This window comes from Lissotriton vulgaris, chromosome 8 (assembly GCF_964263255.1).
Source record: "Lissotriton vulgaris chromosome 8, aLisVul1.2, whole genome shotgun sequence".
Lineage (NCBI taxonomy): Eukaryota > Metazoa > Chordata > Amphibia > Caudata > Salamandridae > Lissotriton > Lissotriton vulgaris.
The window spans coordinates 160092728-160164816 of NC_141696.1; positions in this window are offsets into that span (position 1 = coordinate 160092728).

Genomic DNA, 72089 nt, shown 5'->3' on the forward strand with positions numbered 1-72089 from the left:
TGCTGCAGAATGCAGCGGCTCGTCTGATTCTGAAATTCCCTAAGAGATCAGCGTCCAAGGCAGCCCTTCAGGCCCTTCATTGGCTCCCAGTAAGGAGCAGGGTCGGGTTTAAGGCCCTTTGCACATGCCACCGCATCTTGGGTGGTAAGGCACCAGCTCCGCGTCAGGTTTTGATCACCCGGTACGCGCCAGCGCGTGCTCTGCGGTCCTCCTGCGCGGGGCTACTAAAGGTCCCCAGGATAAAAAGGGCACGCATGGGGGGCAGGTCTTTTAGATACCTGGCCGCGAAAAGCTGGAATGCCTTGCCACTGGACCTTCGCCTGGAGCCATCTGAACTTGGCTTCAGGAGGAAGCTAAAAACCCACCTCTACACGCAGTAAGCCGGGCTGACCTTGCGGTGCGACTCTGCTGATTCCACTCACCACAGCGCGGGGACACGCCATCTGTGCGTAACCAGGTGCTCTATAAATTTCCCTTAATAATAATAATAATTTGTGTACCCCAGTCCTGAAGAAGGTGTTTTTACACCGAAACATGTTGACACGCACATAGGAGGTGGCGCACATAGTTTACGCCAACACCTCCTCTCTCACCTTTTACTAGTACCAGCCCGGGGGCCAATTAAAGTTTTTTTGCTACCCCACGAGCCAGGCACTTTTTAACACCTTGGCTGCTAGAGGTTTTCCCCACCGGTGCTACACTTGCAGATTCCCCATTGTTCATGACGAGCTCAGCTCGTCATCAGCACAGCTCAACCGTGCCTCATGACGAGCTCAGCTCGTCATGAGCATCGAAGGGGTTAAACTCCACTCACTATCAAACCACACCACAGCACGCACTTACAATTCCCTCACCTACACCACACATAGCCAATATAAGTGCTCCCACGCAACCGTCGGTCGCAGCACGCCGGATCCCGTAAAGGGGTGCGAGGACCCCAATGATGAAGCATGACACCAAGGGACCTGTTGGTGTGTGAGGGGTATCCAAAAACAACTAGTGTGTTCCCAACCACCGTAGGGACACCTCCTTCCCACTTCCTAATGGATTCCTTTTGTTTATAAAACTAACTCAGGGAGAACTAATCCATTTCAAGGTAATTCTCTCTCTCCCCTTTTTGTTAACATTTGTAGAGGGGTGATTGTAACATGTACCCATGTCATTCAACACAACACAAAGTAAACAGTTCAATCTTTTGCATAACATATACTTTCATGGCACAGTTACACATCTCTTTATATTATTAGGTGTAGAAATATGAAGTAAGTTGGTCAAACTCAGGCAATTCTTGCTGCAGAGTCAATGTCCAAACAATGGTGTCTGAATTCCATTTTAGGGGCCGATTCCAATGTCAGACTGATCAGAGTCCGTCCGACATCAGTCAGGAACTGGAACCGAACTACTTCTTTTTGTTGGTTCCAGACCTGCAAGTAGGGTGTGGCCGAACCCTGTTCGGTCGCAATCCTATACTTAATAATGGGAGCATGAATTCCAAACGGAATGCATGCTCGCATAGTAATGTGCAGAGGTGCAGTTCATCCCTGCACCCGGTGGCAGGCACCCCAAGGTGCCTGCCACTGTGTACAGAGATTAACAGGGGAGCACCATTGGTGCACCCTAAGCTGCCATTCGGCGGCCCAGCTGGGATCGGAATGGCTCGGTGGAAAGGAATCCGAATGGGCAAGTCCGCTGCAGTTAGGATGGCTCCGACCAAGGATCGGAGCCATTCCTAACCACATTAGAATCATGCCCTAAGTCTCTAAACCATGCATTATCTCATCTTAGGCTAGAGGAGCACTTTTTGTAACATTTTTTACACCATGTCCAATATCATAGGGAATATTTAACGGAATACAATTCATGCTATAATATACAACATTACAACATTTCATTGTATTGCAACATACAAAGCTTGTAACATAACAGCACATCAAACCACAACAGTTGCCTGACGCATGGGGTAATACCCAACCAAAGTTTGCTGGAAGGGGAATGGGAGCACATCCATGGAGAACAAGAGTGAGAATGCCTGATGCTGATGAAGGCAAAAGAAATGGAATAACGGAAATCACACTCACTAAAAAAGTATAAAGTAACACTGTGTGCTTTTAGATAGCACATACAGCACTAGCGACAGAGTGCACTTATAGACAACATGATAATCTACCTGCCATATTTAAAAGAGAGCAGGTTTGTCTCTGACAGCCCAACAGATTAAGGGCTGTCAGAAACTTGGCTAAAGGTCCATCTGCCGAATTAGGATGAGCAGACATATAGCTGTTTTTAACTGCCCATCACAGCCAGGCAAACTCAGGCTGTAAAGTGTGGTAAAAAACTGAAAATACCCCTCTTTCCATAGGAGATGACAACAAGGGGGCATTGTTTTTTTCTATTTTCAAACACAGAATTCCTTTTTGAGTTTTTGTATTTGAAAATAATAAAGTTTGGAAACTTTGCATAAAGCTCCATCATGTTTGACGAGCCATAGGGAAAGTTCCAATGCATTCACAGGATCCACCTTGATGGTGGTTCCTGTAAATGCTAGAAGTTTCCGCCAGCCCGACAGACATTTCAAAATGTCAAAATCCAAGAATTAAATTGGTCCTTTAATTCAGCAATGAAGCCCCCTCCAGTCAGCCAAAACGTCATCAGGCAATCATATCCCTAACAACACAAAATAAAACATTTTAAACAGTGCCCTTTAATCTATATTAGACGTTTCGTAACATTACCAGACACTTGACCATCCTAAGAAAATTCAACAGTTGTGTTCTGCCATGTCTATCCAGGGGTGTAAGATTAGGAGGGGGCGGAGTGTAGGGTGACCAGAATTTTAAAGCAAAAAACACCGGGACATTTCACAAAAATAGAATAAGGACTATAATTTTACGTCAAGTGAGCACACAGAATGACAGCGCTCCTCAGCAGAGAATGGGGATTTGGGGGGGGGTGGCCGACCAGCGGGAGGCTCTCCACCCCGGGGAAGTTTGGGGCACCAGGGGAGGGGGGGGAGGAAGCTTGACACTCGGGGCTCGCCGTTGCTGGCGATTTTGGGCTGGTTGGGCTCCTTGGGCTTGTTTTGGCTGGTTAGGTATTTAAACGGCCATTTTGTGTCACTGCACACTGTTTGTGGTGCACTGACACAGCAGCCTGGGGACGTAGGCAGTTTTGTGGTCCCTCCCACCCTCCCTAAAAAATGTGTCCTTTGGTTCTGGGGCGGGGGGGGGTTGGTCCGGGTCATGAGGGGTTTTGTTGGTCGATGGTGCACTGGTTAGGGTTTTACAGTTGTGGTGTCGCAGGAACAGGTGCGTTTACTGGGTGGCGCTTTCCTAAGGAGATAGGGTGGTTTTGCTGGAGGCCTGGGACTGTACGGTAGGCGGGGGTGAGGTCATGGAGGTCACTGTTGCATTCAGTAGAGGGGTAAGTTGAGGAGCGGATGTGTTGTATTTTCAGTTGCAATGTTGGAATTATCTTGAGGGGTGGGGGTAGGGGGCTGTCAGGCAGTTGTTATTTAGTGAGCAGTAGTTTTGTTCGGCACAGGCCAGGTGGGACAGTTTTGTAGGTGCACCTGATTCCAATAAAGCGGCCTTTTTCACACTATTTGGTTGTCTGTGTCAGTGCTTCCCCCCCCTCACCTACTGGTGTGCCCCAATGACAAACCAGGCAGTAAGAACATACAGTAGATGCTATTTTTAAATCCACTAGCTAGCCTGTGAATTAAATTGGTTTCTTTAAACAACTGCTAACTATCCCCCGTTGGTAACACATAAAAAAGCACTTCCCCCCGTTTTAACTCGACCCTCTCCAAAAACCGGGACATGAGCTAAATTTCTCGAAATCTGCCCGGACAGCTGGTGAAAATCGGGGGCCTGGTCACCCTAGGGAGGAGTGAGCTTCGGATTTCCTAACAATCACGTTAGTTAAAATATATTATATGAGATTTCTTTTTGAGATTTCAAGATTTTATTTGATTTGGTCCTCTACTGGGAACAGCAAATTTATTATATGAGAAGTAGTGCAGGGGGGGACGTTAAGGAGCAGTAGGAAGGGAGGAGAGTGTGGATTGTAAGGGGTACTTAAAACTCAATATTTTGTAAAACAACCATTTTATAAGACCTTTAAAACGGAGATGAGAGAGTGTGTGTGTTTTTTGTCTGCATGTGTATGTAAAAGTCCCAAGTGGAATCCGACAAACACCTCACCAAACCCAACTTGCACCTGTACCCAAATATTTACTGGAGAATACACGAAGCTACGCCCCTGGGCCTATCTTTCCACGAGGAAAGACTATCTGGCATCAATACCTGGGATAAAGATGCAAGTGTAAATATAGTTCAACCAGCATTAAGAGTTTTTTGCACTTTCCTTGCCCAAGGCCAAGTGGTGGCTTAACAGTTCTCCATTTGTAAATGTTTGCTACCGTCTGCCTCCAAAAAGTCTCCTCTATGCTTTTCCATTCTTGCATTGAAACGATTATTTCATTAATCCGCCTCCAAGTGCTTGGCCACGTGCATGTGTGGTTTCTTCTACTGCTCCCCTGCCAGGCTGCGCGGGGCACTGTGGCTGGCCTGCAATGTTATCTTTGATCGGGCCCCTGGGGTTATTGAGCTGAAAACGCTTCCTGGGAAATGTTAATGTTTGACATGAATACTCCACAGACGAATTATTAACAAAAAATGACGGACTGCACTTCCCTGTTTACATCTGCATGAGACCTCACACTGTTGGGAATCATTTCACAAAATATAATTACACCTTGTTGGTTTTTCAGATGGCAGCAGGTCTGGTGAGCTGAAATGTCATGTTCAATGTGCTTTTTGTGCTGTTTGAAGTGGCCTTCCACCGCTGCTCGCGAATACCTCCTACACAATTTGCAAATAAACAAGTTTGAAGTTAAAAACCGGCCATTACCCATCTGTCCGCCTACATTTTATTGGAATTGGCATGCGCAGAACTGGTAAATTTAAAGCCAAACATACATTTCCTAACAGAAACAGGAACATGGAATATGTGGTAGTTCATGTCATCATGACTTGACGTGCAAAAAACTATGTCATCACTGCCTATAAAAAAAGGGTAGATTTCAAATATCTGGAAACCCACTTAGAGGTTGTTGAGCTTTCATTACATGAATTTTCCACTGAAAAAAGATGGCAGCGAATCACTCTCGCACTATTTTACAGTGTGCTTCATAAGGAACCGAAAAAACACATTTTGCTGTCTGGCAATATCACAAAAAATGAATGTTAGTCAATACCATGCATGCTTTTACCATGTATTCCTTTACCCTGAGGACATTACATGGTATTCACTTTTACAATGCATTTTAATACCACGCAGGGCTTTACAACGCATGCCTTTACCATGCAATTGCAGTAGTATCCACTGATATTCATATATATATATACATATATATATATAGATATATATATATATATATATATATATATATATATATATATATATATATATATATATATATATATATATATATATATATATATATATATCAAAACGGCACTCCTGACCGCTTTCGAAGCGGTGACACAGCAGGCGCAGACCTCTTCTCAATTACGTGGATTAGGCTCAGAAGTAAAACGCCATCACACCATCAGATATAAGCAGTGGAAAATGTAATGCAGAAAGTGCAGAGCAAATGCTCTCCTCGAAGGCGGAGCTTGATATATATATATCAAAACAAAACCCTTTCAGGCATAGAGTGATGCATAAATTATGCAAAAAAGAAGGAGAGAACTCTGGGTAGTTCTCAAGTTTAGGTGGAAAGCAGCCCCTGTTAGAGCATTCTCAACACCAGCGACATTCTAGATCTGCTCACCTCAAATGTCTGTTTTTCTATCAAAGTTTTTAAGCATAGGATTAGCACAGTGCTATCCACACCGAGATAGAAAATGACAAAGTCTTTTGCAATTTATACAGCAAAGTCTTTAAGCATATGACTTGTACAGTGCTGTCCTTGCCGAGCTGTAAAATTACAAAAGCCATTTATCACTCCTGGCACAATATTACAGCTTTGAATTAGTGAAATACCAAATCAAGCCAACCTGAAATGAGTAAAAGCAACCCCTGACACAGTGTTTCGCTCTAATTAGAGCTCTTCAGAGAGGTATAGCTTTGTCCAGACACACGGGAGCACCCAGTATTAAGTCAAAACAAAACCCTTTCAGGCATAGAGTGACGCATAAATTATGCAAAAAAGAAGGAGAGAACTCTGGGTAGTTCTCAAGTTTAGGTGGAAAGCCCCCCTGTTAGAGCACTCTCAACACCAGCGACACTCTGGATCTTCTCACCTCAAATGTCTGTTTTTCTATCAAAGTTTTTAAGCATAGGATTAGCACAGTGCTATCCATGCCAAGATAAACAAGCATTGGAAATGCAATAGGGCTCGCATTAGGAAAGTTTGAGCTATTGGTGTTATAAATGAATTATTTTTATTTATGAGTTTTTTTTTAAAATAGCTAAATTAATAGCTTTATCATTTACAATGCCAATAGTTATAACTTTCGCAAATGTGACACCTATAGCATTTGCAATGCAACATGTTTTGTATTTACGTGACTTAGATGTATTGATATTACAAATAACAATGGCTTTTAATTTTTTTAAATAATTAATACTTAATTATTTATTTAATTTGTAATGGCAATAGCTTAAACTTTTGTAAATAACATTTGTGAAGATTATGTTCAGTGTTTTTTATTGTGACGAAAATCCAAGAACAGAAGTGAAATGTTAACATCTTTTTGTGATTTGTAATAAAGCGTGAAAGCTTGAAAAATTGAAAGAACATATTTGAACCAGTGATGCTGTGGTTGCGCTGAGTGGTGTGTGCATCGGTGTAGCTGTTTGGTGGGTGCATTGGTGGAGCTTAGTTGGAGCATCGGTGGAGCTGTATGGTGGGTGCCACGGCGGAGCTGTGTGGTGGGTGCCACGGCGGAGCTGTGTGGTGGGTGCCACGGCTGAGCTGTGTGGTGGGTGCATTGGTGGAGCTGTGTGGTGGGTGCATTGGTGGAGCTTAGTTGGAGCATCGGCAGAGCTGTGTGGTGGGTGCCTCGGTGGAGCTGTGTGGTGGGTGCCTCGGCGGAGCTGTGTGGTGGGTGCCTCGGCGGAGCTGTGTGGTGGGTGCCTCGGCGGAGCTGTGTGGTGGGTGCATCGGTGGAGCTGTGTCGGTGGAGCTGTGTGGTGGCTGCATCGCTGGAGCTGTGTGATGGGTGCATCGCTGGAGCTGTGTTGGTAGAGCTGTGTGGTGGGTGTATCGGTGGAGCTGTGTCGGTGGAGCTGTGTGGTGGGTGCATCAGTGGAGCTGTGTGGTGGGTGCATCGGTGGAGCTGTGTAGGTGGAGCTGTGTGGTGGGTGCATCGGTGGAGCTGTGTCGGTGGAGCTGTGTGGTGGGTGCATCGGTGGAGTTGGGTGGAGGGTGCATCGGTGGAGCTGTGTAGGTGGAGCTGTGTGGTTGGTGCATCACTGGAGCTGTGTAGGTGGAGCTGTGTGGTGGGTGCATCGCTGGAGCTGTGTGGTGGGTGCATCAGTGGAGCTGTGTAGTTGGAGCTGTATGGTGGGTGCATCGGTGGAGCTGTGTGGTGGGTGCATCGGTGGAGCTGTGTAGGTGGAGCTGTGTGGAGGGTGCATCGGTGAAGCTGTGTGGTGGGTGCATCAGTGAAGCCGTGTGGTGGGTGCATCGGTGGAGCTGTGAGGTGGGTGCATCGGTGGAGCTGTGTGGTGGGTGCATCGGTGGAGCTGTGTGGTGGGTGCATCGGTGGAGCTGTGTGGTGGGTGCATCGGTGGAGCTGTGTGGTGGGTGCATCGGTGGAGCTGTGTGGTGGGGCATCTGTGGAGCTGTTTGGTTGGGGCATGTGTGGTGGGGGCATGTGTGGTGGGTGCATCGGTGGAGGTGTGTGGTGGGTGCATCGGTGGAGGTGTGTGGTGGGTGCATCGGTGGAGGTGTGTGGTGGGTGCATTGGTGGAGCTGTGTGGTGGGTGCATCGGTGGAGCTGTGTGGTGGGTGCATCGGTGGAGCTGTGTGGTGGGTGCATCGGTGGAGCTGTGTGGTGGGTGCATCTGTGGAGCTGTGTGGTGGGTGCATCAGTGGAGCTGTGTGGTGGGTGCAGCTGTGGAGCTGTGTGGTGGGTGCATCTGTGGAGCTGTGTAGTGGGTGCCTCGGTAGAGCTGTGTGGTGGGTGCCTCGGTGGAGCTGTGTGGTGGGTGCCTCGGTGGAGCTGTGTGGTGGTTGCATCAGTGGAGCTGTGTGGTGGTTGCATCCGTGGAGCTGTGTGGTGGTTGCATCGGTGGAGCTGTGTGGTGGTTGCATCGGTGGAGCTGTGTGGTGGGTGCATCAGTGGAGCTGTGTAGGTAGATCTGTGTGGTGGGTGCATCGGTGGAGCTGTGTCGCTGGAGCTGTGTGGTGGGTGCATCGGTGGAGTTGGGTGGTGGGTGCATCGGTGGAGCTGTGTAGGTGGAGCTGTGTGGTGGGTGCATCGGTGGAGCTGTGTCGGTAGAGCTGTGTGGTGGGTGCATCAGTGGAGCTGTGTGGTGGGTGCCTCGGTGGAGCTGTGTAGGTGATGCTGTGTGGTGGGTGCATCGGTGGAGCTGTGTCGGTGGAGCTGTGTGGTGGCTGCATCGGTGGAGCTGTGTGATGGCTGCATCGGTGGAGCTGTGTGGTGGCTGAATCGGTGGAGCTGTGTGGTGGCTGCATCGGTGGAGCTGTGTGGTGGGTGCATCGGTGGAGCTGTGTCGGTGGAGCTGTGTGGTGGCTGCATCGCTGGAGCTGTGTGATGGGTGCATCGCTGCAGCTGTGTAGGTGGAGCTGTGTGGTGGGTGCATCGGTGGAGCTGTGTGGTGGGTGCATCGGTGGAGCTGTGTGGTGGGTGCATCGGTGGAGCTGTGTCGGTGGAGCTGTGTGGTGGGTGCATCAGTGGAGCTGTGTGGTGGGTGCATCGGTGGAGCTGTGTAGTTGGAGCTGTGTGGTGGGTGCGTCAGTGGAGCTGTGTCAGAGGAGCTGTGTGGTGGGTGCATCGGTGGAGCTGTGTGGTGGATGCATCGGTGGAGCTGTGTGGTGGGTGCATCGGTGGAGCTGTGTGGTGGGTGCATCGGTGGAGCTGTGTGGTGGGTGCATCGGTGGAGCTCTGTCGGTGGAGCTGTGTGGTGTCTGCATCACTGGAGCTGTGTGATGGGTGCATCGCTGCAGCTGTGTAGGTGGAGCTGTGTGGTGGGTGCATCGGTGGAGCTGTGTGGTGGGTGCATCAGTGGAGCTGTGTGGTGGGTGCATCGGTGGAGCTGTGTCGGTGGAGCTGTGTGGTGGGTGCGTCGGTGGAGCTGTGTCGGTGCAGCTGTGTGTTGGGTGCATCGGTGGAGTTGAGTGGTGGGTGCATCGGTGGAGCTGTGCCGGTGGAGCTGTGTGGTGGGTGCATCAGTGGAGCTGTGTGGTGGGTGCATCAGTGGAGCTGTGTGGTGGGTGCATCGGCGGAGCTGTGGAGGTGGAGCTGTGTGGTGGGTGCGTCGGTGGAGCTGTGTCGGTGGAGCTGTGTGGTGGGTGCATCGGTGGAGTTGGGTGGTGGGTGCATCGGTGGAGCTGTGTGGTGGATGCATCGGTGGAGCTGTGTGGTGGATGCATCGGTGGAGCTGTGTGGTGGGTGCATCGGTGGAGCTGTGTAGTGGGTGCATCGGTGGAGTTGGGTGGTGGGTGTGTCGGTGGAGCTGTGTGGTGGCTGCATCGGTGGAGCTGTGTGGTGGCTGCATCGGTGGAGCTGTGTGGTGGCTGAATCGGTGGATCTGTGTGGTGGCTGCCTCGGTGGAGCTTTGTGGTGGGTGCATCGGTGGAGCTGTGTCGGTGGAGCTGTGTGGTGGCTGCATCGCTGGAGCTGTGTGATGGGTGCATCGCTGCAGCTGTGTAGGTGGAGCTGTGTGGTGGGTGCATCGGTGGAGCTGTGTGGTGGGTGCATCGGTGGAGCTGTGTGGTGGGTGCATCGGTGGAGCTGTGTCGGTGGAGCTGTGTGGTGGGTGCATCGGTGGAGCTGTGTTGGTGGAGCTGTGTGGTGGGTGCATCAGTGGAGCTGTGTGGTGGGTGCATCGGTGGAGCTGTGTAGGTGGAGCTGTGTGGTGGGTGCGTTGGTGGAGCTGTGTCGGTGGAGCTGTGTGGTGGGTGCATCGGTGGAGCTGTGTGGTGGATGCATCGGTGGAGCTGTGTGGTGGGTGCATCGGTGGAGCTGTGTGGTGGGTGCATCAGTGGAGCTCTGTCGGTGGAGCTGTGTGGTGTCTGCATCACTGGAGCTGTGTGATGGGTGCATCGCTGCAGCTGTGTAGGTGGAGCTGTGTGGTGGGTGCATCGGTGGAGCTGTGTGGTGGGTGCATCGGTGGAGCTGTGTGGTGGGTGCATCGGTGGAGCTGTGTCGGTGGAGCTGTGTGGTGGGTGTGTCGGTGGAGCTGTGTCGGTGGAGCTGTGTGTTGGGTGCATCGGTGGAGTTGAGTGGTGGGTGCATCGGTGGAGCTGTGTTGGTGGAGCTGTGTGGTGGGTGCATCAGTGGAGCTGTGTGGTGGGTGAATCAGTGGAGCTGTGTGGTGGGTGCATCGGTGGAGCTGTGTAGGTGGAGCTGTGTGGTGGGTGCGTCGGTGGAGCTGTGTCGGTGGAGCTGTGTGGTGGGTGCATCGGTGGAGTTGGGTGGTGGGTGCATCGGTGGAGCTGTGTGGTGGATGCATCGGTGGAGCTGTGTGGTGGATGCATCGGTGCAGCTGTGTGGTGGGTGCATCGGTGGAGCTGTGTGGTGGGTGCATCGGTGGAGTTGGGTGGTGGGTGCATCAGTGGAGCTGTGTGGTGGATGCATCGGTGGAGCTGTGTGGTGGGTGCATCGGTGGAGCTGTGTGGTGGGTGCATCGTTGGAGCTGTTTGGTGGGTGCATCGGTGAAGCTTAGTGGATGCATTGGTGGAGCTGTGTGGTGGGTGCATTGGTGGAGCTTAGTTGGAGCATCGATGGAGCTGGGTGGTGGGTGCATCTGTGGAGCCGGGTGGTGGGTGCATCTGTGGAGCTGGGTGGTGGGTGCATCTGTGGAGGTGGGTGCATCGGTGGAGCTGTGTGGTGGGTGCATCGGTGGAGCTGTGTGGTGGGTGCATCGGTGGACCTGTGTGGTGGGTGCATCGGCGGAGCTCTGTGGTGGGTGCCTCGGCGAAGCTGTGTGGTGGGTGCCTCGGCGGAGCTGTGTGGTGGGTGCCTCGGCGGAGCTGTGTGGTGGTTGCCTCGGCGGAGCTTTGTGGTGGTTGCCTCGGCGGAGCTCTGTGGTGGGTGCATCGGTGGAGCTGTATGGTGGGTGCAACTGTGGAGCTGTATGGTGGGTGCAACGGTGGAGCTGTATGGTGGGTGCATCGGTGGAGCTGTGTCGGTGGAGCTGTGTGGTGGCTGCATCGCTGGAGCTGTGTGATGGGTGCATCGCTGCAGCTGTGTAGGTGGAGCTGTGTGGTGGGTGCATCGGTGGAGCTGTGTGGTGGGTGCATCGGTGGAGCTGTGTCGGTGGAGCTGTGTGGTGGGTGCATCGGTGGAGCTGTGTCGGTGGAGCTGTGTGGTGGGTGCATCAGTGGAGCTGTGTGGTGGGTGCATCGGTGGAGCTGTATAGTTGGAGCTGTGTGGTGGGTGCATCGGTGGAGCTGTGTGGTGGGTGCATCGGTGGAGCTATGTGCATCGGTGGAGCTGTGTTGTGGGTGCATCGGTGGAGCTGTGTGGTGGGTGCATCGGTGGAGTTGAGTGGTGGGTGCATCGGTGGAGCTGTGCCGGTGGAGCTGTATGGTGGGTGCATCAGTGGAGCTGTGTGGTGGGTGCATCAGTGGAGCTGTGTGGTGGGTGCATCGGTGGAGCTGTGTAGGTGGAGCTGTGTGGTGGGTGCGTCGGTGGAGCTGTGTCGGTGGAGCTGTGTGGTGGGTGCATCGGTGGAGTTGGGTGGTGGGTGCATTGGTGGAGCTGTGTGGTGGATGCATCGGTGGAGCTGTATGGTGGATGCATCAGTGGAGCTGTGTGGTGGGTGCATCGGTGGAGCTGTGTACTGGGTGCATCGGTGGAGTTGGGTGGTGGGTGTGTCGGTGGAGCTGTGTGGTGGCTGCATCGGTGGAGCTGTGTGGTGGCTGCATCGGTGGAGCTGTGTGGTGGCTGAATCAGTGGAGCTGTGTGGTGGCTGCATCGGTGGAGCTGTGTGGTGGGTGCATCGGTGGAGCTGTGTCGGTGGAGCTGTGTGGTGGCTACATCGCTGGAGCTGTGTGATGGGTGCATCGCTGCAGCTCTGTAGGTGGAGCTGTGTGGTGGGTGCATCGGTGGAGCTGTGTGGTGGGTGCATCGGTGGAGCTGTGTGGTGGGTGCATCGGTGGAGCTGTGTCGGTGGAGCTGTGTGGTGGGTGCATCGGTGGAGCTGTGTAGGTGGAGCTGTGTGGTGGGTGCATCAGTGGAGCTGTGTGGTGGGTGCATCAGTGGAGCTGTGTAGGTAGAGCTGTGTGGTGGGTGCGTCGGTGGAGCTGTGTCGGTGGAGCTGTGTGGTGGGTGCATCGGTGGAGCTGTGTTGTGGATGCATCGATGGAGCTGTGTGGTGGGTGCATCGGTGGAGCTGTGTGGTGGGTGCATCAGTGGAGCTCTGTCGGTGGAGCTGTGTGGTGTCTGCATCGCTGGAGCTGTGTGATGGGTGCATCGCTGCAGCTGTGTAGGTGGAGCTGTGTGGTGGGTGCATCGGTGGAGCTGTGTCGGTGGAGCTGTGTGGTGGGTGTGTCGGTGGAGCTGTGTCGGTGGAGCTGTGTGTTGGGTGCATCGGTGGAGTTGAGTGGTGGGTGCATCGGTGGAGCTGTGTCGGTGGAGCTGTGTGGTGGGTGCATCAGTGGAGCTGTGTGGTGGGTGCATCAGTGGAGCTGTGTGGTGGGTGCATCGGTGGAGCTGTGTAGGTGGAGCTGTGTGTTGGGTGCATCGGTGGAGTTGAGTGGTGGGTGCATCGGTGGAGCTGTGTTGGTGGAGCTGTGTGGTGGGTGCATCAGTGGAGCTGTGTGGTGGGTGCATCAGTGGAGCTGTGTGGTGGGTGCATCGGTGGAGCTGTGTCGGTGGAGCTGTGTGGTGGGTGCATCGGTGGAGTTGGGTGGTGGGTACATCGGTGGAGCTGTGTGGTGGATGCATCGGTGGAGCTGTGTGGTGGATGCATCGGTGGAGCTGTGTGGTGGGTGCATCGGTGGAGCTGTGTGGTGGGTGCATCGTTGGAGCTGTTTGGTGGGTGCATCGGTGAAGCTTAGTGGATGCATTGGTGAAGCTGTGTGGTGGGTGCATTGGTGGAGCTTAGTTGGAGCATCGATGGAGCTGGGTGGTGGGTGCATCTGTGGAGCCGGGTGGTGGGTGCATCTGTGGAGCTGGGTGGTGGGTGCATCTGTGGAGGTGGGTGCATCGGTGGAGCTGTGTGGTGGGTGCATCGGTGGAGCTGTGTGGTGGGTGCATCGGTGGACCTGTGTGGTGGGTGCATCGGCGGAGCTCTGTGGTGGGTGCCTCGGCGAAGCTGTGTGGTGGGTAACTCGGCGGAGCTGTGTGGTGGGTGCCTCGGCGGAGCTGTGTGGTGGTTGCCTCGGCGGAGCTTTGTGGTGGTTGCCTCGGCGGAGCTCTGTGGTGGGTGCATCGGTGGAGCTGTATGGTGGGTGCAACTGTGGAGCTGTATGGTGGGTGCAACGGTGGAGCTGTATGGTGGGTGCATCGGTGGAGCTGTGTCGGTGGAGCTGTGTGGTGGCTGCATCGCTGGAGCTGTGTGATGGGTGCATCGCTGCAGCTGTGTAGGTGGAGCTGTGTGGTGGGTGCATCGGTGGAGCTGTGTGGTGGGTGCATCGGTGGAGCTGTGTCGGTGGAGCTGTGTGGTGGGTGCATCGGTGGAGCTGTGTCGGTGGAGCTGTGTGGTGGGTGCATCAGTGGAGCTGTGTGGTGGGTGCATCGGTGGAGATGTATAGTTGGAGCTGTGTGGTGGGTGCATCGGTGGAGCTGTGTGGTGGGTGCATCGGTGGAGCTATGTGCATCGGTGGAGCTGTGTTGTGGGTGCATCGGTGGAGCTGTGTGGTGGGTGCATCGGTGGAGCTGTGTCGGTGGAGCTGTGTGGTGGGTGCGTCGGTGGAGCTGTGTCGGTGGAGCTGTGTGTTGGGTGCATCGGTGGAGTTGAGTGGTGGGTGCATCGGTGGAGCTGTGCCGGTGGAGCTGTATGGTGGGTGCATCAGTGGAGCTGTGTGGTGGGTGCATCAGTGGAGCTGTGTGGTGGGTGCATCGGTGGAGCTGTGTAGGTGGAGCTGTGTGGTGGGTGCGTCGGTGGAGCTGTGTCGGTGGAGCTGTGTGGTGGGTGCATCGGTGGAGTTGGGTGGTGGGTGCATTGGTGGAGCTGTGTGGTGGATGCATCGGTGGAGCTGTATGGTGGATGCATCGGTGGAGCTGTGTGGTGGGTGCATCGGTGGAGCTGTGTAGTGGGTGCATCGGTGGAGTTGGGTGGTGGGTGTGTCGGTGGAGCTGTGTGGTGGCTGCATCGGTGGAGCTGTGTGGTGGCTGCATCGGTGGAGCTGTGTGGTGGCTGAATCAGTGGAGCTGTGTGGTGGCTGCATCGGTGGAGCTGTGTGGTGGGTGCATCGGTGGAGCTGTGTCGGTGGAGCTGTGTGGTGGCTACATCGCTGGAGCTGTGTGATGGGTGCATCGCTGCAGCTCTGTAGGTGGAGCTGTGTGGTGGGTGCATCGGTGGAGCTGTGTGGTGGGTGCATCGGTGGAGCTGTGTGGTGGGTGCATCGGTGGAGCTGTGTCGGTGGAGCTGTGTGGTGGGTGCATCGGTGGAGCTGTGTAGGTGGAGCTGTGTGGTGGGTGAATCAGTGGAGCTGTGTGGTGGGTGCATCGGTGGAGCTGTGTAGGTAGAGCTGTGTGGTGGGTGCGTCGGTGGAGCTGTGTCGGTGGAGCTGTGTGGTGGGTGCATCGGTGGAGCTGTGTTGTGGATGCATCGATGGAGCTGTGTGGTGGGTGCATCGGTGGAGCTGTGTGGTGGGTGCATCGGTGGAGCTGTGTGGTGGGTGCATCAGTGGAGCTCTGTCGGTGGAGCTGTGTGGTGTCTGCATCGCTGGAGCTGTGTGATGGGTGCATCGCTGCAGCTGTGTAGGTGGAGCTGTGTGGTGGGTGCATCGGTGGAGCTGTGTGGTGGGTGCATCGGTGGAGCTGTGTGGTGGGTGCATCGGTGGAGCTGTGTCGGTGGAGCTGTGTGGTGGGTGTGTCGGTGGAGCTGTGTCGGTGGAGCTGTGTGTTGGGTGCATCGGTGGAGTTGAGTGGTGGGTGCATCGGTGGAGCTGTGTCGGTGGAGCTGTGTGGTGGGTGCATCAGTGGAGCTGTGTGGTGGGTGCATCAGTGGAGCTGTGTGGTGGGTGCATCGGTGGAGCTGTGTAGGTGGAGCTGTGTGTTGGGTGCATCGGTGGAGTTGAGTGGTGGGTGCATCGGTGGAGCTGTGTTGGTGGAGCTGTGTGGTGGGTGCATCAGTGGAGCTGTGTGGTGGGTGCATCAGTGGAGCTGTGTGGTGGGTGCATCGGTGGAGCTGTGTCGGTGGAGCTGTGTGGTGGGTGCATCGGTGGAGTTGGGTGGTGGGTGCATCGGTGGAGCTGTGTGGTGGATGCATCGGTGGAGCTGTGTGGTGGATGCATCGGTGGAGCTGTGTGGTGGGTGCATCGGTGGAGCTGTGTGGTGGGTGCATCGGTGGAGTTGGGTGGTGGGTGCATCGGTGGAGCTGTGTGGTGGATGCATCGGTGGAGCTGTGTGGTGGATGCATCGGTGGAGCTGTGTGGTGGGTGCATCGGTGGAGCTGTGTGGTGGGTGCATCGTTGGAGCTGTGTGGTGGGTGCATCGGTGAAGCTTAGTGGATGCATTGGTGGAGCTGTGTGGTGGGTGCATTGGTGGAGCTTAGTTGGAGCATCGATGGAGCTGGGTGGTGGGTGCATCTGTGGAGCCGGGTGGTGGGTGCATCTGTGGAGCTGGGTGGTGGGTGCATCTGTGGAGGTGGGTGCATCGGTGGAGCTGTGTGGTGGGTGCATCGGTGGAGCTGTGTGGTGGGTGCATCGGTGGACCTGTGTGGTGGGTGCATCGGCGGAGCTGTGTGGTGGGTGCTTAGGCGAAGCTGTGTGGTGGGTGCCTCGGCGGAGCAGTGTGGTGGGTGCCTCGGCGGAGCTGTGTGGTGGTTGCCTCGGCGGAGCTGTGTGGTGGTTGCCTCGGCGGAGCTGTGTGGTGGGTGCATCGGTGGAGCTGTATGGTGGGTGCAACGGTGGAGCTGTATGGTGGGTGCATCGGTGGAGCTGTGTCGGTGGAGCTGTGTGGTGGCTGCATCGCTGGAGCTGTGTGATGGGTGCATCGCTGCAGCTGTGTAGGTGGAGCTGTGTGGTGGGTGCATCGGTGGAGCTGTGTGGTGGGTGCATCGGTGGAGCTGTGTGGTGGATGCATCTGTGGAGCTGTGTCGGTGGAGCTGTGTGGTGGGTGCATCGGTGGAGCTGTGTCGGTGGAGCTGTGTGGTGGGTGCATCAGTGGAGCTGTGTGGTGGGTGCATCGGTGGAGCTGTATAGTTGGAGCTGTGTGGTGGGTGCATCGGTGGAGCTGTGTGGTGGGTGCATCGGTGGAGCTATGTGCATCGGTGGAGCTGTGTTGTGGGTGCATCGGTGGAGCTGTGTGGTGGGTGCATCGGTGGAGCTGTGTGGTGGGTGCATCGGTGGAGCTGTGTGGTGGGGGCATCTGTGGAGCTGTGTGGTTGGGGCATGTGTAGTGCGGGCATGTGTGGTGGGTGCATTGGTGGAGGTGTGTGGAGGGTGCATTAGTGGAGGTGTGTGGGGGGTGCATCAGTGGGGGTGTGTGGGGGGTGCATCGGTGGAGCTGTGTGGTGGGTGCATCGGTGGAGCTGTGTGGTGGGTTTATCGGTGGAGCTGTGTGGTGGGTGCATCGGTGGAGCTGTGTGGTGGGTGCCTCGGTGGAGCTGTGTGGTGGGTGCCTCGGTGGAGCTGTGTGGTAGGTGCATCGGTGGAGCTGTGTGGTGGGTGCATCGGTGGAGCTGTGTAGGTGGAGTTGGGTGGTGGGTGCATCGGTGGAGCTGTGTCGGTGGAGCTGTGTGGTGGGTGTGTCGGTGGAGCTGTGTCGGTGGAGCTGTGTGTTGGGTGCATCGGTGGAGTTGAGTGGTGGGTGCATCGGTGGAGCTGTGTTGGTGGAGCTGTGTGGTGGGTGCATCAGTGGAGCTGTGTGGTGGGTGCATCAGTGGAGCTGTGTGGTGGGTGCATCGGTGGAGCTGTGTAGGTGGAGCTGTGTGGTGGGTGCGTCGGTGGAGCTGTGTCGGTGGAGCTGTGTGGTGGGTGCATCGGTGGAGTTGGGTGGTGGGTGCATCGGTGGAGCTGTGTGGTGGATGCATCGGTGGAGCTGTGTGGTGGATGCATCGGTGCAGCTGTGTGGTGGGTGCATCGGTGGAGCTGTGTGGTGGGTGCATCGGTGGAGTTGGGTGGTGGGTGCATCGGTGGAGCTGTGTGGTGGATGCATCGGTGGAGCTGTGTGGTGGGTGCATCGGTGGAGCTGTGTGGTGGGTGCATCGTTGGAGCTGTTTGGTGGGTGCATCGGTGAAGCTTAGTGGATGCATTGGTGGAGCTGTGTGGTGGGTGCATTGGTGGAGCTTAGTTGGAGCATCGATGGAGCTGGGTGGTGGGTGCATCTGTGGAGCCGGGTGGTGGGTGCATCTGTGGAGCTGGGTGGTGGGTGCATCTGTGGAGGTGGGTGCATCGGTGGAGCTGTGTGGTGGGTGCATCGGTGGAGCTGTGTGGTGGGTGCATCGGTGGACCTGTGTGGTGGGTGCATCGGCGGAGCTCTGTGGTGGGTGCCTCGGCGAAGCTGTGTGGTGGGTGCCTCGGCGGAGCTGTGTGGTGGTTGCCTCGGCGGAGCTTTGTGGTGGTTGCCTCGGCGGAGCTCTGTGGTGGGTGCATCGGTGGAGCTGTATAGTGGGTGCAACTGTGGAGCTGTATGGTGGGTGCAACGGTGGAGCTGTATGGTGGGTGCATCGGTGGAGCTGTGTCGGTGGAGCTGTGTGGTGGCTGCATCGCTGGAGCTGTGTGATGGGTGCATCGCTGCAGCTGTGTAGGTGGAGCTGTGTGGTGGGTACATCGGTGGAGCTGTGTGGTGGGTGCATCGGTGGAGCTGTGTCGGTGGAGCTGTGTGGTGGGTGCATCGGTGGAGCTGTGTCGGTGGAGCTGTGTGGTGGGTGCATCAGTGGAGCTGTGTTGTGGGTGCATCGGTGGAGCTGTATAGTTGGAGCTGTGTGGTGGGTGCATCGGTGGAGCTGTGTGGTGGGTGCATCGGTGGAGCTATGTGCATCGGTGGAGCTGTGTTGTGGGTGCATCGGTGGAGCTGTGTGGTGGGTGCATCGGTGGAGCTGTGTCGGTGGAGCTGTGTGGTGGGTGCGTCGGTGGAGCTGTGTCGGTGGAGCTGTGTGTTGGGTGCATCGGTGGAGTTGAGTGGGGGGTGCATCGGTGGAGCTGTGCCGGTGGAGCTGTATGGTGGGTGCATCAGTGGAGCTGTGTGGTGGGTGCATCAGTGGAGCTGTGTGGTGGGTGCATCGGTGGAGCTGTGTAGGTGGAGCTGTGTGGTGGGTGCGTCGGTGGAGCTGTGTCGATGGAGCTGTGTGGTGGGTGCATCGGTGGAGTTGGGTGGTGGGTGCATTGGTGGAGCTGTGTGGTGGATGCATCGGTGGAGCTGTGTGGTGGATGCATCGGTGGAGCTGTGTGGTGGGTGCATCGGTGGAGCTGTGTAGTGGGTGCATTGGTGGAGTTGGGTGGTGGGTGTGTCGGTGGAGCTGTGTGGTGGCTGCATCGGTGGAGCTGTGTGGTGGCTGCATCGGTGGAGCTGTGTGGTGGCTGAATCAGTGGAGCTGTGTGGTGGCTGCATCGGTGGAGCTGTGTGGTGGGTGCATCGGTGGAGCTGTGTCGGTGGAGCTGTGTGGTGGCTGCATCGCTGGAGCTGTGTGATGGGTGCATCGCTGCAGCTGTGTAGGTGGAGCTGTGTGGTGGGTGCATCGGTGGAGCTGTGTGGTGGGTGCATCGGTGGAGCTGTGTCGGTGGAGCTGTGTGGTGGGTGCATCGGTGGAGCTGTGTCGGTGGAGCTGTGTGGTGGGTGCATCAGTGGAGCTGTGTGGTGGGTGCATCGGTGGAGCTGTGTAGGTAGAGCTGTGTGGTGGGTGCGTCGGTGGAGCTGTGTTGGTGGAGCTGTGTGGTGGGTGCATCGGTGGAGCTGTGTTGTGGATGCATCGATGGAGCTGTGTGGTGGGTGCCTCGGTGGAGCTGTGTGGTGGGTGCCTCGGTGGAGCTGTGTGGTAGGTGCATCGGTGGAGCTGTGTGGTGGGTGCATCGGTGGAGCTGTGTAGGTGGAGTTGGGTGGTGGGTGCATCGGTGGAGCTGTGTCGGTGGAGCTGTGTGGTGGGTGTGTCGGTGGAGCTGTGTCGGTGGAGCTGTGTGTTGGGTGCATCGGTGGAGTTGAGTGGTGGGTGCATCGGTGGAGCTGTGTTGGTGAAGCTGTGTGGTGGGTGCATCAGTGGAGCTGTGTGGTGGGTGCATCAGTGGAGCTGTGTGGTGGGTGCATCGGTGGAGCTGTGTAGGTGGAGCTGTGTGGTGGGTGCGTCGGTGGAGCTGTGTCGGTGGAGCTGTGTGGTGGGTGCATCGGTGGAGTTGGGTGGTGGGTGCATCGGTGGAGCTGTGTGGTGGATGCATCGGTGGAGCTGTGTGGTGGATGCATCGGTGCAGCTGTGTGGTGGGTGCATCGGTGGAGCTGTGTGGTGGGTGCATCGGTGGAGTTGGGTGGTGGGTGCACCGGTGGAGCTGTGTGGTGGATGCATCGGTGGAGCTGTGTGGTGGGTGCATCGGTGGAGCTGTGTGGTGGGTGCATCGTTGGAGCTGTTTGGTGGGTGCATCGGTGAAGCTTAGTGGATGCATTGGTGGAGCTGTGTGGTGGGTGCATTGGTGGAGCTTAGTTGGAGCATCGATGGAGCTGGGTGGTGGGTGCATCTGTGGAGCCAGGTGGTGGGTGCATCTGTGGAGCTGGGTGGTGGGTGCATCTGTGGAGGTGGGTGCATCGGTGGAGCTGTGTGGTGGGTGCATCGGTGGAGCTGTGTGGTGGGTGCATCGGTGGACCTGTGTGGTGGGTGCATCGGCGGAGCTCTGTGGTGGGTGCCTCGGCGAAGCTGTGTGGTGGGTGCCTCGGCGGAGCTGTGTGGTGGGTGCCTCGGCGGAGCTGTGTGGTGGTTGCCTCGGCGGAGCTTTGTGGTGGTTGCCTCGGCGGAGCTCTGTGGTGGGTGCATCGGTGGAGCTGTATAGTGGGTGCAACTGTGGAGCTGTATGGTGGGTGCAACGGTGGAGCTGTATGGTGGGTGCATCGGTGGAGCTGTGTCGGTGGAGCTGTGTGGTGGCTGCATCGCTGGAGCTGTGTGATGGGTGCATCGCTGCAGCTGTGTAGGTGGAGCTGTGTGGTGGGTACATCGGTGGAGCTGTGTGGTGGGTGCATCGGTGGAGCTGTGTCGGTGGAGCTGTGTGGTGGGTGCATCGGTGGAGCTGTGTCGGTGGAGCTGTGTGGTGGCTGCATCAGTGGAGCTGTGTTGTGGGTGCATCGGTGGAGCTGTATAGTTGGAGCTGTGTGGTGGGTGCATCGGTGGAGCTGTGTGGTGGGTGCATCGGTGGAGCTATGTGCATCGGTGGAGCTGTGTTGTGGGTGCATCGGTGGAGCTGTGTGGTGGGTGCATCGGTGGAGCTGTGTCGGTGGAGCTGTGTGGTGGGTGCGTCGGTGGAGCTGTGTCGGTGGAGCTGTGTGTTGGGTGCATCGGTGGAGTTGAGTGGGGGGTGCATCGGTGGAGCTGTGCCGGTGGAGCTGTATGGTGGGTGCATCAGTGGAGCTGTGTGGTGGGTGCATCAGTGGAGCTGTGTGGTGGGTGCATCGGTGGAGCTGTGTAGGTGGAGCTGTGTGGTGGGTGCGTCGGTGGAGCTGTGTCGATGGAGCTGTGTGGTGGGTGCATCGGTGGAGTTGGGTGGTGGGTGCATTGGTGGAGCTGTGTGGTGGATGCATCGGTGGAGCTGTGTGGTGGATGCATCGGTGGAGCTGTGTGGTGGGTGCATCTGTGGAGCCGGGTGGTGGGTGCATCTGTGGAGCTGGGTGGTGGGTGCATCTGTGGAGGTGGGTGCATCGGTGGAGCTGTGTGGTGGGTGCATCGGTGGAGCTGTGTGGTGGGTGCATCGGTGGACCTGTGTGGTGGGTGCATCGGCGGAGCTCTGTGGTGGGTGCCTCGGCGAAGCTGTGTGGTGGGTGCCTCGGCGGAGCTGTGTGGTGGGTGCCTCGGCGGAGCTGTGTGGTGGTTGCCTCGGCGGAGCTTTGTGGTGGTTGCCTCGGCGGAGCTCTGTGGTGGGTGCATCGGTGGAGCTGTATAGTGGGTGCAACTGTGGAGCTGTATGGTGGGTGCAACGGTGGAGCTGTATGGTGGGTGCATCGGTGGAGCTGTGTCGTGGCTGCATCGCTGGAGCTGTGTGATGGGTGCATCGCTGCAGCTGTGTAGGTGGAGCTGTGTGGTGGGTACATCGGTGGAGCTGTGTGGTGGGTGCATCGGTGGAGCTGTGTCGGTGGAGCTGTGTGGTGGGTGCATCAGTGGAGCTGTGTCGGTGGAGCTGTGTGGTGGGTGCATCAGTGGAGCTGTGTTGTGGGTGCATCGGTGGAGCTGTATAGTTGGAGCTGTGTGGTGGGTGCATCGGTGGAGCTGTGTGGTGGGTGCATCGGTGGAGCTATGTGCATCGGTGGAGCTGTGTTGTGGGTGCATCGGTGGAGCTGTGTGGTGGGTGCATCGGTGGAGCTGTGTCGGTGGAGCTGTGTGGTGGGTGCGTCGGTGGAGCTGTGTCGGTGGAGCTGTGTGTTGGGTGCATCGGTGGAGTTGAGTGGGGGGTGCATCGGTGGAGCTGTGCCGGTGGAGCTGTATGGTGGGTGCATCAGTGGAGCTGTGTGGTGGGTGCATCAGTGGAGCTGTGTGGTGGGTGCATCGGTGGAGCTGTGTAGGTGGAGCTGTGTGGTGGGTGCGTCGGTGGAGCTGTGTCGATGGAGCTGTGTGGTGGGTGCATCGGTGGAGTTGGGTGGTGGGTGCATTGGTGGAGCTGTGTGGTGGATGCATCGGTGGAGCTGTGTGGTGGATGCATCGGTGGAGCTGTGTGGTGGATGCATCGGTGGAGCTGTGTGGTGGATGCATCGGTGGAGCTGTGTGGTGGGTGCATCGGTGGAGCTGTGTAGTGGGTGCATCGGTGGAGTTGGGTGGTGGGTGTGTCGGTGGAGCTGTGTGGTGGCTGCATCGGTGGAGCTGTGTGGTGGCTGCATCGGTGGAGCTGTGTGGTGGCTGAATCAGTGGAGCTGTGTGGTGGCTGCATCGGTGGAGCTGTGTGGTGGGTGCATCGGTGGAGCTGTGTCGGTGGAGGTGTGTGGTGGCTGCATCGCTGGAGCTGTGTGATGGGTGCATCGCTGCAGCTGTGTAGGTGGAGCTGTGTGGTGGGTGCATCGGTGGAGCTGTGTGGTGGGTGCATCGGTGGAGCTGTGTCGGTGGAGCTGTGTGGTGGGTGCATCGGTGGAGCTGTGTCGGTGGAGCTGTGTGGTGGGTGCATCAGTGGAGCTGTGTGGTGGGTGCATCGGTGGAGCTGTGTAGGTAGAGCTGTGTGGTGGGTGCGTCGGTGGAGCTGTGTTGGTGGAGCTGTGTGGTGGGTGCATCGGTGGAGCTGTGTTGTGGATGCATCGATGGAGCTGTGTGGTGGGTGCATCTATGGAGCTGTGTGGTGGGTGCATCGGTGGAGCTGTGTGGTGGGTGCATCAGTGGAGCTCTGTCGGTGGAGCTGTGTGGTGTCTGCATCGCTGGAGCTGTGTGATGGGTGCATCGCTGCAGCTGTGTAGGTGGAGCTGTGTGGTGGGTGCATCGGTGGAGCTGTGTGGTGGGTGCATCGGTGGAGCTGTGTGGTGGGTGCATCGGTGGAGCTGTGTCGGTGGAGCTGTGTGGTGGGTGTGTCGGTGGAGCTGTGTCGGTGGAGCTGTGTGTTGGGTGCATCGGTGGAGTTGAGTGGTGGGTGTATCGGTGGAGCTGTGTCGGTGGAGCTGTGTGGTGGGTGCATCAGTGGAGCTGTGTGGTGGGTGCATCAGTGGAGCTGTGTGGTGGGTGCATCGGTGGAGCTGTGTAGGTGGAGCTGTGTGTTGGGTGCATCAGTGGAGTTGAGTGGTGGGTGCATCGGTGGAGCTGTGTTGGTGGAGCTGTGTGGTGGGTGCATCAGTGGAGCTGTGTGGTGGGTGCATCAGTGGAGCTGTGTGGTGGGTGCATCGGTGGAGCTGTGTCGGTGGAGCTGTGTGGTGGGTGCATCGGTGGAGTTGGGTGGTGGGTGCATCGGTGGAGCTGTGTGGTGGATGCATCGGTGGAGCTGTGTGGTGGATGCATCGGTGGAGCTGTGTGGTGGGTGCATCGGTGGAGCTGTGTGGTGGGTGCATCGGTGGAGTTGGGTGGTGGGTGCATCGGTGGAGCTGTGTGGTGGATGCATCGGTGGAGCTGTGTGGTGGATGCATCGGTGGAGCTGTGTGGTGGGTGCATCGGTGGAGCTGTGTGGTGGGTGCATCGTTGGAGCTGTGTGGTGGGTGCATCGGTGAAGCTTAGTGGATGCATTGGTGGAGCTGTGTGGTGGGTGCATTGGTGGAGCTTAGTTGGAGCATCGATGGAGCTGGGTGGTGGGTGCATCTGTGGAGCCGGGTGGTGGGTGCATCTGTGGAGCTGGGTGGTGGGTGCATCTGTGGAGGTGGGTGCATCGGTGGAGCTGTGTGGTGGGTGCATCGGTGGAGCTGTGTGGTGGGTGCATCGGTGGACCTGTGTGGTGGGTGCATCGGCGGAGCTGTGTGGTGGGTGCTTAGGCGAAGCTGTGTGGTGGTTGCCTCGGCGGAGCTGTGTGGTGGGTGCATCGGTGGAGCTGTATGGTGGGTGCAACGGTGGAGCTGTATGGTGGGTGCATTGGTGGAGCTGTGTCGGTGGAGCTGTGTGGTGGCTGCATCGCTGGAGCTGTGTGATGGGTGCATCGCTGCAGCTGTGTAGGTGGAGCTGTGTGGTGGGTGCATCGGTGGAGCTGTGTGGTGGGTGCATCGGTGGAGCTGTGTGGTGGGTGCATCGGTGGAGCTGTGTCGGTGGAGCTGTGTGGTGGGTGCATCGGTGGAGCTGTGTCGGTGGAGCTGTGTGGTGGGTGCATCAGTGGAGCTGTGTGGTGGGTGCATCGGTGGAGCTGTATAGTTGGAGCTGTGTGGTGGGTGCATCGGTGGAGCTGTGTGGTGGGTGCATCGGTGGAGCTATGTGCATCGGTGGAGCTGTGTTGTGGGTGCATCGGTGGAGCTGTGTGGTGGGTGCATCGGTGGAGCTGTGTGGTGGGTGCATCGGTGGAGCTGTGTGGTGGGGGCATCTGTGGAGCTGTGTGGTTGGGGCATGTGTAGTGCGGGCATGTGTGGTGGGTGCATTGGTGGAGGTGTGTGGAGGGTGCATTAGTGGAGGTGTGTGGGGGGTGCATCGGTGGAGCTGTGTGGTGGGTGCATCGGTGGAGCTGTGTGGTGGGTTTATCGGTGGAGCTGTGTGGTGGGTGCATCGGTGGAGCTGTGTGGTGGGTGCCTCGGTGGAGCTGTGTGGTAGGTGCATCGGTGGAGCTGTGTGGTGGGTGCATCGGTGGAGCTGTGTAGGTGGAGTTGGGTGGTGGGTTCATCGGTGGAGCTGTGTCGGTGGAGCTGTGTGGTGGGTGCATCAGTGGAGCTGTGTGGTGGGTGCCTCGGTGGAGCTGTGTGGTGGGTGCCTTGGTGGAGCTGTGTAGGTGAAGCTGTGTGGTGGGAGCCTTAACGGAAATTACAACTCTCAAAGCAAAAAAAATCTATCCTTTAACGATGCTGGATAAATTATGACAAGTGCTTGCTACTGTTCCAACAGATACATGCAGAAAAATATGTAGGACGTTATTCTGGAAGGAAAACTAAATCACAGAAAAGAAAAGAGTACAAACCGTAAATGAGAGAGGTTTGTTTGTTAACATCTGCATTGGGAGAAGGTTTTGTTAAACCTGTCGGTGTTTAATTAATACCGAAGCTACACTATATTTTAAGGAATGACGAATTTTAAAGGTCTGCTTAGAAAATGATAAGTAGCAGGGAAAAATAAATCGCAACAATGTGTGCAGAAAGGAAAGAAAATATATATGAATGTTGTCTGGGCACGGCAACAGCACATGGCAACATAACTGCGCCTTAGCTAGCTACTACACAGTGCACTCAGTACTTAAACCAAAACTCCGAAAATCCCTCTTAAGAAGCATGTAATTCGTGGTCCTGGATATAGCATGCATTCCATGTTTCTTTTCAAGCAGAGCATAAACAGTTGTTGCAGCAAGGGGCGGGAAGATTAGGAGACGAAACTGAAAATACGGCCGGCAGGCAGTGAATAATTAGGAGGTGACAAATGACCTGGGACGGCTGCCTTTGATGTGGTAATGCGAGGCAGGCAGGCAGATGGCTGGTGGCAATGTGCACGCGCTTTTTAGGGCTTGCGCTTGCGCAATGACCTAAAAAGCACGTGCACTCAAAGGAATCGCCAGTGGAATCGCCAGTGGTGGTTAAACACTGGATAAGCCCCTATAGAGCTTCCAGCTGTGCGCATGCGCACAGCAGGCGAGCCCTAAAAATGACAAAGTATTGTGCAATTTATACAGGAAAGTCTTTAAGCATAGGACTAGTACAGTGCTGTCCTTGCGGAGCTGTAAAATTACAAAAGCCATTTATCACTCCAGGCACAATATTACAGCTTTGAATTAGTGAAATACCAAATCAAGCCAACCTGAAATGAGTAAAAGCAACCCCTGACACAGTGTTTCGCTCTAATTAGAGCTCTTCAGAGAGGTATAGCTTTGTCCAGACACAAGGGAGCACCCAGTATTAAGTCAAAACAAAACCCTTTCAGCCATAGAGTGACGCATAAATTATGCAAAAAAGAAGGAGAGAACTCTGTGTAGTTCTCAAGTTTAGGTGGAAAGCAGCCCCTGTTAGAGCACTCTCAACACCAGCGACACTCTAGATCTGCTCACCTCAAATGTCTGTTTTTCTATCAAAGTTTTTAAGCATAGGATTAGCACAGTGCTATCCACGCCGAGATAGAGAATGACAAAGTCTTTTGCAATTTATACAGTAAAGTCTTTATGCATAGGACTAGTACAGTGCTGTCCTTGCCGAGCTGTAAAATTACAAAAGCCATTTATCACTCCAGGCACAATATTACAGCTTTGAATTAGAGAAATACCAAATCAAGCCAACCTGAAATGAGTAAAATAAACCCCTGACACAGTGTTTCGCTCTAATTAAAGTTCTTCAGAGAGGTATAGCTTTGTCCAGACACAAGGGAGAACTCAGTATTAAGTCAAAACAAAACCCTTTCAGGCATAGAGTTACGCATAAATTATGCAAAAAAGAAGGAGAGAACTCTGGCTAGTTCTCAAGTTTAGGTGGAAAACAGCCCCTTTTAGAGCACTCTCAACACCAGTGACACTCTAGATCTGCTCACCTCAAATGTCTGTTTTTCTATCAAAGTTTTTAAGCATAGGATTAGCACAGTGCTATCCACGCCGAGATAGAAAATGACAAAGTCTTTTGCAATTTATACAGCAAAGTCTTTAAGCATAGGACTAGAACAGTGCTGTCCTTGCCGAGCTGTAAAATTACAAAAGCCATTTATCACTCCAGGCACAATATTACAGCTTTGAATTAGTGAAATACCAAATCAAGCCAACCTGAAATGAGTAAAAGCAACCCCTGACACAGTGTTTTGCTCTAATTAGAGCTCTTCAGAGAGGTATAGCTTTGTCCAGACACAAGGGAACACCCAGTATTAAGTCAAAACAAAACCCTTTCAGGCATAGAGTGACGCATAAATTATGCAAAAAAGAAGGAGAGAACTCTGGGTAGTTCTCAAGTTTAGGTGGAAAGCAGCCCCTGTTAGAGCACTCTCAACACCAGCGACACTCTAGATCTGCTCACCTTAAATGTCTGTTTTTCTATCAAAGTTTTTAAGCATAGGATTAGCACAGTGCTATCCACGCCGAGATAGAGAATGACAAAGTCAGTTTCAAAATGCTTTATTCGAGTTTTTACTCATAAAAGCAGACAAACATACATACAATTAAAAAACCATTAAATTTACATGAACAATCGAACAAGCACATACATATTTTTACAAGATTAAAAGCAGTGGAACATCGTATATACAGGTGCAGAGAAACATATCCGTCGATAAATATAGACCAGGGGAGAGTGGTCATAATAACAATGTTAATCATCCCAGAAAATTATACGTTAAAAAAAAGCAATTCATGGGGGCGGGGCAAGATGGCCGCTGTAGCGCTGTAGGTGCAAGTCGCATCTAGACCCCCTCTCCGATCCATGGAGGACCCAGGACCCTGATCGGCTTTGAAGATAGCATGTTACGGAGGTTATGCTGGCAGAAGCTGGAGGGGAAAAGCGGCATACTGCACATTCTAAAAAAAAGTCTACTGCAATTGAAATCACTGTTTGGGGAGCTTCGGAAGGCTGCTCTTCCTAAAATGGCAAACCGGACTAAGGACAAACAGTCAGCACTCACAAATTTTGGCCCAGCTAAAGAGATTGGCCAAAAGGATCCAGGGAAGACTGGCACAATCCCGAAAATCAAGATGCCCCCACCAAGCAAACGCTCGACACCCACGATCTCGTTGGCCTCCAAGGCTCAGCAACGTAAAATCGAGAAAAACGAAAGAGCCGCCGAGAAAGACAGAGACAAAGCGTCTAATCCGAGTGATGACACTCGTAGCAGCGGACTCGGCATTCAAGCATGTCATTCCAGTCAAGCGGGAAAACCCGCTACGGAGAAAAAGAAGGGCGACCTCACCTTTCGTCAGCCCTCAGTGAGCGAGATTTTTAACAGCAAGGTATCCTCGGCATCCTCGGCGGCTCCAACGGAGGACACAGCGGCAGCCCGGTGCACAGAGAAACCTTCAGCAAGCGGCTCTGGAGACAGCGTCCTCGTGGACGCTAGCAAAGGCGTTACCAGGCAACCACAGACGGAACGTACGGAGCTCACGCTTTCCGCGGAGCAAACAGCAACTGCAACTGTGTCAGTTACCAACGGAGGGGAGGCTGAGCGTTTGGTCGAGGAGAAAGAGGTGAGAGTGGCAAAAGCGGCTAAAGTAAATGAACCCTTAAGCAAAGACCCTATGCTAGAAGCACTACAGGAGGTGGAGGCAGGATTAGTAACAGCCCAAGAGAAAAATTGGAATAAGGTACACAGTAACTCTGATACATTAAACAGTATACTGCAAGGACAAAAGGCCCAGCTTGATACTGGATATACAGAGGGCGCAGAGAGTGCAGAGAGCGCAGAGGCAGCTGAGGGGGACAGGGAATTCTTCTCAGTCCCTGAAGAGTCAGATTCCACTATAACCATTAGTGAAGAAGAGAGAGAAACAGGAGACTCGTGCTCTAGCACCGAAGATACAGGGGGCTCCATAGAGAAAGGCACTAAAAAAAAGCGCAGGCTGACTAGCAGGAGGACGGGCTCCCCTACAACCTTACATAAGAGCTCTCATAAAAAATTGATTTGGGACTACTCGGCTACCTCGAACCTCTACAAGGAAGAGGGGCAAGATCCCCAAAATGAGGATGGGAAATTAGACCTAATATTTGCAACTCTAAAACAAATTCAAATGGAAGCCAGAGCCGAGAGCAGAAGAGCCAGGCATGATACTAAAAAAATTCAAGCTTCTATTAGGAGAATCAACAAAAAATGTGAGGAAGTGGGTGAAAGAGTTACTGAAGTGGAAGAAAGGACCGGCAGGATTGAGGAGGAAGTGACAGACTGGCAGGCAAGCAGAGAAGAGCAATCGAAGATGATGGAGGACCTACAATGGAAGGTGGAGGATTTGGAGAATCGCCAGAGGCGCAATAACGCACGTCTTCTTGGAATAGAGGAAGGGGCAGAGGGGCAGGACCCCAGAGGCTTCGTCATCAAACTGTTAAAAGGTGCCTTTCCGGAGTCCCCATGGCAATGGGAGCATGAGGTGCAAAGAGCACACAGGTTCCCGCTCACGACAAAGGGGAAAAAAAGAGGTGATGGTACACTCCCAAGAGCGATGTTAGTTTTTTTTGGGAATTTTCTGGCGAGACAGGAGCTGATGGACAAAGCCAGACCAGACTCTAAAAAGACGGTGGATGGAACAACATTTTTTGCAAGACCTGACTTTTGCCACGTCACAGTGGAAAGGAGGTGGAGACTAAGGCAAATGATTGCGGCATTTCAGAGTCAAGGAGCTGAAGCTTACCTGATGTTCCCGGCAAAACTAAAAGTTATCGTTGGGGGTAGAGTCAGAATGTTTTTCTCAGAGATTAAAGCTGGAGAATATCTCGAAGAGTTAAAAGAGCAGAAAGGGAAATGTGGAGCTAGAAGATAGTATCAAGTAGATATGGGGTGGGGCAGAGGGGTAGAAAGTCAAAAAAAAAAAAAAAAAAAATAGAAATGATGAGGAATGAAATGATATAGAACAGCAATGAGTAGTAAAAAGGGAAATATGGAAAAACCATATAATGACTAGGGGGAATAAGAGGCTTCAGGGGTAGGATGTTCCTTTTTTTTTTTTGCTTTGGACAGGGGAGGAGAGGGGGGGGCGACGCTACAACGCACAGTGGACACGCATAGGTCAGCACTGACCTATTTGCCTGTCACAGGGGGGGGGGGGGAGCAGCTGGGGAGGGGGGGTACAGGAGGGGAGGGTGGGGGGGGGCACGTTTTGTGGACGGCGTAAAAATACAGTACAGATTGGAAGAAGTCACTATGTTCATTTTGTCGGGAGGAAAAGCTGGGAGCAAAGGGAGTGGATATGAGTACGTTGAAAGTTGGGAAAAGGGGAAAAATGTTAGATGGAAACTAGGATAATTACGCTGAATATATGTGGTCTAAATAACAGAGAAAAAAGACAAAAACTGGGGGCACTACTGCGATTCTGGAAAATTGATGTAGCTTGTTTACAAGAAACGCACATAGCCGCTAACGAGACGTATTTGTTGGAGCAAATGGGGTTTGATGTTCTCGCCTATACAGGCCAGGTAGAAAGGTGTAGGGGTGTTGCAGTGTTGGCAAGGAAAGGGTGCACAAAAGTCAAAAGGAAAAAAGAGGATAGTGAGGGGAGGTGGGTAATGATCGAGCTGGAAACAAATGCATCTCGATTTTCAATTGTTTCAGTGTATGGATCAAATGATGATGATTCGGGTGTTTTTGAATTTGTGGACAGAGAACTAGCATTATGGCCAGAACCTGTGATATGCTGTGGAGATTTTAACATTAACGGCTTAAATGGTCTGTTTGAGGAGCATGGCGGGAGATATATGGGAAGGAAGAAAAAGGTATATAGATCAGTACAAAATCTTGCTAGGCATAACGCACTAAGTGATATGTGGGCGGAAAAAAACCCAATGGGCTCAGGAAGCACCTTTTACTCGGCTCCACATAAGTCAATAGCAAGACTGGACTACTTCCTCATATCTAGTTCTCTTGTCGGTATTTCCAGCATAGAGCGATTCCCCAGGATAGTGTCAGATCACAACCCCCTGGTCTTAAGTATTCAAACCGCTCAAGTTAAAGAGAGAATTAATTCTACTTGGACCTTTGAAAGAGGGCTGCTAAAGGATGAGGATTACATTATAAGTATGAAAGCATGGATAATGCAATTCTGGGACATTAATAGATACTCTACATCAGCAGATATGGTATGGGATAGTTTCAAGGCAGGTATAAGGGGGGAGACACTAAGCTATACAATTGCAAGAAATAGAAGGGAGAAGGAGAAAACGGAAGAAGAGATTAGAATCCTATGGTCTATAGAAGAGGCTTTGGCGGAGGCAATAAGCAAGAGGGAACCATTTGAATCGATTTTACTCGAGTTGGAAAATCAAAAAGCAGAGACAGGCGTTGCGTTAGCGCAGAAGCTAGCTAGGAATTATCTAGCAAAAAAAGAGCAGTGCTATGAATTCAATGAAAGGGTCGGACATCTCCTGGCAATTAGAACAAGGCAAACGCTGGCAGCAGGGGAGATAAAAGAGGTTAGGGACAGTGCTGGGGCAATGGTGAATAAGGTAGAGGAGGTACAGGAGGTATTCAGAAGGTATTACGAGGCTTTATACGAGAAAGATGCAACCACGAGTGAGATTGAGGAAGAAAGTAGGGGCTATTTAACACCAAGACCTCAAACAGAATTCAATATAGAAGAGAGGGACAAATTAGATGAGGTGTTAACCTTTCAGGAGATAGGGGATGCAGTTTCTGATCTTCCAGCAGGCAAAGCAACAGGACAGGATCAGATACCTGTTGAATTTTACAAAACCTTCTGGGATGTCATAGGAATAGATTTCTGGGCGTTATGTTGTTTGGCACAGGGAGGTAGGTTTGTCCCAAAGTCATGGGCTGGTGCAGATATTATTGTGTTATTAAAAAAGGATAAACCATCAACAGAACCAGGGTCATATAGACCAATTACTCTACTCAATGCCGACGTGAAGATATACGCCAAGGCCCTTGCTAATAGGCTGAGTAAGGTCATCGAGAAAATGGTGTCCCCGGAACAACATGGGTTTATACCTGGTAAAGGGACTACCCAACACACCAGGCAAATGATCACTGTCCTGGATGCAGCAGAGGCCTTGGGAGACCCTGTGGCAGCAATCTTTTTAGACGCCGAGAAGGCTTTCGACAGGGTCTCCTGGGCCTATTTATGGAAAGCGATGGAGTGGGCAGGAATAGGCAAAGGATTTATGGCTGCAATTCAGGCTCTATATAGACAACCTACAGCTAGGATAAGAATAAACAAATCCTATTCAAAAACGGTACAGATAGGGAGGGGGACAAGACAGGGGTGCCCAGCTTCCCCGCTGCTCTTCGCCATTTATCTGGATCCTTATCTGAGAAGGTTGACAGCGAACTGTAGGATCAGACCTGTTACATTGCATGAGAAAGGCTATAAACTATTTGCCTATGCAGATGATGTAGCAATTGTCACTCCAGATCCAGCGCAAGCACTGGAAGAAATTGAAAACGAGGCAAGGAAATTTGGTATGTTCTCAGGATACTCAATAAATAGAGGGAAAACACAGATAGTGCAGAATAATTACTCCACCTTTAGAGATATTAGAGTAGTTCAGGAAGCAACATACTTGGGTGTTAAGGTGACGGCAGATTTAGGGAAACTGGTCGAAATAAATATGGGGCCATTATTAGGGAAAGTTAAGAGTAATCTGGAGAGGGTCAATAATCTACATCTGACTTTAATGGGACGTATTAATTTTATCAAAATGGTCACCTTTCCCAAATTTTTATATCTCTTCAGGGCGATCCCTTTATTGTTTGATGTGACATGGTTTAATAAAATAGAAACAACACTAAATGGGTTAATTTGGGCACAAGGGAAGACACGTAGAGCATACAGATTTCTGACACTACCACGGGAAAAGGGAGGTTGGGGGGCACCAGATTTTAGATTTTATTACTGGGCAGCAGTACTACAATACTCTAAAGCACTATTAGGCGGTAGTTCTTTACATGAGGAAGGGGCAGGTATAGAGAATGCTTATAAAGCGCTACTGGGAGAAAGGGCTGAGAACGCTCTGGTTGATACAGTAGAGTTCACCTACTTCAAGCATACTAGATTCAAGACCTTGGAGGCAGTATACAAAATTTGGAGGGTTATTATGAAGAAAGCAGGGTTAGGAAGAATTAATAGATACTTGAGGCTATACTTAAATGTCGATCTGCCAACAGAAATTTTTTGGGATAATACAATGAAAGGGTGGAATGACAAAGGGGTTAAGAAATTAGGAGATCTGATGGATGGGGAAGGTGGGTTTCTACTATTCCAAGATATCCAACATAGATTTAAAATACCCGGAAATAACTTCTTTAAATATCTGCAAATAAGAAGCTACTTCCACCTAAAACAGGGGGGGCCAGTAGGTATGTCAAGCTGTAGAATTATGGAATATTTAGGGAGCGGTTTAAGGGGTTCAATCAGACAATTGTATATAGAATTACAGGAGTATAAAACTGACGACAGGGAGAAATTTAGTAACAAATGGGTCGAGCAAGTTGGGGCTCATCCGGAATCTCTGCAAGCCTCATTAGATTTTGGAAGAACCATACTTTGTTCTGCTACATTGCAAGCACAACACTATAAGACCATCTTCTCGCTTTACCACACACCAGCTAGAATAGCAAAATGGGGGGGTAGCACCGGTATAACTTGTCCACGTTGCGATTCAACAAATGCTAATCTTACGCATATGTTCTCTCAGTGTCCTCAGTTATGCACCCTAAAAATGGCAATAGAGGAATTTCTTGAGAAATCGTTAGGTCTAAAGGTGAAACTTACAGACGAGCTGTTAATACTAGGTATTAGTATAGGCGATAATAATAATTACCCCGAATTTTTATTTTTGGCCACAGCAATTTTCAGACTAATTATTGCAAAAACTTGGAAAGAGAAATCTGCACCAACATTCCAAATTTGGATGGCAAGGTTACTTCATACATATAATTTGGAGAAAGCCATATACAATAAGAAAGGTAAAAGGGCAAGAATTTTGGGGGGGAAGATATGGCGCCCTTTAGAAGAGTGGAAGAATAGTACGGCACGAATTATTCTTTCTCCAGGATTACGTTAGGCCATGAATTACTCTGATTTGTTTGTGTTTCTTTATATTTTTCTTTTTTACTTTCCTGGCTCTAACTGTATGATAATATATATGACTGTATAATGGTGAGAAAATACTGTACTGTATATTTTGAAATGTAACTTACGGAAAAAAATGAAAAGAATAAAAAAGTTATAAATAAAAAAAAAAAAAAAAAAAGCAATTCATTACATTAAAAAATCAGTTTTAAGCCGACGACAAATTTCATAAACAAAGAATAGACGAAATGTCTAGCAATCTTTGGTCAGATAAAATTTACAGAGAATAAACATTAGTTTAGCAGTCTCTGACTCGTAAATAATTACAGAGAATAGACAAATGTCTAGCAGTCTCTGAGTGACTACTGGCAATATTTAACATGCCAGCAGTCTCATCCTTAAAACCCACGCCCATCCCAGGTACTTTGCAATTGCAATATTGATCCATTCTTCAGTGGTAGATTTTACTATACGCAATGCCACCATGCTACTTTTTGTGCCTAAATTCCTGCACATGGGAGCCAACCAAGCTTGCCTTGGCGCAGCATATACTGGGCAACAGAACAGGAAATGACCTAGTGTTTCTTTACCAACCCCGCAGACAGGGCATACTACAGCTCCCCCTGATTTCCATTTGGCTGTTAAGTTACAGAGTGGGAGCGAGCCTACCCTCATTTGAAATAGCAATTTCCTGTCCAAGGGGTTCGTTATGTAGTCCCAGTACATTTCATAAGTGGGGAACGTTTTAGTCTCTAAGTATCCAGAGGTCATAGTCCCACTGTTGTTATTAAGTAAGCTACTATTAGCTACATGTTCCCAATAAATGTCCTTTAACACTTTTTTGGAGGGAAATAGAGCCCCTGCAGGATCTGTCCATAAGGCCTGAAGTCCTAGATTGAGTAATTCAGTCTTTAATGTTTTAAACCACCTGATTTTGTTATAGAGATCAGCCTTAATAACATCAGAAAACCCCTGCGCGTAATGCGAGAGTTCTGGTGTGGTCCAAAGTCTACGCCAGTATAATATCGGGCGCAGTTTGGCCTTTTCCATGAGCTCTCTTCTACCTAACTCATAACGTAGGGGTAATAGTGGGCTGCTCTGTGGGGTACCCGTCAATGACCTCAGAAATTTATTTTCAGATAGTTGGAGATCATGGAGGTTTTCGTACCCCCATAGCTCCGCACCATACAGGGCAGAGGCAATAGCTTTTGCCTCGTAGATTATCAATGGTGATTTGATTGGTTTAAACAGTGACTTCTTTTGCTCCTTGATTATTGCCCCAGATAGCTGCTTGTGCCTTAATGTGGCAATGTTAAGGTGTTGCTGCCACTTATTGTCGTTGGAGATCATGATCCCCAAGTAAGTGAAGGAATTTACAACTTCTAAGGTACGACCACTCATGGTAATATTCGATTTAAAATTTCTGTGAGGGTTAAAAGCCATGAGTTTTGTCTTATTTGCATTTACCTCAAGACCATGGTCAGCGCAAAACCCATCAAATATTGCCAATGCTTTTTGTAAGCCTCTGGGCGTTTTCGATAAAATTAAGGTATCGTCGGCAAACATTAAAATGGGGACCTTCTCCCCAGCGAGAGAAGGTGCATCCACAGACTGAGATTGCATGCGGGAAACAATACCATTGATAAAGAGGGTAAACAGGGTTGGGGCCATTGAACATCCCTGCCGAACCCCACGCTCAACAGGAAATTCGGCAGTGTTGTTCCCGTATCCTCCCCATCTAATTTTGGCGTAGTTGCCCTCGTGCAATCGCATAATTAAAATCAACAGATCTCCCGGAACCCCTAAAGTCTCAAGCACTTCCCACAGCTTCGCCCTCGGTACCAGGTCGAAGGCAGCCCGCAAATCAACAAAAGCTGCGTACAGGCTGCCTCTCCCTAGCACCACGGTCTTCCACTGTATTAGGCGAAAGCGGAAGACTTGATCTACAGTGCTGGTTGCTCTACGGAATCCAGCCTGAAAGGGGGATAAGATATTATGATCATCAACCCAATCCAGCAACCTGTTGACAACTACTCGGCCCACTATTTTCTGGATGGTGTCTATTAAACTAATGGGGCGATAGTTTCCCGGCTGTGCCCGGTCTCCTTTTTTATATATAGGAATAATTTCAGCACCCCTCCAACTCGCTGGGATATCCACCCCTCTTATAATCAAATTCATCAACAAGAGTATGTATCTGCACCATTTATCAGTATCACTCAGGAAGACATCTGCCGGCACCCCGTCAATACCAGGGGCCCGCCCACCATGGACAGTTTTTAAGGCAGTGAGTATTTCATTCTTAGTGAAAACGTCATCCCCACTGTTTAGGCCATACGTACACCTTCTATCCATTGCTTGATCTCTAGAGGCATACTGCTCGCTAAAGAACTTTACCCAGGCGTCCTGGGGGACGTTATTAGTGCATGCTTCATCTATCCTATCATGTCCCCATTTAACTATATGCCAGAATAACCTGGAGTCTTTACGATCACTAGCATTTTTTAGATTGTTCCAGTGAGCCTCATCCCAATCTTTTTTTGCTTTTATTATACATTGTTTATAATGTTTCCTGGCTGATCTAATTACCTCTAGGTTCTTATTCTTAATTGCATCACCCAAAGAGGTTCTTGCCAGCCTACATTCATGATTGTACCAACGTGCAGGTCTGTGGGCGTGCTTCTTTTTGTTTGCAGGTTTCAAGAAATGGCCTCTAATTTCTGTGAAAAGAGCTTCATGTACCTTAGTGGCATGGTTTACACTGGAAAGATGCCCAGTTTCACCCTCGAGGGCCAAGATAGCCTTGTCAGTTGCCATGTTTATTTTTTCCATAACCAGCGCATCTGTTTTGACACTAGTCCACTTGAGCCTGCGGAGATCATTAGAAGGTACCAACAACGGGGGCAAAGGATCGATAGCAATACTAGGGACAAGCGCATCAGACTGCCACCACTTGTGGAGGACGCAAAGAGGATTGTGGTCACTCTCGAGCCTTTCCTTGACCTCCATATCAACAATAGATGACCATAGGGCCATACAACATATCACATAGTCAATACGACTCTTAGATCTTCCATTGTCAAAGGTCATGGCTGCTACTCTGTCTGCCTTGGTACGACCATTCAGAGCCCTTAAGCTATGTTCAAGGCACATAGCATTCAAGCTTAAAATATCCTCCGACCAACGAGTTATAGGGGTTAGTTCAAGTGCAGGGATTTCCCACATAGTATCTTCTTCTGCACCTAAAAAAGCCTCACCTGTATCAAGGGGTTCAAAAGTGCGGTTTAAGTCACCAGCCAGTATGATATTGTTCCCAGAGGAATAGATATCTAAGTAACTGTACAGTGAGGCTAAAACCGTAGATTTACCAACATTTCCCCCTCTAACATATAGGTTGTAAATGTCAATGGGGGTGGAAGAATCCCTCAATAGTCGAATGAGCTGGATGTCTTTATGATTTAGCTCTATGTTTTTTACCAGAATTTTTAGGGACTGATGGACCCATATGGTGAGACCACCCATTGGTCTCCCCTTGGGACCTTTAGTGGCCGGTACATAGTAGTTCAGATAGCCCAATGCATAAACAGGATCACAGGCCCAAGTTTCTTGGAAAATACAAACATCATACTTGCGAATGAATTCAAACCACTCTCCACAAGCCATCTTAGAGCATAGTCCAGCTATATTCCAAGATAATAGATTTCCAAGAGCACCCACCCCACAAAAATCAGGGCTAGGAGCAGGCCTATTCATACTTGCATCAAAAATGACATTAGCATCCGCTGTTGGATTTGTTAATCCTACTAAAGCATCAGAAAAACGTAGCTCATTTGAGGAGCCAATAGCTTCATTCTGCCCCCATGTTGTACACAGCATCGGCGATATTTGCAGCTGAGGCATACAGTTGGATATTTGTCAATCACAAGCATCAAGATTGGAAAGAGCAGAGAATCTGTTTTCTAAGCCTAGACCCCACTCAACGGGTCCATGATTCTTACTAGCCCTTTTGGTTACAATGTTCCATTTTGTTCTTAAGGTGCTTGGATTGGGGCCTCTGTCTTTTCGAGGGTAGAAGAAGTCAAGAGTCAGTGGAACAATAGAAGTGGAGCGTCTCTGCGGCGGGAAAATGTTAGGCAAAATATTTGGTAATGCGTCTGGATGTGAAAGATTGAGCACAACGCAGTCGCCCTTAAACTTTTTTTCTCTATTCCCAATCCACTCCACTCTTCTTGCATTTACCAATTCCTCAGCCAGTTGCTGTTTCCCCCACGAAGATATGGCCATGTTGTTGGTAAGCCAAGATAGTGATTTATTCATAAGCGATGCTGTTGATTCCGCTTCACCGGCACCCAGAGGGGGTACGTTTGCCAAAACAAGTACTAATGGCGAGGCTTCCACCACCAGTTCAAATGACCTTTTCGCTGTGTTTGAGTCAGCAATAGAGAGGGCGGGGGGTGCAACATCAGAACTATTTTCCGGAAAAGTCGTCAAAGAAACCAGTGGGGGGTTAGGAATAAAGGTTGGTGGCAATTTATTTGCCAAGATGTCATTAACCATAGGGTGTACATTTGATGTAATGACCTCTGGGAGTTTCCCAACTTCGCCCAACGTTTTACCAAGGAGACCTTCCAGTTTAGTAACTTCAGCGGATAACTTATCAATTTTGCTTAACAGTGGTTTGACAATACCTTTGATTTTTGTGTCCATCAGACTGCAAAATTTCTTAAGTAGAATAGTAGAGAAGGTTTCATATGTTTCCCCCAAGAGATCGTCCTCCTCCACACAAGAAGTTTTCCTTGGGGGGGTTGCAATTCTATTTTTAGCTGACCTCAGCCCCGGACGTTTTTGTGTGGCTTTTCTTTTTACCCCTACAATCCTTGGCGCTGGAATTGGGACAATGGAAGGGGTGATATGCTCACAAATCATGGGACTCAGTGGCAGAACGTTGCTATCACTGTTATCTTCGGTGCTGACCACTATGCCACTTGGTTGAATATTAACTGTATCCTGTGAAGGAGCTTGTGCCACTCCAGAGAGACTAGTGTTTGTTAAATTAAAAGGATCATCAGTTTCTATATCTACTAGTGGAGATTGTGTGGAAGACTCCATGCCTAGAGAAGACCTTCTGTTACTATTTATTTGTGCAACAACCTGTACAAGATAGTTCTCCATGGTGTTGGTAGCAGGCGTTAGCTTTTTCCCAGGCAAACCAGGCATGTGTGCAGATGACTTGGAAGCACAAAGTAACTATTAATAAGCGGGTTACCTGACAGACGATGAGCTGGATGCACGGTGTAAGTCACTAGGCCTATGTCTAAATAGGCAGGGGTCCTGGCCCAACCCAACCTTGGCCGACCTCGGACGGCCACTGACGGTCCCGCCCTTGTCCCGGGCTTCTCCCGCGCGCGACTCGCGGGTGCGAGAGGCGTTCCCTGCTAATAAGGCGCCTCCTGGCGCGTGGCCGCCGTCACACCCGCCGCGTCCACCCCCGGGGCAGCTGGGTGATGTAGTTCCCCAGCTGCTGCTGCACCGGGTGGATGGCGGTGGATGGCGGTATGGGCGCTGGAGGTTGCAAGCGCTGGCCGTTTCCCTCACGGCGTGGTTCTGCTAAAAAGCTGGCGGTGAGCAGGGACAGAGAGCAAAGCAGGTTGGCCGTTCCCCTCACGGCAGGTAAGGCGGCGTCTCAAGTGTCACACGAGCGCTTCGGCGCTCCCTGCTAATAAGGCGCCTCCTGGCGCGTGGCCGCCGTCACACCCGCCGCGTCCACCCCCGGGGCAGCTGGGTGATGTAGTTCCCCAGCTGCTGCTGCACCGGGTGGATGGCGGTGGATGGCGGTATGGGCGCTGGAGGTTGCAAGCGCTGGCCGTTTCCCTCACGGCGTGGTTCTGCTAAAAAGCTGGCGGTGAGCAGGGGCAGAGAGCAAAGCAGGTTGGCCGTTCCCCTCACGGCAGGTAAGGCGGCGTCTCAAGTGTCACACGAGCGCTTCGGCGCTCCCTGCTAATAAGGCGCCTCCTGGCGCGTGGCCGCCGTCACACCCGCCGCGTCCACCCCCGGGGCAGCTGGGTGATGTAGTTCCCCAGCTGCTGCTGCACCGGGTGGATGGCGGTGGATGGCGGTATGGGCGCTGGAGGTTGCAAGCGCTGGCCGTTTCCCTCACGGCGTGGTTCTGCTAAAAAGCTGGCGGTGAGCAGGGGCAGAGAGCAAAGCAGGTTGGCCGTTCCCCTCACGGCAGGTAAGGCGGCGTCTCAAGTCTTTTGCAATTTATACAGCAAAGTCTTTAAGCATAGGACTAGTACAGTGCTGTTCTTGCCGAGCTGTAAAATTACAAAAGCCATTTATCACTCCAGGCACAATATTACAGCTTTGAATTAGTGAAATACCAAATCAAGCCAACCTGAAATGAGTAGAAGCAACTCCTGACACAGTGTTTCGCTCTAATTAGAGCTCTTCAGAGAGGTATAGCTTTGTTCAGACACAAGGGAGCACTCAGTATTAAGTCAAAACAAAACCCTTTCAGGCATAGAGTTACGCATAAATTATGCAAAAAAGAAGGAGAGAACTCTGGGTAGTTCTCAAGTTTAGGTGGAAAGCAGCCCCTGTTAGAGCACTCTCAACACCAGTGACACTCTAGATCTGCTCACCTCAAATGTCTGTTTATCTATCAAAGTTTTTAAGCATAGGATTAGCACAGTGCTATCCACGCCGAGATAGAAAATGACAAAGTCTTTTGCAATTTATACAGCAAAGTCTTTAAGCATAGGACTAGAACAGTGCTGTCCTTGCCGAGCTGTAAAATTACAAAAGCCATTTATCACTCCAGGCACAATATTACAGCTTTGAATTAGTGAAATACCAAATCAAGCCAACCTGAAATGAGTAAAAGCAACCCCTGACACAGTGTTTTGCTCAAATTAGAGCTCTTCGGAGAGGTATAGCTTTGTCCAGACACAAGGGAACACCCAGTATTAAGTCAAAACAAAACCCTTTCAGGCATAGAGTGACGCATAAATTATGCAAAAAAGAAGGAGAGAACTCTGTGTAGTTCTCAAGTTTAGGTGGAAAGCAGCCCCTGTTAGAGCACTCTCAACACCAGCGACACTCTAGATCTGCTCACCTCAAATGTCTGTTTTTCTATCAAAGTTTTTAAGCATAGGATTAGCACAGTGCTATCCACGCCGAGATAGAAAATTACAAAGTCTTTTGCAATTTATACAGCAAAGTCTTTATGCATAGGACTAGTACAGTGCTGTCCTTGCCGAGCTGTAAAATTACAAAAGCCATTTATCACTCCAGGCACAATATTACAGCTTTGAATTAGAGAAATACCAAATCAAGCCAACCTGAAATGAGTAAAATCAACCCCTGACACAGTGTTTCGCTCTAATTAGAGCTCTTCAGAGAGGTATAGCTTTGTCCAGACACAAGGGAGCACTCAGTATTAAGTCAAAACAAAACCCTTTCAGGCATAGAGTTACGCATAAATTATGCAAAAAAGAAGGAGAGAACTCTGGGTAGTTCTCAAGTTTAGGTGGAAAGCAGCCCCTGTTAGAGCACTCTCAACACCAGTGACACTCTAGATCTGCTCACCTCAAATGTCTGTTTATCTATCAAAGTTTTTAAGCATAGGATTAGCACAGTGCTATCCACGCCGAGATAGAAAATGACAAAGTCTTTTGCAATTTATACAGCAAAGTCTTTAAGCATAGGACTAGAACAGTGCTGTCCTTGCCGAGCTGTAAAATTACAAAAGCCATTTATCACTCCAGGCACAATATTACAGCTTTGAATTAGTGAAATACCAAATCAAGCCAACCTGAAATGAGTAAAAGCAACCCATGACACAGTGTTTTGCTCAAATTAGAGCTCTTCGGAGAGGTATAGCTTTATCCAGACACAAGGGAACACCCAGTATTAAGTCAAAACAAAACCCTTTCAGGCATAGAGTGACGCATAAATTATGCAAAAAAGAAGGAGAGAACTCTGTGTAGTTCTCAAGTTTAGGTGGAAAGCAGCCCCTGTTAGAGCACTCTCAACACCAGCGACACTCTAGATCTGCTCACCTCAAATGTCTGTTTTTCTATCAAAGTTTTTAAGCATAGGATTAGCACAGTGCTATCCACGCCGAGATAGAGAATTACAAAGTCTTTTGCAATTTATACAGCAAAGTCTTTATGCATAGGACTAGTACAGTGCTGTCCTTGCCGAGATGTAAAATTACAAAAGCCATTTATCACTCCAGGCACAATATTACAGCTTTGAATTAGAGAAATACCAAATCAAGCCAACCTGAAATGAGTAAAATCAACCCCTGACACAGTGTTTCGCTCTAATTAGAGCTCTTCAGAGAGGTATAGCTTTGTCCAGACACAAGGGAGCACTCAGTATTAAGTCAAAACAAAACCCTTTCAGGCATAGAGTTACGCATAAATTATGCAAAAAAGAAGGAGAGAACTCTGGGTTGTTCTCAAGTTTAGGTGGAAAGCAGCCCCTGTTAGAGCACTCTCAACACCAGTGACACTCTAGATCTGCTCACCTCAAATGTCTGTTTTTCTATCAAAGATTTTAAGCATAGGATTAGCACAGTGCTATCCACGCCGAGATAGAAAATGACAAAGTCTTTTGCAATTTATACAGCAAAGTCTTTAAGCATAGGACTAGAACAGTGCTGTCCTTGCCGAGCTGTAAAATTACAAAAGCCATTTATCACTCCAGGCACAATATTACAGCTTTGAATGAGTGAAATACCAAATCAAGCCAACCTGAAATGAGTAAAAGCAACCCCTGACACAGTGTTTTGCTCTAATTAGAGCTCTTCAGAGAGGTATAGCTTTGTCCAGACACAAGGGAACACCCAGTATTAAGTCAAAACAAAACCCTTTCAGGCATAGAGTGACGCATAAATTATGCAAAAAAGAAGGAGAGAACTCTGGGTTGTTCTCAAGTTTAGGTGGAAAGCAGCCCCTGTTAGAGCACTCTCAACACCAGTGACACTCTAGATCTGCTCACCTCAAATGTCTGTTTTTCTATCAAAGTTTTTAAGCATAGGATTAGCACAGTGCTATCCACGCCGAGATAGAAAATGACAAAGTATATATATATATATATATATATATATATATATATATATATATATATATATATATATATATATATATATATACATTTATATATATTTAACAATAAAAGTCCGATTGCCCTGCTATACGGCGATCTCTTGGCGGTGCGGTTTCCAACGGCAGGACCACTCCGTTAATTATTCACAGAACTCCGGGAGACCAGGAAAGGACGGGTCGCACTCACCAAAGGATTTCGTTTCAGCAAAGTTTCTTTTAATTCTTAGCTTTACATTTCCATCGGTTCACTCAGCAAGGCAAACAAAAAGCCGACGCGTTTCGCAGCAGCCGCTTCTTGATCACGGTAACGGTATATATATATATATATATATTCACTGAAAAAACCATAGGTTATAGACCATATATAGTTAGGAATTAGCATTTACAAAACCTTGAAAATTCACTGAAAAAACCATAGGTTATAGACCATATATAGTTAGGAATTCGCATTTACAAAACCTTATTTTACTCACACAAAACCATTGAAATTCCATATATAGTTAGTTGCACTAACTATATATCGCGCACCCGCAATCCACTGCTGATGATGTCACATATTACATCATTCATGACATGGTCAGTGACATCACTGATGACATCACTGATGACATCTCAAATGACATCACTGATGACATCACTGATGACATCTCATTTGACATTACTGATCACATCACTGATGATATCATTCATGTGATAATACGATGAACCTCTTCAGACTCTAATATAACCTTAGATACAATCAGTGTAAACAGACACTCACAGACTGTCACTCATCCATGGAGTTACTCACACACCTAGTCAGTCATGCAAAGAATCAATCACACCTCCATTTCCTCAACTATACAGTTATACAAACTTTACTTATTCAAACATATACTAACACATATTTACTCTCTTATACAATCCCTGATACAAGTTCACAATGATCCATACAGCCACTCACACATTCACTGGCTCTTATGCACAGTTATTTATATATGTCAACTCTCACATGTACTGTGTTTTACATATGTACTTACTTTGACATGTAGCACTGAGATATCCATTCACTCACCAATACACTCATGCACACAGTCAACCGCCCATACAGCTGTTTCCACATGCACTTTTGAAATCATACATCTAGTGAATCAACTGCTCACACATCTATGCACAGAGTCATACACCTCCCAGCCACCCACACACACACTCAGTCTCCCATACAAATACTTGGGCAACCAATCAATAACCCATATAGTTACTCATATAGCTACTTATCAACACATGCAACAGTTTACAGAACAACAGACATAATGATGCACAAATTAAGACAGTTTAGTCACTAACCCATGCACTCAGTGAGACACATTTAATCACTCACTCATACAGTCAGTCATGCACCTACTAAATCCTTCATCCAGACACTTATACATCCACTCATTCTTCAATATGTAAGACATATTTTAACTTTACAGAAACATACAGTCACTGGATGTTGTCATCAGTGATGTCATCAGTGATGTCATTTGAGATGTCATCAGTGATGTCATCAGTGATGTCACTGACCATGTCATGAATGATGTAATATGTGACATCATCAGCAGTTTATTGCGGGTGCGCGATATATAGTTAGTGCAACTAACTGTATATGGAATTTCAATGGTTTTGTGTGAGTAAAATAAGGTTTTGTAAATGCGAATTCCTAACTATATATGGTCTATAACCTATGGTTTTTTCAGTGAATTTTCAAGGTTTTGTAAATGCTAATTCCTAACTATAAATGGTCTATAACCTATGGTTTTTTCAGTGAATTTTCAAGGTTTTGTAAATGCTAATTCCTAACTATATATGGTCTATAACCTATGGTTTTTTCAGTGAATATATATATATACATACATATATAAACATATATCATCTGTATATCTATATAAATACAAACATAAATGCATGCATACATATACTTATATGCATACAGATGCATGTTATTTACATGAAAGTTGAAAAAACACTAATAAAAGCAAAGCTAAAAAGCCACCTCATTACAAACAGAATGGCTTTAACTTAAACGAGGGCGAGATCTATTGCATTTTCAATGCTTGTTTACTTTGGTTCCATCAAGAAGGCATTCAGATGTGTCACACATTTGCCATAAATTCTGAATGTTAGCACTCTAGTTGCACATTAGATCACTGTAGCAAAGCTACTGCTCACCAGGGACGTCTGCTGCTGGTATTCAAAGTGCATGTTTCAGTCTGCATGTCAGAATTTTTTTAATGAAATAGAAGAGGATTTGAGAAATCACTCAAAATGATCCCTAATTTTTCTTTCTGAAGCACTAATCATACTTTCTATGGCAAAATTAACCCCCTCATGTTGTTCCTTTTTAAATTGAGTGTTTTCAGACTTACCACTTCATTCCAATCAAGATGGCTTCTGGTGTGCCATACTTTTGTCATAAGTAAGACTGTTAGCGCTCTAGTTGTTCTTTAGAACACTCTGGGACATTCTGTCATTGGGCTATACTTGGGGTACATCTGGGTGATATTTGGGCTACATTTAGGCTCTTTTGTCTCTGGTGGCCATCTTGGGAGACTGTATGTCAGAATTTTTTAATGAAATTGAAGAGGGTTTGAGAAGTCACTCAAAATGTGCCCTAATTTTTCTTTCTGCAGCACTAATCATAATTCATATGGCAAAATATACCCCCTCATTTTGTTCCTTTTTAAATTAAATGTTTTAAGAGTTACCACTTTACTCCAATCAAGATGGCTTCAGGTGTGCCATACCTTTGTAATAAGTAGGACTGTTAGCGCTCTAGTTGTTCTTTAGAACACTCTGGGACATTCTGTCATTGGGCTATACTTGGGCTACATCTGGGTGATATTTGGGCTACATTTGGGCTCTTTTGTCTCTGGTGGCCATTTTGGGAGACTGCATGTCAGAATTTTTTAATGAAATAGAAGAGGATTTGAAAAGTCACTCAAAATGTGCCCTAATTTTTCTTTCTGCAGCACTAATTATACCTTCTATTGCATAATATACCCCCTCATTTGGTTCCTTTTTAAATTAAATGTTTTAAGAGTTACCACTTTATTCCCATCACGATGGCTCCAGGTGTGCTATACCTTTGTAATACGTAGGACTGTTAGCGCTCTAGTTGTTCTTTAGAACACTTTAGGAGGCTGCAGTAGAGCACAAAGGAATCAACTGACAGTCTCTGTCCTTGTTGGATGTACATGTTTTACTGAGAATGTCAGACTTCATTTTCACATGACTGAGAAAGATAATGTGAATTTACAGAAAATATGCTTTCAGTTTAGCTTATAGATCCCCTTCCAAACCACTGTGGGAAAATCATGAGATATTAGTTTTCTTTCAAACAATATTCATGATATCACAGCAGAAGGTTTTTTCACATGGTAAAATCACCTTAGAACCCACCACAATTCCTAAAACGAGTATGGTACCATCAACAAATGATTTATAATGTAACTAAAGTCCTAAAACCCTCTATTAACTACAATGCTTTTTAACGAGGTGCTATCATGTATATTGGTCCCAAGATGGCTGCCAACACTTCTTGGATGAAGTGCTGACAGCCAATCAGATCAGATGTGTGGTTAGGCTCCGCCCAGATATATATCTTTTTTTTAACCTAAATTACTCAAAATCCACTGGAGCACATATATTGAGACCTAGCAAAGGCACATTGGGCTAACAGTCTCTACAATTTTGCCAAGTTTCGTGCAAATCCATTCAGCCGTTCGAGCTAAAAGTGAGGCCAACCGCCCTATGGAAATTAACATGGGAAAAACGTGTTTTGGGACCCCCCTTCTTTCTCGGCTCCCCCTTGATGAAACCCCCCCAAATTGTCAGGGGCTGCTCAGAAACAAAATGTTCAATTTTCCTGAAAATTTCAGCCAATTCCGTCCACAAACGCCAAAGTTATTAGACATAGAATTTTCACAAATCCCATAGAGAAAAAATCCTAACTATATATACCTACTGGCGACCGCCAGTAGGTAATATCTATATCTATATATCTATATATATATATATATATATATATATATATATATATATATATATATATATATATATATATATATATATATATATATATATATATATATATATATATATATATATATATATATATATATATATAGATAGATATCACCTACTGGCGGTCGCCAGTAGGTAGGTATAGTTAGGATCTACTTTCCATAGGAAATCCGCAACATTCTATTGGGAATAACTTTGGCGCCGGTGAATGAATTTCTCAAAGTAGGTGGCCAGCTCCACTCCTTCCCTGAAAATGTGGGGGGGATTCATCAAGCGGGGGCCAAGATAAAAGGGGGGTCCCAAAACGTGTTTTCTCCATGTTAATTTCCATAGGGCGGTCGAACTCACTTTCAGCCCGAACGGCTGAATGGATTTCCACCAAACTTGGCAAAATTGTAGGGACTGGTAGCCCGATGTGCCTTTGCTATGTCTCAAGATATATGCTCCAGTGGTTTTTACGAAAATTAACTTTGAAAAAATATATATTGGGCTACATTGGGCTATATATATGTTAGCACCCAAATGTAGCCCAATGAAGCCCAATGTAGCCCAATGTAGCCCAAAGATGGCCACCAGAGACAAAAAAACAAATGTAGCCCAAATATCAGCCAGATGTAGCCCAACTATAGCCCATTGACAGAATGTCCCAGAGTGTTCTAAATAACAACTAGAGCGCTAACAGTCTTACTTATAAAGTGACTTATAGTTAGGAATTAGCATTTAAAAAACCTTTGAAATTCACTGAAAAAACCATAGGTTTCACACCAGTTATAATTAGGAATTAGCATTTAAAAAACCTAAGAAATTCACTGAAAAAAACCATAGGTTTCACACCAGTTATAGTTAGGAATTAGCATTTAAAAAACCTATTAAATTCACTGAAAAAACCATAGGTTTCACACCAGTTATAGTTACCTGGAAATTTTACTGACATAAAACCATTGAAATTCCCACGTTATAGTTAGTTGGACTCACTATAACTATATAGTTAGTTGTACTAACTATATTTCGCGCACCCGCAATGCACTGCTGATGACGTCACATATTACATCACTCATGACATGGTCAGTGACATCACTCATGACATCACTGATGACACCATCCTTGTGAGAAAGTGACAGATATCCTTTCAGTGTAATGTAACCCTTGAAACACATATTCAAAAATAGAAACTAACATTTTCAAAAAAATGGAGATACCCATACCAGTTACAACAACCAATTCAGTAATTCCACCATCCATATACACATCCACTCATTCAACAACAGTTCTATATAGTCACTCATAAATATACTCACTCATCATATGTAGTGATACACCTATACATCCTGTTACACACCGACAGTCATCCAAAAGTTACTCACACATGCAAATAAACTATTGAACATCCATTTATTTGCATATACAACTATACACACACTACCACCTTACTTCTAAGGAAACTTACACATACTTACTCACTTAAACAATCACTTATAGAAACACATACTTATTTAAACAGGAACTCTTAAAATCTCTCACTCTCTGATATACTCACTTATATACATCAATACTCACATATACTAGATTTAAACATATCTTGTTACTGATAAAGACACTAGTGAGACAGTCATTCACTCACTAACACACACATATACACACTCATCTACCCATACAGTCCTGCACATATGCTGTCTTCAAAACACATACAAACAGTGAGTCAGTCACCAACCCATGCAGCCACTTATACACAAAGTGAAACACTGATACATATATTACAATATTTAAAAGTTACTCGCTAATATATGTATTCACTAAGATACACTTAATAAGGCAGTTAACCAATCAATTCTTTAAAAAAAAAACATCCATTTACACACTTATTTAACCATTTATTCTTCCATCGTCCTTTACAAATACATATATAAAACATATTTATTTTTCAGAAAGACACACATTCACTGGATGGTTTCATCAGTGATGTCATGAGTGATGTCACTGACCATGTCATGAGTGATGTAATATGTGACGTCATCAGCAGTGCATTGCAGGCGCGCAAGTTATAGTGAGTCCAACTAACTATAACGTGGGAATTTCAATGGTTTTATGTCAGTAAAATTTCCAGGTAACTATAACTGGTGTGAAACCTATCGTTTTTTCAGTGAATATACATATATATTCTTATATACAAATATATATATATATAGACAATGAAAAGACCAATGGTTAAAAATGTAGTTCTAGTTAGGAAAACGATATTTATTGTTATACATTTAATACATCTTTATACAAACCAAACTAAAACACAAACATTAGAAATTCTAAAGTTATATTTATTCCATAAATGTATACTTTATTTACCATCTCTAAATTACTATAAAGGTTCTTCTTTCTATACAAGTCAAATGTTAACTACACAAACATTAGAAATTCTAAAATGATGTTATGTTATGCTATGTTATAATGCGTTTATATAGCGCACGGCTACTCAAGTGAGTGTCCCGGCGCTTTCCACATGCAGCTCAGAGTAGAATAACACAACAGAGCACAAACAAACACCAGATGGGAAGGGGAAAACAAAAAAGGCCTAAAGGTTAAAAAGCCAGGTCTTCAGACTCTTCCTGAACTGAAGCAGATTGGCGGTGCTGCGTAGCGGCAGCGGAAGCGAATTCCACAGCTGGGGAGCCTTACAGCTGAAAGAGCGCCCCCCAGCACGGGCCTTCCTCACACGCGGAACCACAGCATTAAAGAGCGATTCAGACCGCAGAGAGCAGGCTGGACGGTAGAAGGCCAATCTCCGCTGCAGATATCCAGCACCTGAGCCAAACAATGCTTTGTGCATCAGCGTCAGGGATTTGAACATGATCCGCTTCCGGATGGGCAGCCAATGGAGCGTCTGTAGCAACCCGGAAGCTCGAGCTCGCCTGTGCAGGCCGAAAATTGCCCGGGCAGCAGAGTTCTGCGCCACATGCAGGCGCTGGACCAGATAGTCAGGAAGGCCAAGAAAGAGGGCATTGGCGTAATCCAGCCTGGATCCAATGAGAGCTTGCACAGTAATCCGCCTATGCTCCACAGACAGCAGTGGTAAGAACTTGCGGAGCATTTTCAAAATGCCATAGCAGGTGCCGGCCAGACCGAGAACATGCGTTCTCAGCGAAAGCTGATTGTCCAGCTTGACTCCCAGGTTTTTGGCAACCAATGATGACTGTACAGGAGGACACATAACAGACGGCCACCATTCCCGCCATTCAGGATCGGTGGCACAGCCGAAGAATAAAACCTCCGACTTACTCGAATTGGCTTTCAGACTGTTCCGCTGGAACCAGTCGAAGACCATTCCCAGGCAGCCCCGAATACTCTCTCCATCAAACGCCTGATCTTTACCGCATGTGAAGAGGAGTTGCATATCGTCGGCGTAGGACACGATCTGGGCCCCATGTGCCTCCACCGCGGCCGCCAAAAGGGACATAAAGATGTTAAACAGCGTGGGGCTCAACACAGAGCCCTGTGGAACCCCGACTCCCAATGGCGGCATCTCGGCGGAGCTCTGGGAGACCCAGATCGTCTGGGCTCTGGGAGACCCAGATTGTCTGGCTATACCTTAGATTTATAATTCCTGCAGCACATTAAAATTGTTATACCTAGTGTGCCTTCATACACACTGTTTTCAGGTCACTAACCACAAAACAATAACTATAACTCGCCATTCTACTATGCACTGTGTTCTTGCAAATGATGTGATTTTAGATGTGATAAGTGTTGTTAAAAATGCTGTGATTTCATTTGGTAAAAGTGATATCATGTGAAAGAGTAAGCAGTGTATGGAGAAGAAGCAAGTTATAGTTACTGTTGTATAGAGTAGAGTGTCGTAGAGTTCAGTGGCATAGAGTGGAGTGTGGCAGAGTGGGGTAAAGTATCAAACAGTGGAGTCCAGTGGAGTGGCGTAGCATAGAGTATTGTAAAATGTCATAGAGTGGAGTGCTGTGTCAGTCAGTAGACTTTCATGGAGTAGAGTACAGTAGAGCGGCTCTCCATAAAGAGGAGTAAAGGGTCAAAGAGTGGAGTGGCATGTCGTACAGTAGAGTGGTGTGTCATAGTATATAGTAGAGTGGCTTAGAGCGGAGTACAGTTTTGTAGAGTAGAGTGACATAGAGTACAGTAGAGTGTGGTAGAGTGGAGTGGCTTAGAGTGTCATAGAGTGGAGTGGCTTAGAGTGAGTGGCACCGAGTGGAGTGGTCTAGAGTGGAGTAGTGGAGTAGAGTGGAGTAAACTGGAGTACTGTGTCAGAGTGGAGTGGAGTAAATTTAGTAGGTGTTGCATAGAGAGAGTTGCATAGAGTATTGTAGAGTTGAGAAGAGTGTTGTATAGTGGCAAAGGGTGTACTAACGTGTTGTACAGTGACTTAGACTAGAGTACGGTGTTGTACAGTGGAGTGTCCTAGAGTGGGGTAGAGTTTGGTAGAGTGGAGGGGCATTGAGTGTCGTAGAGTGGAGTACAGTTTTGTAGAGCAGAGTAGACTGAAGCTGATTAGACTGGAGTGGTGTAAAGTGCAGTGTTGTAGAGTCATGTGTCATAGAGGTTAGTATCATGTGTCATAGAGGTTAGTATCATAGAGTATTGTGCCATAGAATGTCATGGTGCAGAATGTGTGGTATAAAGTATTGTGCCATACAGTGGAGTGGCATAGAGTGGAGTGGTATACAGTGGAATAGTGTAGACTAGAGTAGGGTAGAGTGGAGTGGGGTAGGGTGGAGCGGTGAGGACTGGAGTGGCATAGGGTGGAGTGGCGTACAGTTGAATAACGTACAGTGGAGTCCCTTTGAGTGGAGTGGCATGTCGTAGAGTGTTGGAAAGTGTCATAAATTGAAGTAGAGTTTAATCGCATAGAGTGGAGTAGAGTGCTGTAACATAAAGTGGCATACTGTACAGTGTTGTAGTGTGGTAGAGTGGAGTAGTATATAGTGTTGCACAGTCGAGTGGCATAGGGTGCCAGAGAGTGGCGTGGTGTACAGTGGACTAGTGGAGAACATTGGAGAATACAGTGTAGTGCCTCACAGACTAGAGTGGAGTAAAGAGGGGTGTAGTGGCATAGAGGAAGCTATGTAGTGTGTTCTAGAGTGGAGTAGAGTGTCGTACAGTGGCATACAGGGGAATAGAGTGTTGTACCGTGGCGGCTGGCATTTAGGAGAAGGGGCAAATACTATATAAAAAAAAAGCTTGCGCACATAATATCTAAAAGAAAACACTTACCTTACAAGAACACAAGGTCCTCCGGTCCTGACCTCTTCTTTCACAGGAATTGAATGCAGCAATGCCTTGGGCAATCCTGGCGCTGCTTTCACCAGCATGATAGCAGCGCTAGGATTGGTGGGAGTGGCCTTGCTCGGAACTCCACAGCACTCTAGAGGCTTTGGGTTGCTCTAACTGAGCTTTCTTAAGACAGCAAGGTTAGAGATGTTTAAAGTGTGCATGTGTGTCTGGAAGTCTCAAGACTACCAGCCAAAAAGACATGCACACTTTAAACAGTCCTCATTCTCCTCCCTGCTGCTGTCACTCAGCAGCGGCCGCCCCTGTACTGACGCTCTGTTCGGGACAGGATATGAAAAATAAAAGGGTGATTGCCATTTTATTTTTCCTCTCTGGGGCTTTAGGGGGATTTTAAGTGAGGTGGCGCTCCTCCGCTCCAAAGGAGGAGCCACCCCTGCACAGTGACATATAGCGGAATAGGGTGTTGTACAGTGGTAAAGTGTATACAGTACAGTAGAGTGTTGGAGAGTGCAGCATAGAGTGGAGTGTCCCAGAGTGGGGTAAAGTGTAGAGTGGAGTGGAGTGATGTAGCACGGAGCGGACTAAAGTCCCAAAGAGTGGAGTGCCGTGTCATATATTAGAGTACCATGGAGTGGAGTATAGTGGAGTGGCATAGCATAGAGTAAAGCATCATATAGTGGAGTGGTGTGTCATAAAGTGGAGTGGTGTGGGGTGTAGTAGAGTGTCAGAAACTGTTGTAGATTGGAGTGCAGTGGCATAGAGTGGAGTACAGTTTTGTAGAGTGGAGTGACGTAAAGTTGGTAAGCCCCGCTCCACCTGTGCTCTTAATGGGACTTGGGCTGTGGGCCTCTTGGCTCTTATATAGGGATATTGGACCCCTAGGACTTCCCGTCTCTGCCCATGGATGACAGGTATGTGACCCTCTAGGCCTTTTCCGCCTCTACCTGTCAATGCTACTTACAGTTCCGCAGGAGCGGTATGTGGATGAAAGGACCCTACACCGCTCTAGTAACTCACTTCACCCAACAACCTCAAAGTGCTAGCAGTAAACAAGGGGAAGAAGGGAAGAAGACAGAGGGAGAGTGTTGACCTATATTCTCAGTTCATGCACTGGACCCAGTATTAAGAGGATGCCCTAAAAAGAAAGAGAAAGAGTGTGAGTATCTAAAAGAAAGTGTAGAGATAGAGGGCATGCACAACTATGCAAGTAAAGCTATCTTGCTAACTACCTCAAAGATTCCCTTCTAATTATCCATCCCATACCTGGGTGGGTGATGAAACGTATAATTCTGTTTAAAGGAGAAAAAGATCAGCAGTGTTAAAGGCAATACAGTGCTATGATAATCAAAGGAGGTAATCATGGGATTAAGAACACCCACCTATATCTTTCTGGTAATATTCTCTTGTGTGAGAAGAGCTTCAGCACATTGCAAGGACCCTCCTCCCAGCAGCTTGCTAGTACTAAGCTAGTATCTAGAACTAAAAACTACTTATAGACTTTTCTTAAGACCTGTAATAAAGAAAATGTAATGTTGTCCCTTTTATTTACAGGAACAATGAGGTTAGGACAAAAAAAACATATCTCCAAAGAGGAGGGCAACCATTTCAGATAAGTAAAACACCTCTTATTATTCTCAAACAAGGCTTTGGAAGAGTGTACACGCTTTTACTGTAAGGCAGAGCAACTGGTCACTTTTTGTATTTCTTGTTTTTTTTTAGATCACATCTCAGAACCTTGCAGGCATGGGACAGTTGAGATGAGACCTCGAAGAATGCCAGGAACACGTAGCCACCACCAGGTGCCGATACAGGGACGTCAGGATCCACCGCTGCAACCAGAAGCCAACCCAGAAGCGCCAGTAAGCCACTGTTGCAACCAGGAGTTGACCCGAGAGCACCAGGGAGCCGGCACCGCAACCAGGAGTCAACACTGGAACAGGTAAGCACGGGAGAGGTGAGTGTAAATTACGCTAGTAAGAAGGACACCAAGATCCCGCTGCCGTGAATTGAAAGTGAACAACGCATCAACAGGAAGCATACACAGCCGTAAACTCGAAACAATAGAACGTGAAGAGTTCAGTGTCAAAAGCTCTTGCGAGTCTTGGTGGCTATCTTCGGCGCAGTAGTATAAATACATCTTTCCGCTCCTGATATAGATATTTACCTGTGGGTGAGTTCTGCCTCTCAGCTTGCTGGTGACTCCAAAGCTCTTCTGTGCATCTTCGGGTCAAAGCCTCCTCCTCCTGAAAGACAAAGACTGTGTGGCTGATTACAATGGCGGGCGGACGTACCTATCGGAAATCAGGACCGCCCGACAGGCTGTCATCGGTCCTGACATATGTATTTTTTTTTTTGCAGTTTTATATAGCGTGAACTAGACCCGAACCGAATCGGGTATCAGAGCGCTTTACATAGCACCAGTTACGTTACATGAGGACACACATTCATTTTAGGCACGGGGAGATTAAGTGATTTGCCCAGAATCACAGGAGGTTTTTGGCGTTGTTACCGAGACTGGAACCCAGATCCCCAGGTCCGAGGTCGAGTGCCCTAACCCTGGCTGTTGCAATCCCTATCTTTTGTATTGTGCCGGTTGCTGTTTGCTGCAGCAAATGCCGCAATACATAAAAGGGGCCACTTGACATATCCCTGCACTTTGTGGCAGGCAGCATGCGGTGCCTGCCACATGGTTCAGATACATGTAGGGGGCCCAATAAGTGCCCCCAGTGCCAACATTGGAGGGCCAGAGGAGAAGAGGGCCCGCTATGGGCCCCCAATATACCTTCCACCAGCCTTACCATGGCGAATGAACCGCCATGAAAAGGCTGGCCGGGAGGCACATTGTTGTCTCTACAGCGGTGCCTGGTAGGCACCGACATCATTGCAGGGATTGCAAGGCCCTCCGCCACATTGGCTGGCTGAAGGAGCCAGTCAGATGCGTGGCTGTAGGTATTTCTGACTGCCATCACACCGCCCCCATCCTAATGTGGCCAGTGCGGAGGGTGGTTTTGATGGCATGAGACAGCCACCGACAGCCTGTCGGTGGTAGTCTGATCACCATCGTAATCAGCCTCTAAGACATCAGCAAAAGCAGAAGACGTGCATCTACTACAAAGTCAGTGCACTGAATCTGAGGATGCTGACCACTAATCAAACTATATTGTTTAAACTACACAACCTTTTACCCACATGCAGGACATCGACAACGAGGTGTCCTAACACCAGGTGATACCGTTGGAACACACACTCCATGAAACGCGGGTGAGTGACCTGTTCAGCATCTCACTCTGACCTGCTGAGTTGAATACCTCTGTGACCCTGATACCAGTCGTCAGGATTTTTTAACCCTTTTTAAACTTTATTTCTGTTTGCACGGGAAAGGTAATTCCTTTCCTGTCCTTTTGACAGTTGTTTTATTTGTAGTGAGCACATTCTGGGTGACACCATTTCCCATGCTTATGTCATCCTCTGCAGGTTTCTACAAGGCGGAACCCGACACATTTTAGACTAGATTTAAGTAATGTACATCTAGCAGTGTAGATAGTTTCACTTGGTCCTGAGGAAAGGCTGAGTATCACTTTGAACATACTAGCATGAAACATGTCGACCATCCTTTGTTAGAGTAGGTTTTTGTTTCGACAGACCCTTAAGCCCGGTAGAGCAACCACTCTCCTTGGTCCCGATTCACAGAACTAACTTAAGACAAAATCCTAAACTTACTACTTTTGGTATTCACAGAAGTTAGGATTTTGTCTTAAGATAGACTTACGACAGACTTAAGTTAGGGTTCTGTCTTAAGTCTGTCTTAAGCCTGTCTTAAGACAAAATCCTAACTTCTGTGAATACCAAAAGTAGTAAGTTTAGGATTTTGTCTTAAGTTAGTTCTGTGAATCAGCACCCTTGTTTTTACTGAGGTGGGTTACCACTTTATTAAAATTTCCCTGTGGACAACCCAACCTCTTTTAATATCACTTACACACATCTACACTCCCCACTATCATTCCCTAGGGCCCTCACACCCACAGCACCATACGGCAGGAACAAAAGATCCCCGCCAAAGAGCCCCTTTATGGGTGCCCGTCGGGTATTGCACCGCCGACCCGATGAGCGGCAAGCCCATATGATGAAGCATGACACCTAGCTTGCTGGGTGTGTGGGGTCTCTAGTTCCGAAAGGAGGATCCCCCTCCTGTGTGCCTTCACTCACTTTCATTTTTACAACTGTCTTATTCTTAGTCCGTTTTTGATCTAGGGAAACTGTGCACTCCTTCTTTCTTGATACTGTGCTATAGGGGCGCATGCACTGGACCCCGTTAAAAAAGCCCTACCTGTCCCCCTTTGTTGTTTATAATTAAACTACACAAACACAACTTTGATCACAATTGTGCAAAACTTTGATACATAAGTGCAAGAACTTGTATAGCAGCACTTTGATAACAGATTAGAAACACATTTTAGAGAAGGCACAACAATAAGGATAAGGGGCATTCTTTTTATGACTTTGTGCTCAGAACTAGATGCTTGTTAAACATTTGTTGCAATCTGAGCATTGTTGAGTGTTGACAAACTTAACGCCTCTAGCTAACCTGAACATTGAGAATTACTCACTGAAACCCAGGGGTGAGTGTAAATGTGTAAGACCCAGTATCATGCGCCAGGCTTAAATGCAATTTGTAAATGTAAAATCTGCATGTACTAATGAAAGGTGTCTCTGTGTGCTTTAGATAGCCATCTGGGAAATCCGAGAAAGAATCAAGAACAATATCGGCTGCATGGAGTTTCAGAGTTGGAATGTCATGGTCTACCCCACCATCTTTCCCCTTTGGGGATCATCTCTAATACTCTTGCTTATCACATATGGAGGGTTATTCTCAGAGGCAGGGGAGGATTATCTTTGCTCCTGCAGATCCTTGATTGTTGAATGCCTGAGTGTGTTAGTGTCTGCATTGTAAGTCTTTGGGTGTGTCAGCATATCAATCAGTGTTTGCCTGGGTGTATCAGTGTTTGTGTCAGTCTGTGCCTGGTTGTGTTAGTGTGTGCATTACTGTGTGCCTGGGTGTGTTAGTGTATGCATCAGTATGTGCCTTGGTGTGTTATTATATGTATCAGTGTGAGCCTAGTTATGTCAGTGTATGCATCTGTGTGTGCATTGGTGTGTTATTGGAAGTATGTTTGGCTGGGTATGCCTGTGTCTGTATTGCTGTATGCCTGGGTGTGTCTGTGTCTGTATTGGTATGTCCATGGGTGTGTCAGTGTATGCATCAGTGTGTGCCTGGGTGTGTCGGTGTATATGTCAGTGTGTGCCTGGTGTGTTAGTGTATGCATTAGTGTGTGTCTAGGTGTGTTAGTGGGTTCATCAATGTGTCCCTGGGTGTTTTAGTGCATGAATGAATGTGCATCTGAGTGTGTTAGTGTATACATGAGTGTGAGCCTGGGTATGTTGGTGTATGCATCAGTGTGTACCTGGGTGTGTTATTAGATTCATTACTGTTTGGCTGGGTGTGTCAGTCTCTGCATTGTTGTATGCCTCGGTGTGTCAGTGTCTGTAATATTATGTCCCCGGGTGTGTCAGTGTATGTGTCAGTGTATGCTTAGGTGCCTATTTGGATGCATTATTGTTTGGATGGGTGTGCAGTGTCTGCAATGCTGTATGCCTGGGTGTGTCAGTGTCTACATTGGTAAGTCTCTTGGTGTCTCAGTGAGGGCATCATTGTGTGCCTTGGTGTGTGATTGGATGCATTAGTATTTGGCTGGGTGTGTCAGTGCCTGCATTGCTGAATGCCTGGGTGTGTCAGTGTCTGCATTGCTAAGTCTCTAGGTGTCTCAGTGTGTGCGTCAGTGTGTGCCTGGGTATGTTATTGGATGCATTAGAGATTAAGGTTGTAGTAAAAAAAATCACACTATGAACATATAAGTAGATGTTTACATGTGTATATAGGTCTGTCACTGACTGTTCAGGTTTTTGAGTGGGTGTGGGACTGTGTGTGTGTGTGTGTGTTTGTGTGTGTGATTGTGAATGTTAGTACCTGTGTGAATGACTGTATAGGTGTTGGAGTACACGTATGAGTAACTCTATGGGTGTTTGTGACTCTTAAGTCAAATTAATAATAAATATATTTATAACTTTACAAGTACATTTTGCCAACATATTAGAAAGCAATATAAACCAAACAATTAACAAACAATTATAACATAACTTATTTCACTATTTACAAATACAAAAACTCACTGAAGCTTCAGGTTTTGATTAACTACTGTAGGAACTCATCCATATACATACACTACTGCTGTCTATTTACTTTACCTCTCCAAATTTGTTACGGAAAATAAATAAATCAGATTAAAGAAACAAGATAATAAAAAAACACCTAATTTGACAAAGAGGCAGAAACAATTTAAATAATTATGAATAAGATTGTTTAGAAATAGAGTAATACAGAAATTGCTATGAAAAATGAGGGACACTAAGACGAGAAGAGCAGCATTCAAACAAAAAAAATATATTGAGAGAGTGGTTGTTAAAGTGTTTGGTCTGAAGCGCAAACTATTTATTTTGATACTAAGTAGAATGATAACACTGGATAAAACAGCGTTGTCTGTGAAGGCAAAAACCCCAAAAATACTTATTATTAAAAATTACTTTTGCAACATTTTCAAAGGAGAATGGAAGCGTACATCTACTACTGAGCCTTTCTTTAATAAAGTAAGCTTCTTACAAGAAAATAAATTTATGTATGGAGGTGAAACAACTGCCCAATGGTATGAACTAAAGACAGTAGTCCCACTGCAAAAGAAGAGATGGTTCTTAGAAATGTAGAAGAGATACGTGAAAAGGTACAAGGAAGGTGTAGACATGCTCCTGTGTATAAATGAAAGTGCAGTAGTATTTGTAGTATTTGCCAGGAATAACTTGATACAGTAGGACCCCACCCTAGTACGTGCAGTGCTACTATCTATTTTCTGTACCTCTGCAAATTTTCAGATGAATTACAACAGGTATTGTCGTCATGTTGAGCTTTAGTGCATGTTGTGAAATTTAGGAACACCAACTTGGTTTATAACCCTGAGTTGTGCAGACTATTCATGGGATCACTTATATTGCTTTCTGAGAGAACCAAACTCTAACATTAAAAACATCATCCACTGAGCTTTAGAAAGGGCTTAAAGGTAGAGTTGTGTATTTACCTTTAGATGTTAAATGCAATATTGATACTGTGGGTGTGGAGAGAGATTTGTAAAAAATGCTTGTTATTTTAGTGAATGGTGTGCCCATGAAAAACAGTAAAATATGGCAGGAACTAGTGGATGTAAATAAGGTTTAAGAAACCTACATTATGGGCCTCATTATGATGTTGGGCAGAAACTTTCTGCCTGACACCATCTCAGATTTGGGAACCAACCGATTCATCAACCGATTATGATACGACAAACACTGTTCCGTCGGAGTCCTATTGTCCTCAATAGGAGGCTGTGTTCTGCCAGATAACGCAGTAACCTATGGAGAAATGGTGTGTGTGTGTAAAACCTTGTGCTCTGTCATAGGCACCCCACGGTGTCAGCCACACAGTGCAGGGTTTTGCAGGGGGTCCCTTCGCTCGGCTTCCGCTTACCTTGCTGTGGTGCCTAAAGTTTGGAGATCACGGCTGGGCGGCCGATCTTTTAGCTTTACGGCAGCCAGATTATGGAACACTCTTCCACTAGGATTGAGAAGTGCCAACGACCTTGTCTCTTTCAAGAAAAACCTAAAGACACATATCTTTCCTAGAACTGCTTCTTCTTAGTTCCTAAATCAGTTGGGTGCGCAGCAGGATCTTTTTAGTCAAAGCGCCAGGATACCCGTTGGGTGACAGGCACACGCTATAAAAGATTACCAATACATACATACATACAGGTACCCCCTAGGCACCCAAATAGTGGCCGCAGGATGAAGGAGACCCTGCTAGGGGCCCCCAAAGTCACTTCCGACAGCCTTTTTGTGATCGGAGAGGCCAAGTCAAAAAGGATGCTGGAAACCAACATCTTAAGCCTGAGGACGGAAACGCTATCCATAAGGGTGTAGGATGCAGTTCCGACTGACACGAAATCTCAGAGCGATCGGAATCGATTAGGAATGGCCAATCGGTTTACGTTCCGACCGCGAACATTGTAATCGGTCGGTTGGACTATAAACCAACTTAGTTGGTCAGAAGGCTTCTGACGCGTTCAAGGAAATTCTGAATGTCAGGAGGTGGCTTTCCACCCAAAATCTTAATAAGGCCCTACGTCTGTAAGGGCCTCCCTGACTGTGTGAGTCTCTGCAAATTACATGCTATTAAATCACCTACTATAAGCCAACACCCACCTCTAATTTCAGATGCATTCAATCATACTAGCATAAGAAAATTAATATACATTCAGTAAAGCAATTCCTCTTTCTCCTTTCCTGCCCGGTGTATTTTTAGTTAATATTCTCATCTAAGCCCACTTCTATTTTTCTGTCTAGTAGACTGTCTAGAAGCTACACATTTTCTTGCACCCTATCGTAGGCACCCTACTGTGCCAGCCACACAGTGCAGGGTTTTACAGGGGGTCCCTTAGGTACCCCATCGCCCCGACCGGAAACCGCAGAATAAAGGGGGCCCTGCTAGGGCCCCCAAAGTCACTTTTGACAACCTTTACATGTCAGACAGGCCAAGTTGGAAAGGCTGTTGGAAACCAACATCATAAGCCTGAGGATGGAAACGCTATCCATAGGGTGTAGGATGCGGGTCTGACTGACACAGATACTGCAAGAGCCGGCCAGAACTGATTTGGAATGACCAACAGGTTTATAATCCGACCACGAACATCGTAATGGGGCGGTCGGAATGTAAACCAACTGAGTTGGTCAGAAGGGTTCCGATGCGGTCGAGGAAATTTCGACTGTCGGGAGGAGGCTTTAAGGCCGACATCATAATAAGGCCCACACATCGACATGCATCAACAAAACGTTTTGCGATTCCTTATTAGCGATTATTAAGGAATCGCAATTAAGGAATCGCAAAACGGAATGCAACAAAAAAATAGCGATTTTATAAGGAATCGCAAAAAATCGCTAAAAAAATTGCGATTTCGCAATTTGCGATATCGCAAATTGCGAAATCGCTATTTGCGAATTTGCAAATTGCGATATCGCGCGTTGATGCATACTGATGATGTCACAACCAGGAAATGTGCCCTCCAAGCCTCATTCTGATACAGGAAGTGTGCTCTGAGAGCCTCATTTTCAATCCAGGATCACAGAGAGAGGAAGGAGCTGGTACTGGGAGCAGGAGAGGAGTGTGTCAGATTATCAAAACAAAATGGAGCCTGCTGAAACAGTTGAGGACTCACAAAGTGGCAGAAAAAGAAAACTGAAGTTTTCTGAAACTGAAATTGAAGCCCTGATTGAGGGAGTTGTACATAACAATGAGAAGCTGTTTGGGAAGGCTTCTCTCAAGGTGCCTGAGCAGGAGAAAAGGCGAATATGGCTCATGATCCAAAGCAGAGTCAACGCAATCGGGGTCACTCATCGTACCACCGACGAACTGAAAAAAAGGTGGTATGATCTGCGCAGTAGGGCCAAGGCGACCATCGCAGACCGCATGAAGGCTGCACTAGGAACTGGAGGAGGGACACCACCACACACCAGCAACACACCCATGGATGATTTAATTGAGAGCACAATCCAGAAAGAAGCAGTCGTTGGTGTGACGAATCTGGATACCTCCGGAGCTGCACACACGTCCCAAGGTAAGAGGAATGCATGTGTACCTTGCCCCTATCACAGCAGTGTGAATGTTAGCTCTGCATAGCGCGCATGCAAGCAGTGAAACCTCAACATCACTGTCAATGGTATAGCAAGTGCATCATGGGAGATGTAGTTTGGTCAAGCAGTTACAGTCACAGACACACATATAATTAACACCAAATCCAAAAGTGTAGTAAGTGTGGCAAAGTATAAATGTTTATTCATGTCACAACAGTCACATAACCTAATAAGCATACATTAATTCAGTTGTGCACTGTTTAAACTCACAGATGCAGAACATGGTGAGGCCGGGGACAAAGATAACCAGGACATCCAGCTGAGCAGCGCCTCTGAAGCAGAAAACACAACACCTTCAAATAGCATCCAATCACGAGTGCCACAATCACGTAGGACACCCGTCCCACCTTTGGTCCCCTATCAGACGGATGATGAGGCTGAAGCACCACCTCATGCCAGCAACCCAAGTACTTCTGCAACAAGTAGTTCATCCTTCCACCGTAGAGCCAATGCAAGGTTGACACGGAGACAACGCAGAGCACGAAGGCCACAGCAGGTGGAACACTCGAATGATGTTTGGGGTGGCTTGGAGGCACAGATGCTCCGGTCACATCGCCTGCAGGCAAAAAACACAAGACTAATCAAGGGCGAAATAGCCACAATGTCTGGAAACCTAGCTCTGCTTGCCACTAGTCTCCAGGAAATGACAAGAGTCATGTTGGAGGGACAAAAAGCACACAATGCACAGCATCAACAACTCATGGAGCAACTACAAATGCAAGTGGAGTCCAACAACACACTGGCCACAGCAACAGCAATGTTGTCACGCAGAATGTCAATGATGCAGACCACAATCGCCAATGATAACAGTGAAGTTGCTACAGGTTCACAGCAAGTAACTAACGCTGTTGAGATGGTGACTGCACCCACAAGTGATGTAAACATCCCAGCACCAAATGAAGTCACTGAGGGTGCCTCAGGCATGATGAATACACCAATGCCAATTGTGAATGAGGCTAGACGGTCAAAACGCGTTGCCATCACTACCACTCACAGCCTAGGGCAAGAAGATGCTGCTGCCGAGAGGCGTCTCGGAGTTCGGGGCAAGAAACGCTGAGCTTACATGCACAAATCATGTTGAGATGGTGAATGAACCTTTCTCACAATGTGACCTCATGACTGACTGACAAGTTTTTTTATTTTTTTAGTGATAGAAAATGTTGTTGGCAACAAAACTGTGCCCAAAGTCACTTTTATAGTGCGCCTCTGTTTCCAGGTCACATAATGTTATCATAAAAATTACTTTGCAAACCATACTGTGTTTGTGTCATCATTACTCACCTTAAAAGTAATTTTGTGTGATCTCAATTCTGCGTCTGCGTCCTTCTGCTGCATCAGATCCTTGTTGGGCACGTTGGTGAGGGAGTGGCTGGTTTTCATCCTCAGAGTCACTGTCAGAAAGGTCAATTTCAAGGCCTCCCTTCATCGCTATGTTGTGCAGCATGGCACATGCTGCCACAATTTTGCAGCATTGCTCCGGGTTGTACTTCATAGCTCCTCCTGTCTTGTGTAGGCGCCTGTATCTGCTCTTTAGTAGGCCAAATGTTCTCTCAATGACATTCCGTGTTGAGATGTGCGCAGCATTGTATCTTCTTTGGGCGGCTGTTGCAGGATTGAGATACGGTGTCATGAGGTAATTGCGCAAGGCGTATGCGCTGTCGCCTACATGTGAAAAAAGGAGATATGTCAACTAAATGTTTCAGATATGCATTTGTGACAAGTTTGTAATGCTGTGTAGCACATATTTACCTAGCAAATGTCCCTCTCCAAACTCTCCCCTTGCAAGTCGGGTGTGCATGCCACTTTGCCGGAAGATAAAAGAATCATGTGCACTGCCAGGAAATTGAGCGACAATGTCTGTAATGATGGTTTTGGCATTACACACCACCTGAATGTTGAGGGAATGGTAGCATTTCCTATTTCGATACAAATATTCCTGTGTAGCCGGGGGACATATTGCGACATGGGTGCAATCTATGCAACCTATTACTTGTGGGAAGCCAGCAATTTGGTAGAATTCCTGCTTGGTCTTAGCTAGGTCATGGGCTGAGGTAGGAAAACTGATATGTGCATGTATCCGGGTGATCATGGCATCAAGGAACGCTTTCAGGATTCTTGATAATGCACTTTGTGAGACCCCTCCGGCTACTGCAATGACTCCCTGGAAACTGCCTGATGCCAGTAGGTGTAGGCAACATAATATTTGTACGTGCGTTGGGATGGCTTGGGTCCTATGTGTCTGGCGTTGGAGAATGGGGTCCAATTCATTTATAAGATCAATTATCATTTGTCCATTCAGCCTATACTTATCGTATATTTCGTCGTCCTGCTGGCCAAGCAAAGTTATGCGCACTCTGAATATGCGTTCATTGATTTGCCTCCTTCTCTGTCGAGCACGTAGCAGCCGCATCCTCCTCGCCATCAGGTACAGACCAGCCATTTTGTGCTCTGGGGCCTTGTGTGGGTGTGTTTTATGCATTTTCAGTTGGTTAGCAGGTGTTTCAGCTTACATTTTCATTTTTACCACCTGGTAGTGTCCCTTCTTAATTTGCTAGCGCAAAAATGCGAATTTGGTGAAAATCGCAAATTGCGATTTTTTATGCATATCATTTGCGATTCCTTAATTGCGATTCTGTAATTGCGAATCGCAACTAAGGAATCGCAATTGTATTCTCAGATTTATTTTGCGATTTTTCTTTATTTGCGAATATTTAGCGATTTTCGCAAAAAATTGGTTGATGCATTTCTACATTGCCAATTGCGCTCGCAATTGCTGTGTAATAGCGAATCGCATCATTTGCGAATTCGCAAACGCTTGATGCATGTCACCGTAAGTCTATAAGTGCCTCCCTGACTGTGTGAGTGCCTGCTAATTATATGCTATTTAATCACATACTATAAGCCAACACCCACCTCTAATTTTAAATACATTCCATCATACTAGCATAATAAAATTAATATACATTCAGTATAGCAATTCCTCTTTCTCATTTCCTGCTCAGTGTATTTTTAGTTAATATTCTTATCAAAGCCTCCTTTTATTTTCTGTCTAGTAGACTGTCTAGAAGCTACACATATTCTTGCACCCTGTCGTAGGCACCCCCTGGTGCCAGCCACACAGTGCAGGGTTCTACAGGGGGCCCCCTAGGCACCCCGTCAGCCCCCAACCAGAGGCCGCAGGATATAGGGTGAGCTACTAAGGGCCCCCAAGGTCACTTCCGACAGCCTTTACATTTAGGGCAGGCCGAGTCGGAAAGGCTGTTGGAAACCAACATCGTTAGCCTGAGGACGGAAACACTATCCATAAGGGTGTAGGATGTGGTTCCAACCAACATGGATACTCCGAGAGCAGGCCGGAACCGATTTGGAATGACCAACTGGTTTACATTCCGACCACGAACATTGTAATTGGTCAGTTGGAATGTAAACCGACCGAGTTGGTCAGAAGGGTTCCGATGTGGTCGAGGAAATTATGACTGTCGGGAGGAGGCTTTCCAACCAAAATCATAATAAGGCCCTACGTCTGTAAGTACCTCCCTAACAGTGTGAGTGTCTAAATTACATGCCATTAAATCACATACTAGAAGCCAACACCTACCTCTAATTTCAAATGTATTCAATCATACTAGCATAATAAAGTGAATATACATTCAGTATAGCAATTCCTCTTTCTCACTTCCTGCTCACTGTATTTTTAGTTAATATTCTTATCTAAGCCGCCTTCTATTTTACCGTCTGTCTGTCAGACTGTCTAGAAGCTACACATTTTCGTGAACCCTGTTGTAGGCACCCCACGGTGCCAGCCCACACAAAGCAGGGTTTTACTAGGGGTCCCTTAGGTACCCCCTCGGCCCTCAACTGGAGGCCGCAGGCTGGAGGGGTCCACCAAAGTCACTTGCAACAGCATTTTCGTATCCGACAGGCAGAGTCGGAAAGGCTGTTGGGAACCAACATTGTAAGCCTGAGGATGGAAACGCTATCCATAAGGGTGTAGGATGTGGTTCCAATCGACAGGGATACTCCGAGAGCAGGTCGGAACCGATTTGGAATGACCAACCAGTTTACGTTCCGACCGCGAACATCAGTCCCAAACATACAACCCAAATTTGGACAATACAAAATCATTGGTATATTTTGTGGGAAAACAATTACGTATGGTGAGCAAAGCATTCTGCTCATGAACCGTGCTGGTGACAACCACGTGTGCCCCAAAAAACCTTAATTTTTTCCTGATTTTTTTTGCTCCAGTTCAGCCGTTTACAATTCCCTGTTTTTTGTTTGTCCCCATAAAAATAACAAAAAAAATATAAAATTGTTCATAAAAGCCAAAAAAAGTACAAAATGTTCCAAAAAACAATAAAAAAAATAAAACAACAAAAAGAATAAAAAAAACAGTTCTTTTTAGAACTACCTCCAATTTATTAAAAAATGCTACATTTTTTAAAAAATCTGTCATTCTTTTTTCCCCATGGTACGCTCCCACGTTCACTCCCCGGTGCGCGTACCGGGCGCTCCCCCCGCGAAAATCGAAAAAAATAATAATTTTTTTTGCCCCGCGGGGCCCTTTTATGGCCCCCACATCAAACCTAGGGGGTCAGGGGGGTCTACCCTGCCCCCTTTTGGTCATTTCCCCCTTTGTTTTTGCCACCTCTTGTGTCTCGATCCTACCGAGACACAAGATGGCGGCCGCTCCGGACTGTTTGGAATGTTGACAGACACCCGAGAGCCAATCAGCTTTCCGCTCGCGTACTCGCGTAGCGCGCGCCCCAGTGCGCGCCCCGTTGTGCGTACCGGGGCGCGCTTATGGATATATATATTTTTTTTTAGCCTAAATTACTCAAAATCCACTGGAGCACATATCTTGAGACATAGCAAAGGCACATCGGGCTACCAGTCCCTACAATTTTGCCAAGTTTGGTGGAAATCCATTCAGCCGTTCGGGCTAAAAGTGAGTTCGACTGCCCTATGGAAATTAACATGGGGAAAACACGTTTTGGGACCCCCCTTTTATCTCGGCCACCGCTTGACGAATCCCCCCCAAACTTTAAGGGAAGGAGAGGAGCGCCGCCAGGCAAATTTGGGGAAATTTTCAGGCAGATTCATTAACCAGCGCCAAAGTTATTCTCAATAGAATGTTGTGAACTCCCTATTCAAAATAATCCTAATTACAACTACCTACTGGCGACCGGCAGTAGGTAATTGGTAGTGAGCAAGGCGGTGGAATCCGCCGAAACGTGTCTGAGCTGTTGCATTTGGAATAAAGAAATCTTACTTTGAGAGGTATTCACAGAGTCAGTGGCTTCTTTTGATGGAAAGTTTGGACTGGTGTTCGATATATATATATATATAACTAGGTCCTAACTATATATACCTACTGGCGACCGCCAGTAGGTAATATATATATATATATATATATATATATATATATATATATATATATATATATATATATATATATATATATATATATATATATATATATATATATTACCTACTGGCGGTCGCCAGTAGGTATATATAGTGAGGACCTAGTTACCATAGGAAATTCCGAACATTCTATTGGGAATAACTTTGGCGCCGAGTGAGGGATCTTCTTGTACTTTTCCTTAAATTTGCCTCGCTGCGATCCGCTCGTTCCCTGAAAGTTTCGGGGGGATTCGTCAAGAGGGGGCAGAGAAAAAAGGGGGGTCCCAAAACGTGTTTTCCCCATGTTAATTTCCATAGGGACATTCTGACAAGGCTACAGCTCGAACGGCTGAACGGAATTACACCAGATTTGGCAAAATGGTAGGGACTGGTATGCAGCAGTACCTTTTGTATGTTTGGAGTAAATCCCTCCTGTAGTTTTTGAGAAAATTGAATTTGAAAATTTTCAAATGGCATTTTCTATGGGACCTTTAGACACGGTTACAGCCCGAACGGCTGAACGGAATTACACCAAACTTGGCAAAATGGTAGGGACAGGTATGCAGTAGTGCCTTTTCTTTATTTGGTGAAAATCCCTCCAGTAGTTGTTGAGAAAATTGAATTTGAGCAAATTATATATCTATATGCGCTCAACATTTTATTGGGAATAACTTTGGTGCCGATTGAGGAATCTGCGTGTAATTTTCCAGAATTTTGGCCAGCTCCGCTCCGCTCCTTCCCTGAAAGTTTCGGGGGGATTCGTCAAGTGGGCGCCGAAAGAGGGGCCCCAAAACGTGTTTTCCCTATGTTAATGTCCATAGGGACCTTTAGACATGGCTACAGCCCGAACGGCTGAATGGAATTACACCAAACTTGGCAAAATGGTAGGGCCTGGTATGCACATGTGCCTTTGCTATGTTTGATGAAAATCCCTCCAGTTGTTCTTGGGAAAATTTAATTTGAAATTTTTCAAATGGCATTTTCCATGGGACCTTTAGACACGGCTACAGCCCGAACGGCTGAATGGAATTACACCAAACTTGGCAAAATGGTAGGGACAGGTATGCAGTAGTGCCTTTTCTATATTTGGTGAAAATCCCTCCAGTAGTTGTTGAGAAAATTGAATTTGAGCAAATTATATATCTATATGCGCTCACCGTACGCGCACCGTACGCGTACGGTACGCTTACGTGCGTGTACCCTTTCGTGCGCGAGCGAGTTTCTGATTGGCTGGCAGTCGACTGTCAACATTCCAAACTGTCTAAACCAGGAAGTGTTGGCCACCATCTTGTTTTTCAGGAGAGCTGAGGCACAAGAGAGCCCAAAACAAGAGGGGAAAACACGAAAAGAGGGCAGGGTAGAGACCCCCCAACCCTCTAGCCCTTCTCAGGGGGTCCCAGAAGGACCACATAGGGCAAAAAAAAAAAATCGAAAAAATCGAGGGGTACGCACACCATACGCGTACCGTACGCATACCGTGCGCGTACCCCGTGATTAAAAAAAATAATAATATTTTTTTGTCCTTCTGGGACCCCCTGAGAAGGGCTAGGGGGTCAGGGGGTCGCTACCCTGCCCCCTTTTTGCGTTTTCCACTCTTGTTTTGTGCTCTCTTGTGCCTCACTTCTCCTGAGAAACAAGATGGCTGCTCAGGTGGTCCCAGAAGGATAATAACATATATAAACGTTATCCGCTAATAGAATTAGCATTTAAAAAACCTTTGAAATTTATTGAAAAAAATATAGGTTTCACACCTGATATTGTTAGGAATTAGCATTTAAAAAACCTTGCAAATTCACTTAAAAAAACATAGGTTTCAGGCCTTATAAAGTTAGGAATTAGCATTTTAAAAACCTTGCAAATTCACTTAAAAACCATAGGTTTCAGGCCTTATATAGTTAGGAATTAGCATTTAAAAAACCATTGAAATTGCTCCTATATAGTTAGTTGTACTAACTATATTTCGCGCACCCGCAATCCACTGCTGATGATGTCACATATTACACCATTCATGACATGGTCAGTGACATCACTGATGACATCACTGATGACATCTCAAATGACATCACTGATGACATCTCATTTGACATCACTGATCACATCACTGATGATATCATTCATGTGATAATATGATGCACCTCCTCACACTCTAATATAACCTTTGATACACCCAGTGTTAAATACAGACTACCATTCTTGAAACCATTGACACACCAATACCAGTTACTACATACGCACTCACTGATTCCTAGGTCTACACACACATTCACTCATTCACCCATAGAATCACTCAAACATACAGTCACTCATCAATACAACACTATCATATGCACTCATACACCTATACAGACACTCACACACTGCCACTCATCCATGGAGTTACTCACACACCTAGTCAGTCATGCAAAGGATCAATCACACTTCCATTTCCTCAACTATACAGTTATACACATAACACCTTACTTATTCAAACATATACTAACACATACTTACTCTCTTATACAATCACTGATACAAGTACACAATGATCCATACAGCCACTCACACATTCACTGGCTCTCATGTATAGTCATTTATATATGCCAACTCTCACATGCACTGTGTTTTACATATGTACTTACTTGGACATGTAGCACTGAGATATCCATTCACTCACCAACACACCCATGCATACAGTCAACCGCCCATATAGCTGTTTTCACATGCACTCTTGAACTCATACACCTAGGGAATCAACTGCTCACACATCCATGCACAGAGTCACACACCTCCCAGCCACCCACACACACACTCAGTCTCCCATTCAAATACTTGGGCAACCAATCAATAACCCATATAGCCACTCATATAGCTACTGATCAACACATGCAGCAGCTTACACAACAACAGACATACTGATGCACACATTCAGACACTTTAGTCACTAACCCATGCATTTAGTAAGACACATTTAATCACTCACTCATACAGTCAGTCACGCACCTACTAAATCCTTCATCCAGACACTTATACATCCACTCATTCTTCAATATGTAAAACATATTTAAACTTTACAGAAACACACAGTCACTGGATGATGTCATCAGTGATGTAATCAGTGATGTCAAATGAGATGTCATCAGTGATGTCATTTGAGATGTCATCAGTGATGTCATCAGTGATGTCACTGAACATGTCATGAATGATGTAATATGTGACATCATCAGCAGTGGATTGCGGGTGCGCTAAATATAGTTAGTACAACTAACTATTTAGGAGCAATTTCTATGGTTTTTTAATTGCTAATTCCTAACTATATAAGGCCTGAAACCTATGGTTTTTTAAGTGAATTTGCAAGGTTTTTAAAATGCTAATTCCTAACTATAAGGCCTGAAACCTATGGTTTTTTAAGTGAATATATATATGCAAAACACCCTTCTTCACGCGAAAGAAAGCAGAGGCCACAAAGGGGAACACCAACGAAGCTGTTTATTTTCAAGATCTGGCTAATGCATTTCGGCTTGTTAATGCCTTCTTCAGCGCCCAAGCCGTCAGAGTCATGTCCTTTGCACACATGCGCGTCCTGCCACTTATTTGGAAATCCAAACATGCTCCGCCCCCAACAACGATGTCAGCACACCTGCTGCTAGTCCCGTGGTATTTCATGGACTGCAGGACCCAGAATGCATTCTGGAGCTCCCAGGTAAGGTGTGAATGGGGGAAGTTCTGCCAAATGGTAGCGCTTGATGCAGGACACCACGCAAAGTTCAAAAACAATTTTCCTGCTTGAAATACGAGAAAATACAGCCTCCTCGGGTCCTCAACTGCTCCAACCTTGAATGTTCGGGAATCCTTTTCAGTGGGGGCAGACAGGCAAAGCTCTCCGCCCTGCATGAGGTGGAATGCCTCAATACCACCTGTTTTTCCTCCCAACACCCGGGCGGACCCAGGCTATCCGATCCCTCGGTGAACAAAGACCTGCCGTATACAGAAGGCCAGTGAATATATATCCTCCTGTCTTTGTCCATTGACTGAGAACGCACTCCACAGCAATCAGTTCAGCAAGAACTTTAGTAAAAAGGAAACCGCCATTTCATCATTCTGAATTTACTGTTCACCTGACGCGTTTCGGAGTCCTTCCTCCTTCTGCATAGGTATTCTATGAAATTTCAAAGGCAGTTCCAAACACACCCTTTTTATAATTATTTTCATGACCTCAGTTCCTTCCACAGCTCCTCCCAGTTGAGTAGTTTTTCTGTGGAATGCTGTGAATTGTAGTGTTTGGGAATCACTTTTTACCTCCGGTGGGCCCTGCTCAATCCCAGTCCATTTTCTATGTAATTAACAGCCCTCCAGTAGGCCTCAGAAACAGAGATGCACGGTTAAATTTGAAGAACTGCTGTGCCATTCTGAGATTTGAATAGTTCGATTCCCTGTGGTCCCATCCATTCCTCGGGCGGTGCGATCCTCCACGGCTGGACTTGCCGTGCAACACATCCTCCTGTCTTTGTCCATCGATTGAGGATGCACTCCACAGCAATCAGTTCAGCAAGAACTTTATTAAAAAGGAAACCGGTATTTCATCATTCCGAATTCACTCTTCTGCGCCAGGATACTCCTGAGTAGCAGTGCGCACTACAAATCTCTATATAACATAACATAACTCTTCACCTGACGATTTTCGTAGTCCTTACTCC